The 72089-nt window shown below is 38.2% G+C and overlaps 2 protein-coding genes across 2 annotated transcripts; one reads left to right on the forward strand and one right to left on the reverse strand.

The window, feature by feature from the left end:
• Positions 1-23045: 23045 nt before the first annotated feature.
• CT83 (cancer/testis antigen 83) lies at positions 23046-24510 on the forward strand. The gene is made up of 2 exons (XM_044235800.1): positions 23046-23120; positions 24205-24510. The coding sequence occupies exons 1-2, from the start codon at positions 23046-23048 to the stop codon at positions 24508-24510; spliced, it is 381 nt and encodes a 126-aa protein (XP_044091735.1).
• A 2037-nt stretch (positions 24511-26547) lies between these two features.
• Positions 26548-51564, reverse strand: SLC6A14 (solute carrier family 6 member 14). The gene is made up of 14 exons (XM_044234403.1): positions 51439-51564; positions 50302-50467; positions 46937-47068; positions 45508-45669; positions 44274-44412; positions 42376-42508; positions 40298-40438; positions 34805-35033; positions 33275-33400; positions 31831-31949; positions 31186-31285; positions 30828-30937; positions 28099-28266; positions 26548-27126 (listed from the first exon to the last, which is right to left on the reverse strand). Exons 1-14 carry the CDS (start codon positions 51484-51486, stop codon positions 26980-26982), a joined length of 1920 nt encoding a protein of 639 aa, XP_044090338.1. The 5' UTR covers positions 51487-51564; the 3' UTR covers positions 26548-26979.
• Between the last annotated feature and the right edge of the window lie 20525 nt (positions 51565-72089).

Below are 72089 nucleotides of genomic sequence, written 5' to 3' on the forward strand. Positions count from 1 at the left end.
TGTATGTTCTTTTAAAAAAAATTTTTTTAGGGACGCCTGGGTGGCGCAGTTGGTTAAACGACTGCCTCCGGCTCAGGGCGTGATCCTGGAGTCCGGGGATCGAGTCCCACATCGGGCTCCCAGCTCCATGGGGAGTCTGCTTCTCCCTCTGACCTTCTCCTCGCTCATGCTCTCTCTCACTGTCTCTCTCTCTCAAATAAATAAAATAAAAAAAATTAAAAAAAAATCTTAAAAAAAATAATTTAAAAAAAAATTTTTTTAAAGATTTTATTTATTTATTTGACAGACAGAGATCACAAGTAGGCAGAGAGGCAGGCAGAGAGAGAGAAGGGGAAGCAGGCTCCCTGCTGAGCAGAGAGCCTGATGCAGGACTCGATCCCGGGACCCCGAGATCATGACCTGAGCCGAAGGCAGCGGCTTAACCCCTGAGCCACCCAGGCGCCCTAAAAAAATTTTTTTAAAGATTTTATTTATTTATTTGACAGATAGAGACCACAAGTAGGCAGAGAGGCAAGCAGAGAGAGAGAGGAGGAAGCAGGCTCCCCGCTGAGCAGAAATCCTGATGTGGGGCTCAACCCTAGGACTCTGGGATCATGACCCAAGCCGAAGGCAGAGTCTTTAACCCACTGAGCCACCCAGGCACCCCCAATTGTATGTTCTTATGTTTGAGATTGAGTCAGAAAGGGCTCTTTTTCTATGCGAGAATGGTAAAATGAATACATCTCCTCATAAATGATCATGAAGGCAGGTAGAAAAGCCTACCAAACATACTCTCATACTGTTGAATGGAATCAGTGTTATTTGAAATATATTAGAACAGCGGCCTATTAAACTCTAAAAAGGAATGTATATAGTAGCTTCATCCAATGTGGCAAACTGACCTAACACCAAACTGGGCTCGAAGGACATATAAATACTGAATAAAATATAGATATTCTTTAAAAGATTTTTATTTATCTATTTGAGAGACAGAGAGAGAGAACAAGCAGGGGGAGGGTCAAAGGGAGAGGGAGAAGCCAGCTCCCCACTGAGTAGGGAGCCCAACAGAGGGCTCAAAACCAGGACCATGAGATCATGACACAAGCCAAAGGCAGACACAACTAACTGAGCTACCCAGGCACCCCATAGCTATTTTAATAATCATGATGAAGCTTGAAAGAAAAATTCCCAGTAGACAGAAGTCTAAAAAGAACTCAAGTTCTCAGCTCCTCCCTGTTCAACAGACAGCCCCATTTTCTGATGCATTGTCAGCCATGGACCCAAGACACCATGGTGAAAGTCAGAGTAAACAGATTTGACTGTATTGGGCTTTTAACTCTGGCAAAATGTATATTGTCACCATCAATGACCACTTCGTTGACCTCAACTACGTGGTCTACATATTCCAGTATGATTCCACCCATAGAAAATTCAATGGCATACTCAAAGCTGAGAATGGGAAACTTGTCATCAATGGAAAGCCCATGTCCATCTTCCAGGAGTGAGATCTCACCAACGTCAAATGGAGTGATGTTGGTACTGAGTATGTTGTGGAGTCCAGTAGGGTCGTTACCACCATGGAGAAGACTGGGGCTCCTTTGAATTGTGGGGCCAAGATGGTCATCATCTCTGTCCCTTTTGCCTATGCCCCCATGTTTATGAGGGATGGGAACCATGAGAAGTATGACAACTCCCTGGAAGATTGTCAGCAATGCCTCCTGCACCAACTGCTTGGCCCCTCTGACCAAGGTCATCCATAACAACTTTAGCATCATGGTCCACGGTCCACGTCTTCACTGCCATACAGAAGACCATAAAAGGCCCTGCTCGGAAGCTGTAGCATGATATCTGAGTGGCTGCCCATGACATCATCCCTGCTTCCACAGGTGCCACCAAGGCTGCAGGAAAGGTCATCGCTGAGCTGAATGCAAAGCTCACTGGCGTGTCCTTGCATGTTCCCACCCCTAATGTGTCATTCATGGATCTGACCTGTTGCCTGGAGAAAGCTGCCAAATAGGATTACATCAAGAAGGTGGTGAAGAAGCAGGCATCAGAGGGCCCCCTCATGGGCATCCTGGGCCATACTGAAAACCAGGTTGTCTCCTGCAACTTTAACAGTGACACCCATTCCCATTCTTCCACCTTTGATGCTGGGGCTGGCATTGCCTTCCATGACCACATTCTCGAGCTCATTTCCTGGTATGACAATGAATTTGGCTATAGCAACCAGATGGTCGGCCTTATGGTCTACATGGCCTCCAAGGAGTAAGTGTCGCATGGACCAACCAGCTGTAGCAAGAGCAAGAGGAAGAGAGAGGCCCTTGGCTGCTGGGGAGTCCTTGCTTCAATTCATCACCCAACACACACTGAGACTCTCTCAACCTTTATACAGTTTGCATCCCTGACTCCCTGAAGAAGGGGAGGGACTTGGGGAGCCTCTACCTTGTCATGTACCATCAACAAACATACTGTGTCCAGCCAAAAAAAGAAAAAAAATACAAAGGACTCAAAACCAGGGGGATATAGATTAGCTAGTTATTATGGTGATGTAAGGGCTCTCTGAACGACATATCTAACAAGGATTCCACAAGTAGAAGATAAGAAGTGGGGAAAAAACAGTAGTGAAAAGAGGGGAGAATTTAAGAAAGATATAAATACTCAGGTCAAAATGGATCCAATGGAGATGAATCAAACTAAAGTGACCTGTAGAAAAAAGGTAAGGAAACTTTAGAATAGCAAATGCAAAGGAAAAGATTACAAATAATCCAAAGAAGGATATTTTCCCCCAATAAAATTGCAATCATGTGGACCATAGATTTCGTTATCAACAACACACGCCAGGAGGCAGTGGACATCTATGATCCGACAGCTGAGGGAAAATAACTGCCCACCTAAGGCTGCTAAATATTCAAGAGTGAATATGAAAAAAGACATTTTCAGACAGCCACTGAATGAATTTACCACTCACAAATGCTTACTGAAAGCGTGTCCAAAGATTATCCTAAAATGAAAAAAAAGCTGACTCTTGAAAGAAGTAATGGAAATGCAAAAGGACAGTGGTGAACAAGAAGTGGGCACATATGTGAGGAAAGCTTATGAGGCATCACTTGTAAAACGTATACTACAAGGACTACTTTGGGCAAGTTTAAAAACAAGCTGGGACCTCCACTTCTGGGAAGACAGAGGTGGATTTTCCCTATCCCTCCTGCTAAGTACAACTGAAAATGCTGGACATTATATATAAAACAAACAAATAAAGACTCTGAAAGGTGGAAAAAAAAGCAAGTCAGTTGTGGACTTTTGTAACCAAAGAGAGGCACACTGCTGAGTTCTCAGTAGAAGGATAAATACTTGATAAAAAGACATAGAAATGGATACATCTCTATCCCATGAATATCAACAGGAGCAGACAAAAAAAGCTTTAGCGAGACTTATTGTCTCTAGCCAAAGAACCAGGAAGGGGGGAGCTTAATAAGACAAAAACCTTTTAGACAACAACCAGTTTACTGCATTCAAACACCACAGAAGAAACTGTAACCTGACTCCCACCCATGAAAGCAAAGGTGGAAGGGGGAAACTAGACACCCACTCTCACGAAGCTCTAACAAGGTTCTCCAACACCACTGATTAGATGGTTCAGAGAAAGCCATATTAAAAGCAGGGACTTTTAACCCCACAGCCTGTTAATCAATCCCACCCCCCATGGTGTTAGAGGGTATGCTGTGGGGAGCCTGAGCTTACACTCCACTCACTGTCCATGAGGCATTGTGCTCCCTCCCTGCTGGAGTTGTCTAAGAGGAGGTCTAGTGGAGAGTCAGGACATTTACCATTTTGTAGAAGAAAGGAAGCGAACCCACCCCGTGGTGTCAGTGGAAACCACATGGCTGGAAGTCCAATCCTATCCAACAGAAATGAGTGCACCCCACTCCAATGCCAGTGTCGGTGGAAACCAGGCTGGGAACCTTTACTTATACTCCCTTACAGTAAGAGGCAGCACTTACTCCTTTGTCAAAGTAGTGTCAGAAAAAAGAGAAAGTCAGCAAAAGGCCCTTGGCTGCCGGGAGTCTTCAGGAAAAAAAACAATGAAGATTTCAATAAGAAAATTAAAAATGAAGATTTCAGTAAGATCCAGAGCCTCATAAGATAATATGAAAATGCCCAGCTTTCAATAGAAAATCAGTCATCACACTATGCACTAGAATGATCTCAAACAGAATGAGAAAAGACAATCAGTAAACACTAACATCGAGATGAAAGAGATGTTAGAATTATCTGGAGGAAAAAAATGGCACTCCCTTAAATATATACCCAGCAAAAGTACCCTTCAAGTATAAAGAAGAAATCAGACATTCTCAGATGAAAGAAAAACTAAGAGAATTCCTTGCCAAGAAACATGCTCTGAAAGAATGGCAAAAAGAAGCTCTTTAAACAAAAGGGAAATGATAAAAGAGAGAAGAACCCTGAAGCATCAAGAGAGAAGAAAGAACATGGCAAGCAAAAAGCTGGGTAAATACAATAGCCTTTTCTCTGTCTGAGTTTTCTAAATTATATTTGCTGGTTTAAAAAAAAAAATATAACACTAGTATCATTTTAAATGTAAACAGAAGAAATATTTAGGACAATTATGTTATAAAATGGGAAGGGAAATGAGACACGAAAAAAGAACTATTCTAAAATTAAAAGTTTCCCTTAAAAAGTCGCTACACCATAAAAATATTTATGCTCAAGGATTAATTTCATTCAGACTATGTTCTCTGAATACAATGTGGTCACAGAACAATAGGAAAGAGACAATAAATATCTAAAATGATTATAGAGATTAGGGGTTCCTGGATGGCTCAGTCAGGCAAACATCCAATTCCTTTTTTCTCTTTTTCTTTTTTTTTATTATTTTTTTAATTTCTTTTCAGCGTAACAGTATTCATTGTTTTTGCACCACACCCAGTGCTCCATGCAATCTGTGCCCTCTCTAATACCCACCACCTGGTTCCCCCAACCTCCCACCCCCCCGCCCCTTCAAACCCCTCAGATTGTTTTTCAGATTGCTTTCATGGTTCACCTCCCCTTCTAATTTCCCTCAACTCCCTTATCCTCTCCATCTCCCCTTGTCCTCCATGCTATTTGTTATGCTCCACAAATAAGTGAAACCATAAGATAATTGACTCTCTCTGCTTGACTTATTTCACTCAGCATAATCTCTTCCAGTCCCGTCCATGTTGCTACAAAAGCTGGGTATTCATCCTTTCTGATGGAGGCATAATACTCCATAGTGTATATGGACCACATCTTCCTTATCCATTCGTCCGTTGAAGGGCATCTTGGTTCTTTCCACAGTTTGGTGACCGTGGACATTGCTGCTATAAACATTGGGGTACAGATGGCCCTTCTTTTCACTACATCTGTATCTTTGGGGGAAATACCCAGTAGTGCAATGGCAGGGCCATAGGGAAGCTCTATTTTTTTTCCAATTTATTTATTTTCAGAAAAACAGTATTCATTATTTTTTCACCACACCCAGTGCTCCATGCAAGCCGTGCCCTCTATAATACCCACCACCTGGTACCCCAACCTCCCACCCCCCCCCACTTCAAACCCCTCAGATTGTTTTTCAGAGTCCATAGTCTCTCATGGTTCACCTCCCCTTCCAATTTACCCAAAAGCACATACCCTCCCCAATGTCCATAAGCCTACCCCCCTTCTCCCAACCCCCTTCCCCCCAGCAACCCACAGTTTGTTTCGTGAGATTAAGAGTCACTTATGGTTTGTCTCCCTCCCTATCCCATCTTGTTTCATGGATTCTTCTCCTACCCACTTCAGCCCCCATGTTGCATCACCACTTCCTCATATCAGCGGGGAAGCTCTATTTTTAATTTCTTGAGGAATCTTCACACTGTTTTCCAAAGTGGCTGCACCAACTTGCATTCCCACCAACAGTGTAAGAGGGTTCCCCTTTCTCCACATCCTCTCCAACACATGTTGTTTCCTGTCTTGCTAATTTTGGTCATTCTAACTGGTGTAAGGTGGTATCTTAATGTGGTTTTAATTTGAATCTCCCTGATGGCTAGTGATGAAGGCATCCAACTCTTGATTTCAGCTCAGATCACAGTCTTGGAGTCCTGGGATCAAATCCTGTGTCATGTTCTGCGCTCAGCAGGGAGTCTGCTTGAGGATTCTCTCCCTCGCACTCTGCCCCTCCCCTCACTCACACACTCTCTCTAAAATAAATACATCAATCTTTAAAAAATAAAACAATTATGGAGATTATAAAAATAAATATGAACCATGATGAAATCACAAAATAATATTTAAAAATCAGATTTGTAAAAATAAAAAAACAAATAAAATTTATTTTTTTCTAAATGAATGATTCAAACAAATCATAAAGGAAATGGTTATATAGTTGTAATTGAATAATCACAAAAATACTACATATAGGAATTTACTATACAGTTATAGTAATTAAAACAATGTGATATTGGCAAAATGAAGCAATTAGGCTAATGAAATGGAACGAAGCCAAATGTATATGCACATATTTATATGTATATGAAAATTTAGCATATAACAGAGATGATATTAAAATTAGTTAGGAGAGCAAAAGCTTTTCAGTACATGGCATTGGATCAATTGAGTATATACGTATATGAAGAAAAATAAAATGGGATCCCTACATCACATAATAATAAAAACCAATTCCAGATGGATTTAAAGACCTAATGTGAAAAAAAAAAAAACCTTCCAAACAAAATAGAGGAGACTATCTTCATGATTTGGAAATGTCAATGGCTTTCTAACACAGGAACCCAAAGCTAAAACTACAAAGTAGCAGATCAAAGTTTGAGTTTGTAATAATTTAAATTTTTCTGTATGACAAAAGACAAGGTTAAACTAGAAGATATGACTGGGAGAAGACATTTCCAATACATATACACCAAGAATGCCCTGGGCATCAAGAATCCATAAAGAACTCCTATAGATTTGGTTTTTTTTTAAGCAGTTAAAAGGTGGTCAAAGAATATGGGCAAGCAATTTGCAGGGGAGAAATATGAGTAGTTAATAAACATACAAAAGGATGCTCAATCTCAATAATGATCAAAGAAATACAAATTTAAATAAATATCTTTCATACCCAACAAACTGATGAAGCTTTAAATGTGATAGGAAAGCAGCCACAGTACAGTGGTCCCCCCTCCCCGGATTGCCAGGCAGGGAGAATGACGCAGACATGATGTCAGGGACATAAACAGGTCTGTTCAGCATGATGAGGCGTGAGGATTTGGTGTTCCTCAAAAGGAAGTAGGCTTTGGTGGTTTTCAGTGCCCCTTGTAAAATGGTTCGCTGTGGAGGGGAGAATGCTTTAGGCAAAAACATAAAGAGACTGAGCCCAACTACACTGCTTTGATTGAAAATGATAGTGTAAATTTAAGCAAGGATACAGAAAAACGATTCTTTCAGATGCTGTGCAGTTGGAATGTAGTTGTTACAACAATCTTGGAAAGAACTTTATTTACTTACTGGAATTCTCCTCAACAGTAAAATAAATGAACAAGGCCAATATGGATATATCTCAAAATAAAGTGAATGATAAAACAAGTTATGAAAGAGTTCATATATAATAGTAAAATGCTTATAAACTTGAAAATTAAATACCCAGGTATTGAGACAACAAAAATGAATTTATTTGGAAATAATGTAAGAATTGCTGTCCTGGACATGCAAATTAAGGCAAACCATAGTCAAGTTCACAGAACTAAGGAGCAGAGCATGCTTTTATAGAGAAAGGATGAAGTTGAGAAGGGTTATTTTGAACAAAATCTCACTAGAGAAAATGGAAAGTTCAGGGTAGTGGTGGTTTCTCATTTGCTAGGTTGTTAAGCAAGGAGAAAAATCATCCTTCCTGCTGGGTATAAAAAGAAAGCTGGGAGGAGTGGTACATGAGTGAGAAACCTTCCTTCATGGTTTCCCAACTCCATTTTGAATTAGGTTTCCTATATTAATTTTCACAACAGTAATATACTGTAAATGGTTTATGGAAACATTTTGCTGTATTAACATAAAATGAGACATGGAGGAAACTAACTTTAAAATGGTTATTTAAAAATTTTTTTAAAAATCGTGGTTATTCCAGGAAAGGAAGGCATATTGGGATAGGCTCAGGGTACAAAGTGGGCCACAGCTGTATCTATAAGTTTTATTCTTTAAAAAAATCTCAAGCAGATATGGCAAAAATCTTAATATCAGTGAACATGGATGGTGGATTCTTAGCATCCAGATTATTAGAAAGAACAGAAAACCTCTCCTAACACCACTACCCAGAGGTTACCATAGTTAAGCTTATAACACATTTCTTAAGAGTTTCTGTGCATCTGCCTTGTGTTCTTATTCTCGTGTGTGTCTGTGTGTGTGTGTGTGTGTGTGTGTGTGAGTGTGTGTGTGTGTGTGTGTGTGTGTGTAGTAAATTGGGATCATGGAGTTGTACCTCCTAATTTCTTCATTTAACATCATATAGTAAGCATTTGAGCATTTGATATATAGCTATTTCGCTACCTTCCAATTTTCCCCTACTTATATAAACAAGAAATGGCTGTTTCTGATGTGTGTCTCTGGCCCCATCACGGAATAGTTTCTTAGGATAGTTTTCTGATGTGGAATTCCTTGAATATTAATACTTTAAGGCTTTTGATACCTATTTTCTATATTGTCCTTGAGAATATTTGGCCTAATTTAGTTCCTATAAGTAAAATCAGTATCCATGCTCATCACAGAGAATTAGTATCTTAAAAATATTACTCAAATATATATATATATATATTTCATTTAATTTTCATTTCTTTGATTGCTAATCAGGTTGGGCTTTTTTGGTTAATTGTTTCTCTTCTTTTTATGTCTTTATCATTTTTTTATTAGAATGTTCATCTTTGTTTCAAGTTTTCTAATCTCTTTCCATTGTCTATATACTCCCGTTCTAACACCACGTTGGGGTTAAATTGTTTCTTTTCTACATTTTTATATAAGCAAGCATCCTCTCTTTACTTTTGTTGTTCAAAAATTTCTTGGATGTCTCATGTTTTAAAACTTCCAGATGAGTGTTAAAATCATTTTCTCAAGTTTCAAAAATCCCACTGGGATTTTGCTCTGAATTACAATAAACTTACATCTGAATTTTGGAAAACTTGGAGTGTTTATATTGTTTGGTCTCCCTATCCAGGAACATGTTATTCTTCTACGTTTATGTAAATCTTGTATCTCTCCCAGTAAAGTTTTGTCATTTTCTTCAGCCAATTTTTAATTGGTTGTTTCTGGGTATTTTGTACATTATGTTGCCATTTTAAGTGGTCTTGTTTCACTTTATATTTTCTAACTAGTTATTATCAATATGTAAGAAAACTATTTAGTCTGTTCATTTCCTTTGTATTCGGGCATTTGACTAAACTCTTGCATAAGTTCTAAGATTTTTAAATGCAGAACCTCTTAGATTTTCTATGCAGATATTTCTTGCTGCGTTGGCTGGAATTTCTCTGCCATAATTGCAAGGATGAAGAATGCTTGTCTTAATTTTGATTATAATGTCTCTAGCATCTCACTATTTCAGATGATGCTGGTTATTGTTTTCATCTCAATTGAACCTTATTCTTTCATGCATAGGCTTTTAAGAAATTAATGTTTAGCTTCATTAATCCAGACATGGGTGCTGAAATGTAGCAAATGCCTCTTTTGGCCATATATTGAGATAGTCCAGTAACTCAGTTTTCTTTGGACTTCTGGGTATGATATAGTAAGAGATTTCCTAATGTTGTCAGGCTGACATTCGGGAATAAACTATAATTGGTGATATTATTTTCTTTTCAATACTGGCCATATTTTATTGGTTTAATGTTTTATGTTAGTTTTTTTTTAATTTTAAGAGAATCAGTCATTAATTTCTATGTGGTATCTTTGGTAAGATTTTGTATCAGGGTCAGTTTAGCCTCAAAAAATATGTTCAGGAGCCTTCCTTCTTTCACCACGTGTGATTAAAAAAAAATTACTGGATAATTATATATTCCATGAAAATCTGAAAAAAGAAGACCATAAATAATCAGTCTGGGAATTTGAATAGAGCTTCTCAATAGAATAAAATCTGCAAGGACGATTTTCGTCTCTTGCTCTCTACTATATTTCTACTATCTAGAACAGTTTCTTACATGGAGTAGGTATTCAATAAATATTTGTTGAATAAAACTAATGGATAATATCACCAGACATCTGTTGTATAGTTCAGGTTTCTTTCTTTCTGAATTATTCAGTATTTTGCTCAATAAAGCTCTTTTAGTGTAGCACTTAACACACACATGCACACACAAACCACCCCCCCCAAAATACTGGTTTATTTTAGACAACCAAAGTATAGGTGCTACTAGAAAGATCATGTATTGTACTTTAATTCCCCACTGATATTAAAAACAATTATCAACATTTTCTAAAGTTTTCCAATATTACAAGTTTTAACAAGGTTGTAAATTATATTTCAAGAAAATTTTCAAGCTAACATTTTAAAGTTTCAATGACAGACATAATGAATTGTTAGCTCCAATTTGAGATGGATATGTAGCTCATTCTCTTAATAAAAAAGCTAAAAGCAATTTCTTTTCCAAGTCCCTTAATACTTTCTAGGACACACTACAGATATAAAGGTCACTTAAAATAAGTTCTAAACGTCACTTAAAGTAAAACCATGTCACTGAAAATAAAATATCAAATTTAAGCATGATTGCTCAGATTATATAATCATTTTCTTTTGCCTATATTACAACACCAGGGGTGATATGGGGGTAGAGGTAAAAAATGTCTCAGGTTGGAAAAAAAACAAACAAACAAACAAAAAAACAAAAAAACAACAAAAAAAAATGTCTCAGGTTGGGATTGATCATAATTGATCACAATTGATCATAATATATGGTTATTAATCCCTTTCTTTTCAAACAAAGAGAACAAATGTGGTTTGATTTGATAATGTTAACATTAACTTAAAATTAATATGATTCATTTTAAAGAACATAACCTCAGCAAAATACTATGGTAATTTTTATGTAGTGATTTCTGGATTATGGTGTCACATAGATCAATGATCTGTGGTATAGTTCACAAATACAACTTACCACTTATTTATTTGACCCTGGGTAATATGATACAATTCCAAATGAAAGGAAACTATGATTGAACAGTATAGAGCAACCAAAAAATAAAATAAACCTACAATGCCCTCTGTTGATGAAATGTGTGACTACAGAATGCATGATCAAAAAGGAAAAATTCAACATATGTTTCTTAATTCATTTTTGTATCAGTTTAAAGTAGTTTCTCTAAAATGTGTCTTAATTTCATAAAATGAATGTTCCGTTTTTATAGCAGTCAGCACAGAAGTATATAAATTAATAGGGGAAATATCAAAATAAAAATGTTTAATGCAGTAGTTCTAGTCACATAGCCTTGAACAGTTATTGTCTTGACCTCTTTCCAGGAGAACAATAATAAGGAGGGAAGAACCATTTTTAGAGATTTTCAGGTAGGGCAGAGTGGAAGAGGTAGATGGGCAGTGTTCTGAACAAGGCCGATGGCTATTCTCCCCCCCTCATTTTCCCTAGTCTTCAAATATCAGCTAAGTCCTTACAACTGCTGGAGTTCACCTGTGGCTTATGGGTGCAAGGATGGCTTGGTACCCGGGAACAAAATCTAAGTCCCCTCTTCCAGAAGGTGTTGAAGAGATAGGCATCCTCTGATAACTTTTCTCTCTCTGCTTTTTAGTAACATAATCATACATTTTGGTTGGGCATATTGGTACCCAGCATAAACACTCTATTTCTTAGCCTCCTTTGCACCTAGATTTGGCCATGTTTCTACATTCTGGCCAGTAAAATGAAAGGGGTAGTAACATATGTGACTTCCAGGAAATGTCTTTAAAAGAGAGGACACATGTCCTTCTTCACCTTTTCCACCAACCTGGTAAGCAAGGACAGTTGGCAACCATCTTGGACCATAAGGCAGAACATGTATGTTGCCATAAAGAAGAACATATATGTTGAAGATGACAAATCAACAGAATATATCACATTTGTGTTCCCAATACATTTATGAATCTCCCCTCCTCATGTTGGACTGCCTGTCTCTTAATCAACTATTTTTTTGTGTTAAGTTATTATTTTGCATCTTAGCTACCCCTGAATCTAAACCTAAATGACAAAAAAAAGGAGTATTGGGTAAAAACTTTCAGAGACTATGACACCATCAAGCATTATGACAAGTTGCTTTATAGTGATTATTCGCACAGCATTTACCACATTACTCAAATACATTTGCATTAAATTTGCATTGAGTGTGTTAAAAAAGATATGTTGTATAAACTTAAGGTAAATTTTATTGTTATAGAATGAAAAATATTATAATATTTTCTGGATACCAATTCCTTACTTCTGTGCTTATGTTGACTCATTTGTTATGAAGGATTTCCTTGATGATTCACGTTGAAGATAGGGTGTCCTTTTACGTGCAAAGGATTATTCTGAGGAAACTCGGATTTCATTCTACACTCATTCTAATCTTCCTTCAAAATCAAATAGAAATGGGCTCACATCTTCCAGACACCAGGAACTACTATACTTTGAGCTTTAGATGGATGACATTGTTACAGAGGTGGTTAAATATGGTAGCATAACCCAAGAGAAGCTCCTAAGCAATGGCAGGGCCTCGATAGCACAACCAAAAGGGGCAAACATTTCAATTACAACAATGTCGTAATATCATTTGATATCCTCTCTGTCAATTTCACAACTAGAGAGATGATGATAGGTTGCTTGTCAACGGACCTGAGGGTGAACACTAAAAGATTCAATGTGTATGGTAAACTGCCACCAAGATATCTCCATTTATTCATCTTTTAAAAAAAGATTTCATGCATTTATTTGACAGATAGAGATCACAAGTAGGCAGAGAGGCAGGCAGAGAGAGGAGGAAGCAGGCTCCGTGCTGAGCAGAGAGCCCGATGTGGGGCTCGATCCCAGGACCCTGGGACCATGACCTGACTCGAAGGCAGAGGCTTTAACCCACTGAGCCAACCAGGCACCCCTATTCATCTTTTCAACACAGGAACAGAAAATTAATACCATAGGCTATCTAACTTGTGATTCTTTTCTATTTGGGGATAAACATATCAAGGAAGTATGATGAGAGGACACAAAATCGAGAGGCCTGGCTCCGAGTTAACTAATTCTGAGAACTGGGTTTTTTTAAAGATTTTTTTTCATTTGAGAGCGAGAAAGAATGAGCTAGAGAGAGTATGAGTAGAGGAAGGGGCAGAAGGAGAGGAAAGCAGACTCCTGTGCTGAGCAGGGGGCCCAACACAGGGCTCTATGCTGGAGCTCGATCCCAGAACCCCAGCATCACAACCTGAGCCCAAGGCAGATGCTTAACCAACCGAGCCACCCAGGCGCCCCTAATTCCGAGACCTTAAGCAAAGCAATTAAATCACACCAGCTTCCTCTGCCCTAAAATGGTAATTACATTTGTCACACCTATCACACAGGATTATTGGGAGGGATTAAATGAAATCATGTAAATAAAGGTACTTTGGAAATCAAAGAAATGACCAACAATTATAAGAACGTTACCTTTCTATCCAGATTATTAGAGAGCAAACTCTTTCCATGAATAAACTGACCATGTAACAAAATATACTTACTAACTTCCATCACCATAGAAAGCACTGTCAGTGCTCCCACTGTAATGTAAAAATCACATTTATTCAAATACCAGCCTGGGAGACACTCCCCAAGTTGCCCACAAATATTTCATAATAATATCCAAATGGCTGAGGAACCTGGTATTTTCAAGTTTAATATTGTATGATGTATATATGTCAGAACTTGGGGAAATTGTAGTAAAATTTATACATGATGTCCTCAGTAACCTTTTTTTCCCCTTGATTCTATCCTACTCCCTACCCTCTCTCTATTACAACTCTATTAAACCTATTTTTTTCATTTTATCCCCTTCCACAAGCAGAACCCCAGCAAATAACTAAGGTAACCCCATTATTTAAAAAATTGATGTCATGTATATCTTGGCGTAAATTAAAATCTCACGGACTCCTCAGTGGCTCAGTCAGTTAAGCATCTGCCTTCTGCTCATGTCATGATCCCATGGTCCTGGAATTGAGTCCCACACCGTGCATCAAGCCTGCTTCTCCCTCTCCCCCTTGTTCATGTACTCTCTCTCAATCTCTGAAATAAATAAATAATATCTTTTAAAAAAATAAATAAAATAAAAAATAAAGTCTCGGGAGAGAGAAGAATTTTAAGTTTTATCTCTAAAACGTGGAGTAAACAAAAGCTTTCATGACCTCCTCCCCTAAGAATTTCAGCTCATTAGTAGGGGAATAATCTTCAGTGTAAAAACTGAAGTGGCAAAGGACCAGCCCATAGACTTTAAAAACACATTCTGTAAGCATATGAGATAAGCCTGATTCTGATGGGAAATCAAGGGCAAAACCTACTTTTTCCGTCATATCCCAACAATAGATGGGCCTCTGTAATTCCTGTCTGAACCATGTAATTTACAAAAGAACGCTTATAAGACTACCAGCTTAGCTTCTTAAGGACAATCCAATTAGAAGCAGGATATTGCTGCTGGTTTCCTAGCTTTCCTTTATTCTGGGTAATTTGAGATGCCCACTCCCACAACACACACACACACACACACACACACACACACCTGTAACCTCTCACCTCTCAACCATCCTCCTCAACCCCACTTACACAGGTTCCCTCCTAAAGAGCTTAATTTCTCCTGTTGCACCAAGAGGCAGTTATCCAGTTCTTGAAACTCTGTCTGAACCCTGGATTTCCATCAATGCCTGTGTCTAATGCCTACCATCACATTTCATAGCAAGCATAACTTTTCTGAGATATTTTAAAAATTAATAGTATAATGGGACACCTGGGTGGCTGATTTGGTGGGTGTCTGCCTTCAGCTCAGGCCGGGATCCAGCCCCACTTGGCTCCCCACTCAGTGGGGAGTCTGCTTCGTCCTCTGCCCCTCCCCTCTGCTCATGCTCTAGCTCTCTCTCTCACTCCATCTCTGTCAAGTAAATAGTCTTTTAAAAAAACAAAAATTAATAGTATGACTAAAACATCAGTAATCTTTCACATTTTGTAAAATTCAGCAAATCAATAATATTTCACATTCCCCAAAGTTTCTGAAAGTCACAATACTTAAGCAATAAGCAAAAGGATGAGACTTCATTGATTTATAAAGGAATAGGTACTTGGGAAAGCATGTGTTCTACACAGTGTCTTCAAGTTGAACTCTTGTTTTTAGAGGCCCAGAGAAGTAATAGTCATTAGTAGAGGGAAAGACCCGGAAGGCACCTTTCTCTCCTGCATATATAAATAGGAAAAAACACTTACAGGAAAATGAAATTTTTCCTTTTATCTACAGCCATTCGCAAAGACAACAGATTTGTCAGAAACATCACTTCATAGCACAAACCAAGATTTTGGGGGAGAATTAGAGTGGATTTTTATTTGTGCTAACATAAAAGTAAAATCCTTACAAAGGGAGAGAAGAAGTAAAGAAATATAAATATATGATCATTAAAGTAAATAAATTTTCAGCAGAGACCATTGAAACAGTATTTTATAATTGAATAAATGCATTCTTGACCATAACCAAGATTACAAATTTTGAAACATTTGTAGCTAATATTTTGAAAGCACAACAATAAGCAACAATAATTATTAAGAACTTTTTCCCTGAAATAAAGAACTTTTTTAAAAAATGGTTTAATTATGGCCAGAAACACAGTCAGTTTACAAAATATTTCAATAATAAAAAGTAACCTATTTTCTGTATACACATTAAGCTGGTCTTTGAAAAGAAAGAAACTCAAAATCTGATTTTATTTTCTGTGTATTTTAATGTAATTATTTTCCAGTAAAGGATTCATAAACCACCTTTATTTCTAATTCTAACATAGCTTTATATGAATGTGTTCATACGTATATAAATATATAGTTATTTAATAATGTGAATTTGTCCATCTTATTTTTAAAACATAATTAACTTTATAGGCATATTAAATAAGACAATGTGTAAGGTATGTTATGATCTTAATAAGGCTAATAATTTTTCTGACAAATTACAATATAAATCATACACATTATCTCATATGTATTCATTTCTAACTACTGTACCTAGTCTAAACTCAACCATTTATCTCTACCAGAACCAACCATTAAAACATCCTTCTTTACAGAGAAAACTAGAAGCCAGGAAGTCAAGAACTGCTTGGTCCTTTTTTTCACCATCATACATTTCATATTACTTACAAAATTATCAAGTTACAATAAACATATATATTAAAACTGTCCAAAGACTTTATTTATCCTATCAACTATTAGCTATTATAGAAATAAGGGACAAGAGTAAATGAAAAATTCTGTGTAGGAAACAATGTGTTATATACTTTTCTTACCTAGAAATTGTCCAAATACCCAAAGAATATTTATTAATTAGCTCAATTCAATATGAATTTAAGGACATAAAGTTAACTAAGGACATGAAATGTAGAATCGAAGCCAACACATTAAGACTTTATGATTTTAACATTATAAAAATTCACAAGACTGAGATTTTTAATATACTTATTATGGCAAATTCATTTAGTTCACAAAATTTTACATTTTAGTAATTTAAAACTGTGACAACAATAATGACTATTTGACTTATAAAAGTAAGAAATTTAAATATTTTAAACCTCCATAAATTAAAGTCTTAAACTATCAAGAATATCATATCTTTATTATTTTTTTTAGATTTTTACTTATTTATTTATTTATTTGACAGACAGAGATGACAAGTAGGCAGAGAGGCAGGGGAAGCCCGATCTGGGGCTCGATCCCAGGACCCTGAGATCATGACCTGAGCTGAAGGCAGAGGCTTTAACCCACTGAGCCACCCAGGCACCCCATATTTTTATTATTTTTACATGATAGTGAAATCAGGGAGACAACAAAAAATTGTCATTAAACTAAAATTAAGTCACTGTGATTTGTCTAAATTGTCTTCTTATTTGAAATATTACATGAATCATTTTCTGATACAATTCATAAAACTCTTTACTCTTGAAATCATCCCCAAAACAACTGAGTGTCTCATTTTTCTGCCTATTTCGTTACCTAGCAACCTATGCCAATAGAAAATGTGGCATCTAATGAAGAGGAGATAACAAAATTAAAGGTTAATAATATGTGTAACATTCATTCCATAATTTATTTTTGTTTTTCTGTTAATTTTTCACAAGTGGAGAGACTCCACACTTTTTTAAAAAAGATTTATTTATTTATTTACTGACAGAGAGAGACAGTGGGTAGGGGAAGAGGGAGCGAATCTTTCAAACAGACACCTTGCTGAGCACAGAGCCCGATGTGGGACTTGATCTCATGACCTAGGAGATCATGATCTGAGCTAAAACCAAGAGTTGGACTCCCAACCAATAGAGCCACTCAGGTACCCCAGGACTCTATAGTCCCAATTATTTATACCAGTTGTCATATTTTATTTATTTATTTATTTATTTATTTATTTTTCCAGTTGCTGTATTTTATTTTTAATTTTTCAAGATTTTATTTATGTATTTGAGAGAGAGTGAGAGAGAGAGCACAGAGGGAGAGGGAGAAGCAGATTCTCCACCAAGCTGGGAGCCTGACCCAGGGTTCAATCCAAGGACCCTGAGATCATAACCTGAGCTGAAGGCAGACGATTAACCCACTGAGCCACACACATACCCTTCCAGTTGTAGTGTTTTAAAAATCAGTTGGTAGTGGGTGATATCAACGAGATGATAGAACAAGAAAGCCCCAGGCCACAGACCCTTTTTTCCCCATGGAGATATCAAACAACTACATATTGACTTAAATAACTTTATAGAAACTCTGTATACCAATGAAAGATCTATAGCAACCATGTGATTGCCCAATCAAGAAATAAACACATGAAAACTAGTGGGAAATTTTGCAGCCTTCTGCTCACTCTTGTCTTCCTCCCATGGGGGCATGCTTGAAAAATAGCAGCCCAATTCCTGGTTCCATCCATCCGGCAGAAGCAGAGGGAAACTTGTTTACAAGGATTTGGTGTGTCCTTGGGCTGTTGGAGTGACTGGTTTATGTCTTCCGTGACTCGAAGCTCAGTTGAGGAACAGCAGAAACTTTTGGATCTCAGTCTGGTAGTCATGCGAGACAATAGAGAGTACCTTGGCATGCAAACATCACAGAGGGATGCAGACCTGTGGATGTCTGTGAGCCAGAGAGTCTAAGTAGAGGAATACAATAGAAATTCTAAAGTCCCAAGAAGCTCAAATGAGACTTTGGGGAAACTGAGACATTTAAAAGCAGCTGGGGAAAAAAATTAGAAATTAAAAAAGTACACACAGAGACTCACAAAAAAACACATCCCCATAGAAGCCCCAGGCTGATCCCAAGGCTCAGGGTCCCTCTAAATAGTGAAGGTCTTCCATGTCAGTCTTTAAAGACTAGAAGAGGTGGGCATTTTCCCAACTGCCCGATTTTCAGCAAGGTATCAAAAAGCATACAAAAAAAAAAAAAACACAAGAAAATGTGGCCCATTCAAGGAATACAATAAATCTCCAGTAGTCATTTCTAAAGAACATATGCATCAGACTTACTACACAAACATTTTAAAAGGTCTATCTTAAGTATGCTCAAAGTGCTAAAGGGAAGCATGGACAAAAACTACAGAAATTCAGGAAAAAGATATATAAACAAAATGAGAATATCAACAAAGATAGAAATAATAAAGTATCAGAGTCTGGAGCTGTAAAATGCAATCACTAAACTGAAAAATGTACTAGAAAGGTATTCAAAAGTAGACTCAAACAGGGAGAAAAAAAGATCAGTGAAGTTAAAGACATTAGAAATAATTGAGTCTGAGGAGTTAAAAGAAAAAAGGACTGATGAAAAGTGAACAGAGACTAAAGGACTCATGATACAGTGGAGTGAAACAATGCACACATTAGGGATATCCCAGAAGAGGAGGGATAGAGAAAGGCGAAAACACATTATTTGAAGAAATAATGACATAAAAGTTCTCAAATTTAAGGTAATATGTGAATATAAAAACCCAAGAATCTTAACAATTCCACTTAAGGTTAACCCAAATAGTCCAACACTGACACCATTATAATTAAACCGTTGAAAACCAAAGAAAAAAATAGTTAAAATAGCAAGAGAAAAGCGACTCATCATGTACAAGGAATCCCCAGTAAGAATATGGGTGGATTTCTCAGCAGAGACCTTGCAGGCCAGGATATATGTATGTATGTAAAGTGCAGAAAGAAATAAACTGCCGCGTAAGAATTCTACATCTAGTAAATATATCTGTCAATAATAAGGGAGAAACTAAAACATTTCCAGAAAAAATCAGAAAGAGTTCATTATGAATAGAAATGCTAAAGAGGGGCACCTGGGTGGCTCAGTCAGTTAAGTGTCCAACTCTTGACTCTTAATTTCCACTCAGGTCATGCTCTCAGGGTCAGGGGATGGAGCCCTATGTCAGGCTCCGCACTCAGTGTGGAGTCTGCTTGAGATTGTCTCTCTCCCCCTCTCTTTAAAAATAATATTAATAAGTAATGCTAAAAGAAATACTAAAAAGAATCCTTAAAATTGAAATAAAAGTCACTATATAGGGGCACTTGGGTGGCTCAGACGGTTAAGCATCTGCCTTCAGCTCAGGTCATGATCCCAGAGTCCCAGGATCAAGCTCCCTGCTCAGCAGAGAGTCTGCTTCTCCCTTTCTCTCTCCCTCTGCCTCTCCCTCCTGCTTGTGTTCACATTCTCTCTCCATCTCCCCCCCCAGACAGATACATAAAATCTTAAAGAAAAAGGATGCTAGATAGTAACTCGAAGTCATATGAAAATATAAAGCCTTCTAGTAAAAGCAAATGCCTGGGCAAATGTAAAAAACCAACAAAAAATACTGTATTATAGTGATTTTGGTTTGTAACTCCACTTAACTATTTTCTACAGGATGTAGAAAGACAAAATCATAAAAATAATCATAAATCTATGTAAGTGGGTATCCAATATATAAAAGATGTAATTTGTGACATCAATGACATAAAGTGGAAGCAGGAAGCAGAGTTGTAAAAGAGTAAAGTTTATGTATGCAATTGAAGTTAATTTGGTGTCAATTAAGACAGATAATCATAACGTTAGGAGGTTATATGGAACCTCCATGGTAACCATAATAAAATATCTATTGACTATACACGAAAGGAAATAGGAAGATAATCAAAATGCATTACTACAAAAAAAACTAACTAAAGATAAAGGAGGTAAGCAGTCATGGAGAAAAGGAGGGACAAAATTGATAAAATATGTAGAGAAAACAACAACAAAAAATAAAGTGATAAAAGTAAATGCTTCCCCACCAGTAATTACTTCACATCCAAACAGATGAAACACCCCATCAAAAAACATATATTGGCAGAAAGGATTAAAAGCAGAATCCAAGTGTATGTTGTCTAAAACGGAGTACTTTTAGGTATGACATGCAGAGATTGATAGTAAAAAGATGAAAAAAGATATTTCATGCAGTAATCAAAAGGGAATATAAAGTTAAGTTGTTGATTCTTTAAAAAGATTACTATTTATTCATTTGAATGAGCTAGCAGAGCAAACAAGAACACAAGTTGGCAGGGAGGGCCAGAGGGAGAAGCAGGCTCCCCACTGATCACAGAGCCCAATGCAGGGCTCAGTCCCTGGACCCTAGGACCATGATCTGAGCCAAAGGCAGACGCTTAGCCAACTGAGCCACCCAGGTGCCCCTAAGTTGTTGATTTAAGTCCTTTTTCTAAAAAAAAGAAAGCATTTAAACCTATCAATTTCTTGCCCCGCACTGATTTTGCTGCATTCCATAAGTATTAGTATATTGTATATTCATTTGCATTTGCATCAAGATAGTTTCTAATTTCCTTTCTAATTTCTTCTTTGACCCATTGGTTGTTTAATAGTGTGCTGTTTAATTGCCACAGATTTGTGAATTGACCAGTTTTCCTTCTGCTGTTGATTTCCAGTTTCATCCGTTGTGATTGGAAAAAAGTACTTTGTATGATTCAAAATTTTTACATTTATTAAGACGGGCGGCTCGGAGCTTCTGGCGGCTCGGGGCCCCCGGAGGCGGGACCACGGGCGGCTCGAAGCTGCGGGTGGCTTGGGGCCGCCGGAGGCGGGGCCACAGGCGCCTGGAGGCCTTGGGTGGCTCGGGGCCGCCTGAGGCGGGACCGCAGGCGGCTGGAAGCTGCAGGCGGCTCGGGGCCGCAGGCGGCTGAAGGCTGCAGGCAGCTCGGGGCCGCGGGCGGCTGGAGGTTTCGGGTGGCTCGGGGCTGCCGGAGGCGGGGCCGCAGCCGGCTGGAGGCCGCAGGCAGCTCGGGGCCACCAGAGGCGGGACTGCTGGCGGCGGTACTGCTGGCAGTGGTTAGAGCTCTTACAAGAGCTGTTACAGCTCTTCCCCTCCCTTGGACTCTTCCTTCTGCTCCCCCAGCGGACAGCTCTCCTCCTGTCCTGCTAGCCTCGCACAGCAACCTTTATGGAGTTGGTTGAGCCCCGCCCCTACACAGGTGGCCAATCGGATCTCAATTCACCCTAGTGGATATACGCGCGCCCCACCAATTGGACATCTCCACCAGGCCTGTCCCGCCCCTACATCCGGGTCCGCAAGCAAGTTCCTCTGGGAGGGGCAGGCCCTTACAATATCCCCAGAATTTATCACAGTGCCTCTCTTTACAGGAGTGTTTAATCCATACTTATTGAATAAATAAATCTTTAAGCTTTGAACTCATAATTGGGAAATAAGTTTGATGTGAAAAATTTGTAAATAATTCCTTTCTTTCCTATCCATATGAAGATGTGAGTCTTTCCCCCAAGCAGTTAGGGGTTGTAGTTTGACATTCATTTTGAGATTACCCTGGCTATTGCTTTTAGTTCTGAGTTTTTAGTTCAGTGTCATCTATGCAGTTTTCTTGAAACATTTCCTGTTGAGTATAACGATTCTTATATCTGTTACTTCTCATTAATATTAATCTAAATATACTGTTCAATTCCTTGAGTGGAAAATATTAAATACTCAATGCTTACAAGTCAGAAAGTACAGATAGAGGTCCTGAGGATGGGGAAGAGGGCAAGGGAATGAGGGACTTTACCTCAGGACCCAACTCTGTGATTTGGGGCCTGTTTTTGCTACTGGTTTCAAATGAGTTTACTTAGTACCTGATTCTGTTTCTGCATACCTTAAAGTAGACACAGTATTTAAAAATACCTGTAGTACAAAATTATTGTGAGAATTATATGAGAGAATGTCTCTAGAATTACTTTTTAAACTGTACAGTGACACTAATGTACATAATTAGCCCAATGGTGAACAGGGTCAGAGTGAATCCTAAAATAGCAATGGTACTGTGGGAAAGGTTTCCGGCAAAGACTTACGCGGCTTGTGGGTAACTACTTTTCACAGTACATTTCCATCTCATTTCTGACCTTGTTTTTGAAATGAATAATGGAGTGGTTGCAGCAAAGACAAAGATAATTTAAAAGAGAAAAAAAGGAGGGAGGAACAATTTCAAAATCTTGTATTTAACCAATGAATTTGGAGTCTGTATTTCTACCGTGTTTCAGCTTCCTGGACATCCTGACTGCCCCGGGTGTCTCTCAGTGCCCTCCCTGCCTACCGACCTGATAGCACAACCAAGTTGGCAGACATCATGCCACCTGCTTATGGGTTTTACGTCATCAAATTGTGACGCAGCACCCTCACGTAGGTGCTCCACTGTGACATCACCTGCCCTTTGCAGTATATAAAGCCGGAAGCGGAAGCGTCTTCCAGCTGCACCAGGCAGTGTGGGATGCTTAGCATCATTGCCCGCGGCTTCCCTAGTCCGGGCGACTAGTGTCCCCCTGCTTCCCAACTGCCAGCCGAGTGCCTCCGTACCCGAGAAGAGAAAAAGAGGTGGAAGAGGAAACATGAATATGCTGTTGCTTCTACTGAGCGGCATTCTGTTTGCTTTTCTGTTTGTCTTCTGGAAAAGCCGCTTTCAGGTAAAGCGTGTAGGAGAAATTGGAATTAGATGAAGTTAGATGGTTCATGGATGGGAGATGTGTGTCTGAGAGAGTAGAAAGGTACTAAAATAGTAAAATAAGGGTAAGGGAAGATTATTTCATTCCTCTTCTCTTGCAAGAGCCCCAGATGTTTACCCCCACTCTTTGTTCTTTTTGACCAATGACTAGGTAGCTGTGGTCTGCTTTAAAAAGCATTGAGTGATGTGGTGTGCTTTTCACCCACTTGAAAAATAGAGCTGAAAGTGCCCGTTTCCCACCACTTCCTATTTTAGGAATCTATACCTTCTCTCTCTTCTCTAGCTTCTACTACAGGCTTTATGTTTGTTTGCCTCTTTTCCCCATGGTTTCAACCATCATTATGACAGGTATTTGGGCTTTCACAAATAATTCAGGTCAGAATGTGGGTTTCCTGGTGATGTTGAAAGCTGCAAGTGACTTTTGATCTTTAGTGGTCCTTTTAGTTAAGGATTAGGGTCCAGGTATAGACCTACTTTCTGTCCAAGAAGTGCAAACCAAAGATAGGACAATTTTGATATTTAAAGGTTACTTTCATATACATTTTTCCAGTGTTTTGGAAGGGCATATTTCCAGATCAACATGTTATTCAACAGATTTTCAATCTCTAATTCTTAGGAGAGGACAATCAGTTTATTTTGGTAACCAAGACTAAGCATGTTATTTAGTAGGACTGTAGACCCTTGAGCAACATAGGTTTGAACTCCATGGGTCTTTACTTTCTCTCTCTCTTTTTTTGGATACAGTACTTCAAACGTATTTTCTCTTCCTTATGATTTTCTTAACATTTTCTTTCCTCTAGCTCACTTTATTGTACAAATACAGTATATAACACATATACAAAATATGTGTTAATCAGCTGTTATCTGTAAGGCTTCTGGTTAACACTAGGCTATTAGGGTTAACTTTTGGGAGAGGTAAAAGTTATTAATGGGTTTTTATACAGAGAATTGATGTCTTTAACGCCCCCTCCTTGTTCAAAGATCAATTGTATTTGGAAATTGCTAAATTCAATAAACTACATATGTATAATTTTCTTCCCTTACAGAGCAGCGTTGGTGAAATGTCATCAAATTCGACTTCTCTTGCACTAGTAAGACCAACCTCTTCTACTGGGTCAACTAAGAGCAATACTGATAAGAGTCTTTCAGTCATCAACCTCTCTCGGGATATCTTAATTAATTCCCCACACATGATAACCATGCAGAAGCGAATACTGGTAAACCTCAGGATCGTGGAATACAAGCTGGCTGAATTGGAACATTTCCTAGTTATCAAGGGCTTAAATGGTGCATTAGTTAACTGGAAATCTGACAGGCTTAGAGAATGTCATAACAGTGAAGGCAATCATTAAAGGCACTTTGAGTGAATTCATTTGATTATACGTGTTTATACCAAATGAATTGTTGTTGAAAAGGGGGGAGGGGATGCCAAGTCAGGTACAAAATCCAGACATTTATCAATTTGCTTTTACTGACATTTAAAGAATCGATTACATATTTTATATACTTATACATTTATATTATATATATATATACACACAAGTTTGAGAAGTTTATAAACATGTATAAACATATATATGTGCGTATATATATATATCTATATATATTTTACTGGGGAAGGAATGAAAGTACAGTAGAGAAAGAAACAGTTCCTAAGTTTTGCATTAAAAAATAAGCTACAGCAAAAAGAATATAGTTGAGATATGGTGATTTCCATTTCACTCACACGTGAAAAATAGTTTTGGTGTACAACACAATATTGCAGATGTCTTTTTGCAGTCAAGTAAATGGGATTTGATGGAACTCTATTATACAGAATACTCTCTTACCACTGTCAAATCTGTAATAAGAGCTATCATTGAGCACCCTAAAATATGCCAGGCACTGTTAAGATCTGGCCTTAGACACTTACGAAGAGAGTCACACAAACTCTTCACTCTTTGTAGTCAACTCTTGAAGGGGTTTTCTTCCCCATCACCCTCTCCTCTACCAATATGATAGAAATGTGCCTAAATCTTCCCTGAATTACAAGAATCACCTATAGAAAAGGGCATACCTTTTTCTGTTGGGTGGAAAATTGACACCCCATATAGCACCAAAATAGAATGATAGAATGCGTGTAATGTAATATGGGTTAAAATGAAGAAAAAGTGTTTCTTAACTCTAGTCAGTCATCTATTTCAAATATTTTATAAAATCCAGTGTAACCGAGGAATTAACAATCTGTTGAAGTTCACTAATGGCATTTGACTTACCCTCAGAATCCTCAGAATATCTAACACACAGGTTCATTTTATATATGTGTACATAACTCACTTAGGTTGTTCCATTATAGGCCCGTTTACCTACCTTCGTGCCCCTTCTCCCCAAAATAAAATACCAGTATAAATTAAATACATTAATCCCTTACTCCTTTAATCTTTGATCAAAGGGAAGAGAAAAAGGAATTTAAAAGGTATCGGAAATTAAGGTTTATTCCTCACTTGCTGAGGACAAAAAGCCAGAAGTAGTAGTATATGTGGTTCTTAAACATTTTTGAGTCACAGATCTCTTTCGTATTCTTATGAAAACTCAAGACTCTCTCCCTAGAAAAATTCATGTACACATTCACATGGAAAAATACTGTGTATAATGTTGGTTTCATATGTTCTCTGAAGCCCAGGATAAGAGCCTTAAGAACAGCTGAGAAGTTTCTTACATATTTAGGCACTGTTCACTATCCTAGGCTCTGATGTTTAAACCAGTGGTCAATAATATCAACATATAAGCCTATTAATGACACGTTTTCATTATCTTTTTTAAATGAAACTGGGACATAGGATTTTGTAATTTGCCTTCTCTCATACTTGACAAGTTTGACAAGTTTATCTCCTTTAAGTGTGTAAATAAATTATCACCTGTAAGTAGAAACTTACTCAAATAAGACAAAAATCATTTAACCTGATCTATTAATGATATATTACCATCGTAAGATCTTAGATTTGATTGAAACTCATCTCCTCATTAGTATTTTGTCCCATGTGCTATTTGAAAATCTAGATTTCAGAGAGCATAATTAACAACTCTTAATTTTGTGAAACAGTAGAAATTAGGTGGGAGACATATTCTTCCAAGTATAACCTAAGGTAGACATTATTTGGGGCAAGAAGTACTCAAAGCTCCAGGATACCATTTTCTAGATTTATCATTTACTGGCCATAGAATTCTTATTTTCCTGTCTTGTTTCACTATTTGTAAGTAAAGAACAATAACCACTAAGTTCACATAGAAAAAGCAAAATTTTAGATATATTTGGATTAAAAGTATTAAACTACAGTGCTCATATATACAGTACATCTATTCATCCATGTATAGCATTTCTAGTTAAATGAGGCCTTCAATTTTAACACTTTTTTTTAAAAATATACTGGTTTATTTTCCCCAGCTTTATGGAAAAGAAAGATTGTATACTAAGAAAATATAAGCAAATTGTATTTTAAAATTTGTATAATAGAAAATATAACAATTTTCTAAATAACTGGCTCAAAATAAAGTCTTCGGTGTGTTAGAAAAATAAGGTAATATTTACAAAAGTGTTACTGTGACACAGAGACAGCTATATGTGTGTTATACAGATAGATAATCTAAAAATATAATAATCACATTGTTAAATATTAGTAGATTCACATTATATTACATTCTTAATAAATGGGGGGGAAAGCTTACACTATCTTGAGCATAGTATATACATTTTTCTACTAAGTTAACATAAAAATAAATAAAATTTTCCTCTGTTCTAAAATAATCACATTGTATGACCACATAATTTTAAAAATTGGATTTCATTCTGGTTTTCTGCTGCCACTAACTGTAGGTATTTCATGGTCAGTCTCTTTTTTAGGATCTACCATATCTTTATATCTCTCCCCACGATGTCGTTCCAGGTATGGACCCCAGTTAGAAGCTGGTCTGCAGCAGTTTACAAAGCGCTAAAAAGAAAAAAAAAAACTTGTTTCAGACCATAAGTGTTACAATCTGTAAACAAGCAAATACCAAACCATATTATTAAGTTTCTTTGCTAACCAAAATGAAATAGGAACCATAGAAAGGTTAAAAAAAAAAGTGTTCATCAGAATTCTTAATAGAGTATACTAAAAAAAAAGATACCCAAATTTAACCGTAACTAGAATTACATGAACTACAAAACCAGAATAACTGATGAATATGTAAATTATTTTAAAAGAAAGTGTATGAGCCTTTAAACAATGGAATCAATCCACGTATTTTCACTGAATTGTCTGACATTTCTGTCCTGCCCCTAGAGGGAGGGTTAGGTGAGGATTTAAACAAGTGTATACTTGGGAGGTTTCAAGAACCAAACAAAGGGAGCTCCAGGGTCAAACCGTTGATCAGGGTGGGCTTGGGAAATTATCTAAAAATTTGACTCCTGAGAATTTATCCTCGTCATTGTCCTAGTGCGATGTCATAATCAACTCCATCTGCCTACACCTCCATGCAAGAAGGGTCACTCGGGGTCTAAACTGGGTTTGAAATAATTTACCAGGTTTTTTCCAGTCTAAACACACTATGAGGACATGTATTATAACCAGACAATGTATTTGAAGATTATAGATATAAAGCAAAATGTTCATTTGCTTTGCACCATCTTCAGGGACAACTCAGTACAAGTATAAATATAACTTCTACATGCTAAGCACTCTCATAGTGCCTGAGGATATAGCAGCAGGCAACGTAAGACTCTCCCTGAAGGAGTTTAGAGTCTAGTATGAGACGCGCAAATAGATACATGGCATAAAGCTATGCTATGCACATGGTAATCAGATGATTATACCAGGTGTAGAAGTTGCCTAAAGGTTCATAATCCCATATTACCACCATATGAGTAATCTTCGTTTTGATAAGGGCTTTCTATAAAGTATAAATAATATAAATGTGCTTACTTGAAAGATATTTCCTTCAGCTTGAATTATTTTTATGACAGCCATAATTGGAATCCAAATAATGCAGAAAATGATCATACACCAGCCTAGAGCAACTCCCCAGTCAGGGTATAGAATTTTGGCATACTCAGGCCTATGAAATTTCACCAGTGACCAGATCAAAATTGCCTGTGAAAGTAAAATATGAAGAGACAATGCTGAAGATTAGACTTTGTTGCCCTAATGATTTTAATTGCACTAATGATTAGGAATTTAATCCCATTCCTTAGAAATAGTCTATCAAAACAATTAAAATGGAGATATAGTCAAGCAACTAAGATAATCCAGTAACTAGCCAGAAGATAATACTAAATGAACTGATCTAAATAACTTGTATTTGGCTTTGAATAGATTCTTCCAAAATGAGCACCTCCATATATTCATAAAAGATAGAAATACTGGTCCAACATGTTTTTCAATATACTACTTTACTATGAAATATTTCAGATTGAAAATAAAATAATATCTGAACAATTTCCACAAATGAACTTTTTTTAAAAAGATTTTTATTTATTTATTTGATAGACAGAGAGAGATCACAAGTAGGCAGAGAGGCAGGCAGAGAGAGAGGGGGAAGCAGGCTCCCCGCTGAGCAGAGAGCCTGATGTGGGGCTTGATCCCAGGACCCTGAGATCATGATCTGAGCTGAAGGCAGAGGCTTAAACCACTGAGCCACCCAGGTGCCCCCACAAATGAACTTTTAACTTTCACTTATAACAGTATGGTTTTATTCTATGCTATAAGCTAGCCAGCATATAAATTCAAGGAAAACGTAAAGTACCCTTTAGTGAAAATGCTTTGCTCCTTGTTTAGCAGATGTTTCTATTATTTCCCACTGCACAGAGCACCCCTTACTCCACACCCAAAACACAGACACATTCACACGCTACTGGTGCATATTTGCTAAAGCACACTTCACTTCCAGCCTCTCTTTGAGAGAAAAACAAACTCAAGGTGTATTTGGGTAAAACAGTGAAATCTGAATCTTAACAAGGAAAAAACTTGTAAGCCAAGGCAAAAAACAAACAAACAAACAAAAACAAACAAACAAAAAATCTCTTTAAAAAAAACCTACTGGTTGGGCGCCTGGGTGGCTCAGTGGGTTAAAGCCTCTGCCTTAGGCTCAGGTCATGATCTCAGTCCTGGGGTGGAGCCCCACATCAGGTGCTCTGCTCAGCAGGGAGCCTGCTTCCCCCTTCCCCCGACTCTGCCTGCCTCTCTGCCTACTTGTGATCTCTGTCTGTCAAATAAATAATAAAATCTTTTAAAAAGAAACCTACTAGACATGTTGCAGCATTAAAACTAATTATTTAGAAATCTGTAAAGCAAACAAAAGAAAGTAAACAAGAACCAGAGTCACCTAGTAGTTTCTCTAAATCACTTAACTGTCTAGGTTTTACTAAAAGTGAGGAAATGGAATGTAAGAATTTTTATCAAATATGTATTCGAGTTTAATTTTAAAATAGATTAATCCTACTTAATTACAGTAATTTAAATGTATTTCCCAGTTACCATAATTTTTTACGTAGCTACAAGAGAATGGATGAGGGATACGGGAGTACCTATGACTTCACATCCTTTTATACAAAATAGATGATAATGTATATCATTTAATATTTAATGCTTTTACATTTGAAATTAAATCCTGTTGTCAAAGCTATATAGTCAATAAAAACTAGCTGGCTAAAACATCTAGTGAGAGCTTCTTAATTGATAAAGTGTTTATTTTATTGTGGAGAATTGTCAGAAGAGGAAAACAATCTTGAGTACCACTGTCTAAATCATTTAGTTAGAATATGGAGCATCCAAAATATTTTAATTCAGTACATCCGGTCCCAAACTGCTCCCTGCTTGAAGCTGACCTTAAAAAATATGAGAAAAAATAAAACTTAACACCCTCTAAAACAACAATAATACTTCAGGTGTGAAGCAAATTCCGGATCAAATTATTTAATGTCCTTTCCTGGGAAAAGCTCTGAAGCATGGAGACAATGAGAATCAAAACACATCCTCTATGAAGCTTTGTGACTCCCGCACCTCCACCACTGCAGCAATTCTCCATCCTATAAAGTGTTTATTTTATTATTAACTGCCCTGAACTGTTATTTAACGACATCATGTCTATATGCTGGGTCTCTCTTTCTCTCAGTTCCTAAATAGCACCAATTGTTGAATTTAACATAAACTATTGCCTCTGTTGACAGGGATGAGTTTCTTTTAGTCATTTCAGATAGCAAATCCCTCCCATAAGAAAAAAAATAATGCATTAAAATGTGAGTGTTTCTTAGCAATTAGTATATTTAGATCACAGGCCTTGAAGGCCGAGTCTGGGCCTTAGCAGAGAAGTTAGGAACATTGCAGATAACTCAGCATACTTTTTAAGGAACGGCAGACAAATGATTTATTTTTATTTATTCTACTGATAATTTTTAAGTACGTAAGACCTTTAAGTCTATAGGAGCCTGTTCATTTTCTCAAATTGTAAGTGTTTAAACCTATAGCCTCAAAGACAATACTACAAAGGCGTTTTAACTGAGGCAACTTGCAGTCATAAAGCAAAAGTTGGAAGTCATTAATTTATTATCCTAGTTTGCCTTATTGTCTTCAATCTGAATTATTCAAGTTTATCTTAGAAATGTTCAAATATATACATATCATTGGTACCAAATTCATGACATATTAATACTTACAATCAGAAGAAGAGGTGTAATGACAAACCAGCAGGCTCTCCACCATAGCCAGAATATCCACCTTTTTGCTCCAATCATCATTTCGATATCTTCAATAAATCTGTTCCCGCCTTAGACCAAAAAAAAAAAGTGTATTCAGTTCTTGCTCATGTTTTCCTCCATTAATCATTGTAGCCCCAAATTATCTTTCTGTCTAAACATTTTCTTATACTATAGCAATGAAGTGCACACCTTTAACTACATTTTATTCCTAATCAATTTTTCCAGTAATATTCTACTTTACGAGTTTAGTAAACATAATGAAAATAATCAACTAAATTATTTTAATAAGATGTGTAATTCTGTAGTAACTATGTACCATAAATCCAGATGATCCCTATTATTTCCAGTATAGCCGCAATCAAAATGCCCCATCCAGCACAGAAGTGGTCTATCAGATGCACCCAGTAAATTCCAGCCTACAAAAAAAAAAATTACATCTAAGTATATTTTTAATTATTTTTATGACTGATGAAGTCTTTATATCAAATCTATTCATTTGATCTTAACATGTGCTTCTTGGTTTCACCTGTGCTAAGATGTGAAAAAGGAGTATTTTCAAACGTAAACACAAATGTGGCTTTAAATATCTCGAAAACTATGCACCTTTCATCCTATACTGAGTCACTGGAAAAAAAAGCATCGAGAATAGTTGGTCAAAATGATATGCAGTGTCTGTGTGCTGTGTGGTAGTTGCCAAAAAATACAGTATGTGTTTAAAGTCTATAACTTTATTGTAATTGGGGAATTATCCATTATTGTGTCTCCTGCCCTCTTCACAGTATACTTAGCTATCAAAATGTACTGCAATGGGGAAAAACTCTGGGCTAAAACTCAGAAAATTCTGAGCGGAGTCAGACTTGGATTTATCTCTAACATCCTGTTGAACGTTTGTTTTCCTCATTTAGATTATAAAGTACGTTGCAACTAATGATTTGTCTATGAAAAAATACTGTAGTAATACCTGAGTTACACAGACGAGACCAAGGAGAAACAAAACCAAGCAGCAACCCAAAGTTATAGGAACTCTCATTTTCTTCATCACTTTGGGAAATAAATCTTGAATTGTTGTCGTAATTGTTTCTTCAGAAGGGGAAAAAAAATGACATGTCATAGGTCAACTCATTTGCCAGTAATTTTAATCAAAGAATTCAACTTCTATTAATCAAATTTAAAATATATGCTGAAAATATACTCTGGGTCCTATTCCTTTTGTTTGTTTGTTTGTTTGTTTTCCCCTAAATGAAGCGCTTTCTGTATTTATTTTTAAGTTTTATTTTATTTAAATTCAATTTACTAGTTTCAGAGGTAGAGTTCAGTGATTCATCAGTTGCCTATCACACCCAGTGCCTATCCCTTGCTTTTAAAAATCCATAGGGTTCTTTCTCTTGGCAGTCACCAGTTGTTGGTTCAGATAAAAACCAAATGCTGCTCTCTTTCTTTGTTGTTTTTAGTCTGTTTTACAAGATTTTGATAGTAACTACAAGGTAACAGATCCCTGAGGGCTGATGTAGTTTGAAAGAGGATTACGGGAAAGGAAGAATTCTAGGAGAACTTTTTAAAAAGGTGAATATTTGAATAAATGGCATGGAAACAGAAAGGCCTTCTAGGTTTAAGAAATAAATGTGTTCATGAAACAGAGTACTGACTGAAAACAGAAGGATGCGGGGGTGAGAGGATTAAGATCCAAGCTGAAATTTCCAAGGCTTTGAAAGTCAACTGGAGGAGCCCAGACTTTATACTGTATCTTAGTCAATTATTAAAGTGTGTTATGTAAGACTGATCTGATGAATAATGTTTTGGAACGTCGAGGTGTGTACCATAGGGAAAATCCCTATGTGTACATAGAGCCACGTGCAAAAACAATCATTGCAGTAGCATGTTTCATTTGTCAGAATTGGAAATGACCCAAATGCCCATCATTATGACAAAAGACTATGAATTAGCTCAATCTATAGGAGTATTATATCAACACAGATTCACAATACATGTAAAAAAGGGTCAGAATGATACATGTGTTATGAAACTTCACATTTATGTGACAACATTTATATGTTATTTATGGATACATATATAACAGATACGGACATGGACTGGATAACACACATAAGCCATGGTGACAGTTGCTTCTAGGAAGAAAGAAATGTGAATCGTATTAGGGAGAGACACAGAGGGGACTTTGATTTCATTTCTGAGGCAAATATAAAATATTAGTAAGTGTTTCTTTGGGGTATCTACTGTATGAGTACTTTGTACTTTTCGGTATTTAAAATCAAGTTAAAAAGAATTTTCAGATTCTAAGAGTAAAAGCTAATGGGGACAACAAGGGTAAGAAAAGGATGTTTTTAAGTAGAGGAAACACGAGTAAAATAGAAGAGGGATATGGTAACACCGGGAGCATTACTTACCAATGGATGCAAACTGAGAGTCAAGACCCAAAGTCAAAAGCATGAAGAAAAATAATATGGACCAAAATGGACCCCCTGGGAGTTGGGCTAGAGCTTCTGGATAAGCAATGAATGCCAAATCAAAACCTAAGAAAAATGTATGACACTTCATTTAAATTAGTTGCCAAAAAGCTCACACATTTGAACATTTTCAAAATAAGATACTAGAAAAATTACATTTTAATTTGGCGACACAATCCATGAGACACATTCTCGGGCAACTATTTCACTTGCACTTTTTAAAATATTTGACTTGATTGTTCAACGAAGTGATAATGTGAGCATGTGATGTGAATTAAACTAGTGAGATGAATTTTGTAAATGGCACATTGCTCACATAAGAAATCTTAACTATTTCAATGATTTTGTTTCACCTATTTCAATTTTTTTAGAGACTCATAAAGAGTAACAACTGTCTTAAACTCCAGAAACCTAAATTAAGCCTAGAAATTTTAAGAGAATCACATTATCAAGAAAGCTCTGCTTACGGAACTACCTTTTTAGTCTTCAGCTGTCTCTCCAAATGTTCACCCAGAATCACTAGCTGTAGTGCCATTTTAATTCGTATATGGACACTTGCAAAATTGTGTATAACAAAACTAGAAGTTGAATCTTATTTTCTATTTCATGCACATTATTGTTAGAGGTGTTTAAATTCTTTTTTCAATCATATTATGTGATACTTTGTTTTTTTAAGTATTTTAAGTTTCTCCAGACTCCCAGAGGACTGACCTAGGAGTCAGAAGAATGACCTTCAGTCTAGGCTCTGTCACTTCCAATGATTTAATCTGTAAGACATGCTGGACATGAACTTATCTAGTCCTAACATTCTGCCATCAAATGATCCTGCCCATGAAAAAAATTTAATGAGGGATTCCTACCACTAAGAGCACGAGAATTCTTTTCCTAAGAATCTTACCCAGATAATTAAGCATCCCTAGCTAATGTCTTTAAAGTTAGGAAGTTCATTATTCAGATTCCTTTAAAGCTGAACACAGCTGGGCATTCAAATTTACCTGGGTTTCTATCTATATGATATAAATGTGTTTTAAAAATTCAGACCCAAGGTTGCACTTGTACATGGGGGAATACACACACACACACTCACATATATGCTCTCATGCAGTCATAGATATATGAATACACACACATGTATATACATACATACATAAATTAAATGAAGGTAACACATGTAAAGGGATCCATGATGCCTGACACTTGTACAGTAAGCAATTCATATTAAGGACTACACAAAATTCAGAAAATTATCTTCTTAAACAGTTGTTCCCTAATAGAGCCCTGCTTGCTCCAACCATCTAAAAATTATTACATCATTAAAGTAATCAAATTATATAAGAGGACATGAGAAAGAAAATGCAACACCCTAAACCTTGCTTGAGTGCTTTAAGTAAATTGCCACAAGTTATATAAGTATTTCTTAAATGAGCTACACTAAATTAATCAAAGTTATTAATGTATAGCACCACATACCTGATTTTACGACTTGAGAGACTTCCTTTCCAGATATATGAGCCATGTGTCCCAATATAGAAAAAATAGCAAATCCAGCGAACACACTAGTGAGGCAGTTTGTCAAACAAACTACAATAGCATCTGAGAAGCAGTTGTTATTGAACTTATTATAAGATGATAGAGCAACTAAGCCACCCCAAGCCACTGAAAGGGAGTAAAATATTTGAGTGGCAGCATCCTTCCAAACCTATAAGAGAAGATAATTTATTCTTTAAAAACATACACTTTAAATTTTTTACTTCTACAAAAGACTTCATATATACAAATGAATAAATACAAATAACAATGAAATAAGCACCAAAAAACCAAACCCACTGCTCAGCTTAAAAAATGACATGTTCGGGGCACCTGGGTGGCTCAGTGGTTTAAAGCCTCTGCTTTCGGCTCAGGTCATGGTCCCGGGGTCCTGGGATCGAGTCCCGCATCGGGTTCTCTGCTCAGCAGGGAGCCTGCTTCCCTTCCTCTCTCTGCCTGCCTCTCTGCCTACTTGTGATCTATCTGTCAAATAAATAAATAAAATCTTAAAAAAAAAAAAATGACATGTTCCCAGTCTTTGGAAGCCTCCCAGCGCCCCCTTATGATCAGATAGATCACCCTTCCCCCTCCAGTGCTAACCGCTATCCTGACTCTTGGGTTTTTCATTTCCTCCTTTTCCTTTAGATTTTTACCCTAGAAACCTGTAAACCCAAAACAATATTGTATTTAGCTTTTCATGATCTGGAGTTGATAAAAAGTTTTCTTCATGCATGTAAACCTATACACCTTGCCTCTTTTCATTCAGTATTGTATGAGCGTTACTCATTTTCAGTTTGAACCATATGAAATTTCAATTTTGTGTCAAAACTGAAAAATATAGAGAAATTCACGTGGTTTAGCTAAATATATGTAGTTTTGGACATTTTTTTCACTGCCGTGTTGCCCCACTGTATATACCACAGATCATCCTCTATCCTGTTGAGGAACATTGAGGTGGCTCGATATTCTGCTATTAAAAATGATGTAGCTGTAAGTATTCCCGTATGTGTCTCCTCATACCGAGCTGAGGAACTGTGATGATGTCGAAGAGTATATGCATCTTCTCTTTCATGAAATATTGCCACATTATTCTATTGCTTTGGACCCTCACCAGCTAGGTGTGAGAGCTCCCGTTCCTTCACATTCTTGCCAATATTAGTCAGAATTAACATTCTCCAATCTGGTGGCTGTCAAATGAGAGTTTTAATTACCCTAATTACTTACAAGGTTTAGTATGTTTTAATGTCTTTATATTCCACAGGTTTTTTTTTTCTTTGTAAAATTCCTGCTCACGTCTTTTGCTAATTATTTGTTTGGGTTATTTGTCTTCTTCAATCTCTAGAAATTTTTTACTTATGCTGGGTTCTAATCCTTTGTCTGTTATATATGTTATTTTTCCTCCTAATTTGTGGCTTACTCTTTTTGCCTCTTAACATTGTGACCTTTGATGAGCCAAAGATTTTATCGTTGTTTTAATGTAACTAAAGGTGCCCATCTTTGCTTTAATGTATTGTCCTTGATTTCTCTGACTTAAAAAGACATCTTTAGCCGAAGATCGTAGAGACTGTCCTACATTTTCTTCTAAAAGATTTAAAGCTTTGTTCATATTATCTTCAATTAACCTGAAAAATTGACACAGTACATATTAAAGTGGAAAGCCCAATTCATTTTCTTTTCTAAATGGAGTATCAATTGTCTAAGGATAATTGATACTACCAATTACATCACTTGGATGTCAGTTATCTGAAGTAGATAGTCCATCTTTTTCCCATTGATCTGCATTGCCACCTCTGCCACATAGCAAGTTCCAAATGTTCATGAATCTAATTCTGAGACTACTGTTCCACTGGCCTGTAAGTCTATACGCTAACACCACATTATTTTAATTCCTATAGCATTATAATATTTCATATCTGGTAGGACAAGTCTTCGTTCTTCAGAAACATCTTTTTTTTTTCCTTTTTCTCTTTCACATAAATTTTACAATCCATTCTCGAGATCTAAGGAAAACTGTGCTGTCAATCTGATTAAAATTCTATTGACTCTTCATACCAATTTAGAGATGAGAGATACATATTCATTCTTAACAAGGACAATACTAGGTAATTTTTGAAGAATGATGATATATTTAGATCACTAGTTCCCTCATCATGTTTGTTGGATTAGAGCCTCACAGAGCCAGGCCTCAACTCTTTAAGTGGCCTCTCACTCACTCCATCTAATCCGAGCCTTTTACTCGTCAGCCTTTTACAGTTTACCCCTCCTGTATCTTTGCTAAAGGACAATAATCTTAGAAATGAATCTAAGCAAATCCATATTAATCGTGAAATTCTGCTGATATAACAATACAAAAGAGAAAACCTAATTGTGTAGATTTCAAATATATTGCCAAAGATTTGGGCAAAAGTGTTATTTTTTTGTTTGTTTTTTAGTCCATTGAAAAACAGGACTGCTCAGTGACAAGCAGGCAATATAACATGGCGACAAAGAGCTCTAACTCTGGAGTCAAAAAGAATGATTTACTCTCCTTGACTTTAATTTATCTAACATTTTTAAGCCTGTTTGTTCTTCTGTGAAATGGAGATGATGAAGATGATGATGGTGATGATAAAAGTGTACTAAGAATGATGTGATAATTGAATAAGATAGCATACGTCAAGCAATTAGCATGCTCAATGGTAGCTATTATTATGGAAAATGATCATAAAATGATACTCAATTTCTTTTACGGAAATTAAAAACTATAATTTCCCCCTGGAAAGGTATGTAATCTATTTCCAATTTCAATAGAAATATAAGTTGTGAGAGAGTAAAATTTACTAGGTCTTCAGAATACAGCTTGATATTAGATTATTATTACATTATAATTGCTTTATACTGGCAGGCAACCAGTAGAAAGCAAAGTGGATGGATGGATGCATGGATGGATGGGAAGAAGAGATAGATAGATGTAATTTCACTTATAACAAAATCATCACAAAGAAAATGCTCTTGTTTCTTAGGCACATATTAAGAGATGAACAACATGCTTATGTTGATCTCTCAGCTGCTTTTACTTGATACATTTTGTATTCATATGTGAGTTAGGGGGAGCTGGAAATTGATGTAGCAGGTCTGGGTTCTATCAAAATCCTGCTGCAGACCAAGATGTGTACCTAGGTAGCAAATAAAGTGAAGCAAAATTCCAAACATAGTTCTAATCTCCATATCTATCAATCTCATAGCTATATACAAAATTACTAATTTAGAGATTAGAAAATCTTAATTCAAGATGCACAAACTGGATGCGTAAACTTAACTACACGTGAATCTTTCTGGGTGTCAATGTCATCACTGTAAAATGAAGGCATTAGTAAAATAATCACTGAAGACCAGAAGACACTTCTTGCTATAAATTGTATGATTCTCTGCTCTCCTAAAGATTGTAACAAAGTTCAGATAGCCAAAGAAAAGGAAAAAGTATATATTTATGATCCCATGCTCAGAATATGGATTGTGAGAAATTAAAAAAATATAGGAAAAAGTTCTCATTATCAGCAAACCCAAAGAAAGAATGGGGAAGTACTGTTTGTATCAGGGCGAAGAGGAGGGAGGATTAAATTGTATGTTTCCAAGGGAACTTTAGGTTTAGGTCTGATATTTTAAAGGTAACAGAGACATTAAAACAGACCAATTTAAAATAATCGTATAAAATTTTCAGGAACTACAAAGCTCAGGTGCTCTGAGGCTTGGCATAGTCACTTAAAGACTATCAAAGGGGCATTTCACCTGTGCCCAAAGTTAAGAAGTTTAAATAAAATGGAGGTCCACTTCTGGGGAAAATGTTGCATTAATAATAGTAGGGCATAATATAATAGCAATAATTGAAATCACTGTGTGCTCATATTTATATAACAGTATATCATTTTGTAAGTGCATTAATTAATATTTTATCTTGTTTAACAACCTAACAGAGAGAAGATGATGAATCCCAGCTTCCATTTTATTTGTTTCTTATTCATCATGGAAAATGGTCTTCGAGTTGGGAAGATATTAACAAACAAGGTTAAAAGATGTGAGGTCCAAGATAAATGAAGAAATAAACAAATGGCCTGTGGACACATCAAACTACACTAATCTCCAAGACTAAAATAATAAAAGTTCATAGTCTAAAATAATTTAAGTCTGTTGTGGTTAATTACTGAGTGAAAATTATTTGGGTATAGGAAACCAATTTTTTGAAAAGACATTTTCAAAAAAAAAAAAAGTAAAGGCTGGATTGCCATGACTAAAAACTGATTACCAGAAAAATTCTACAACAAATAATTAAATATCCAGATTCTGGGGTGCCTGGGTAGCTTAGTGGGTTAAGCCTTGGACTCTTGATTTTGGCTCAGGTCATGATCTCAGGGTCATGAGATTGAGCCCAGGGTCAGGCTTCATGCTGAATGTGGAATCAGCTTGAGATTCTCTTACTCCGCTCCTCCCCCTGAATGATCTCGCTCTAAATAAATAAAATCTTAAACAAAAGTAAATATCCAGATTGTAAGTATTTAGAAAAAGGCAAATTGCTGGAAATTAGTACCAGTTCCTCAAAGAATCAATATCCATTTTGGATAGCACTGCTAGTTAGGAAAATAATAGTAACATAGTGTTCCTTGACTTCAGCATAAGACCTGGTGTTTTAGTTGGCCAGAAGCATAATGTGTGCCAAGAATGTGATGTGATTACTGACAAAGTGAAACCATTCTTGGGCTGTGCGAATAGAACCATCCTATATAGAGTACACTTAATCTATATGGTCTCTGCAGTAAAAGTGTAAAAGATTTTATGTATCTCTGATACACACAGCCATTATCTGGTGATAGACTAAAGTTAAAAGAGGGTTACCCAATTCATATTCACGGCAAGTAACAGTTTCATTTATGGAATGCTTCATTCATTTCAAAGTTGTGGTTTAACTTCCTAACCCATTAAGGACACTTTGATCTCAACTTGGGGATATTAACTTTGGAAGACAATGAAAATAATGTCTTAGACCATTAGGCTTTCACCTATAATCTTGAGATCTCTGAGTTTATCCAAGAAGTCTCACCATACTAGTCATCAACTTGTAGGTCGGTGTCCCAGCGTGAAAGGTGCTTTGTCAGATTAACATGCCTCAAATGCTTTTGGTCAAATAGAATCAGTTATATGAATAATATGACTTTTAAAACCTTACTGCTAAAAATTATTATCTCACTTCTAAAAAAAAATAAATAAAAAATAAAAGGAAAGCACTAGTGTCATGTTAAATAGCTCAACCGGATTTCCTGTGGACAGAAACACCAATACATTTAACTGCATTATTCCTTTGCCAACGACAACATGATGACACTCATATGCAACCAAAGATTTTCAGTGTTGGAGTTTAAGGTTTACCTCCTCAGATCATTTGAAATCCAAATGAAGTCTTACCTCGGCTTCCCTAAGTTTTGTAAAATTTGACTGTGCTCCAATATAGTAAGAAATGCCTTTCGATGCACCCTCCAGAGTCGCCCCCCGGATTAGAAGGATGAGCAGGACAACATAGGGGAAAATGGCTGTGAAATATACCACCTACAAAGAAAAACAACCAGAGGTGAGTAAGTTAAACTTGTAAGGCCCATTATATAATTGTATATGAACAAAGTCATTAATCAGTTAACATTAGTAGAATAAAGTATTAAAGATTTCATAGGTTCTCGATAAACCTGGGGATACCAGTACCCAAACTGGCATCATTTTCTCTTTCTCTTCTCCCCACTCTCTGATGATCCCTTTTCAAAACACTCTGATGTATGAAGCAGTATTTCCTGAGTTCACGTTGTAAATACACAGTACATCAGCCGTGGTAACTGGGAATTGAGGTAGAGTGCTTTCCTAAATGTGTCTTTATAAATGTCTGAAGGGACTGAATATCACTTCTTGGTAAATTACTGCATTGAGGTGGGAAGGGAAATGATTTTATACCTGCGATAGTTAGTATATATTCAGTCCCCAAGGAGGAGGAACATAATCTCCTAGCAGATGTCCAAATCCCATGAAAGTTGATTAAAGTGAATACCGAACACTTGATACTATTATCCTTAGAGCAACCATTAAGAGAGTTTGATAACACACATTGCAGTGTACTTGGATCCTGGATAACCCATGGTTCCAGATGAGCAGATTGCCCTTGAGGCCGGCTTTTCATTAATGTGGACAATTTCTTTGATCCATAGATGTCCTATGTTTGATAATATGCCCAAGGAGACAATTTAAAGTCATCCAGAGACCAATAAAAATTAATCACCTAGGCAAATGGCCTTTAATGTATTATTTCAATATTAACGTCAAAAAGGAACCACAGGTTTCAAAAATGTGCAACTGAAACATTATTTTGGAAAGTTTCCACTGACTTTGTGAGGCCCACTATATTTCTTTGATCTAAACAGAGTGTCTCCATAATTCAGCATTAACTGAACACGCTAGATATTATATCCAGAATACAAAGATAGTAGCCACAGTTATTCCTGCCTTTCATCTTTAAGGAGATTTCAGTCTAGTAGTTACCCATAAATACTCACTTTTCTGGGTACCGTACAACTGTTCTCGGAGAAAATTTCATGTTGTTCCCTGAAATTGCCATGATGCTCTCAGGAAAGTTTAAAAAATAAAGCAATAAAGGGGGAAAACAGGTTTTTCAGAAGAGGACTTTTCACTGAAAAGAGGGTTCTGAGTCGAATCTGGCCAGCTTAAAGAGAATGACTGCATATTTGAATTTTTTTCCTCTCTCTCATTGAAGGAATCCTGACACTAAACCTATATAACGAGAATCTAGACTTGCCAAACCAAACACTGCAATATATAATTCCATCCAAGATGCTTATTTATATAATAGGTGACACAATTTTAAACTAGGCACTCGAGCCTCTGAATGCTATATTAGCTAGCGGGGACCAACTTCTGTAAGTACAGCTGACTCCTGAACAACACAGGCTTGAACTGTGTGGGTCCACGTAGACGAGGATTTTTTTTTCTTCAGTAAATACAGTACTAAATGTGTGTTCTATGATTTTCATCATAACATTGCCTTTTCTCTAGCTTACTTTCTTATAAAAATAAGGCAAATTATTATATATATATACATATATACATATATATATATAAACATACTAAAATAGGTGTTAATTGACTTTAGGTTTTCAGAAAGGCTTCTGGTCATTGTTGGGGAGTCAAAAGGTATAGCTGGATTTTCAACTGCGGGGGGGGTTGGCACCCCTCACCCCCACGTTGTTCAAGGGTCAGCTATAATTGCATCATCCTGGTACTAGTTTTTGCTTGTTTTGTTGTGTTTCTACCAGGAGCAGAGATCTTATGTATTTTCTTACAGCTAGGCTGCCTACTTAGAAAGCTTTTCACACATTCAAATGTTCCCATTATAGAAAAAAACATGCATTTGATTATGCTTGACATTGAACTGCAATGAAATTGGAAAAGAGCTACATCACTACCTAATGTGTTTTCCAAATTACCTTGCCAGAAGACTTGATTCCTTTAAATAGCGCTGCTCCAACTATGAGCCAAGCCAGAAGAAGACAAAGGGCTAAATACCACACAATTCCTCCAGTCTCATCCATTCCACTTGACCGCTGGAGCGCCACCTTACTGAAAACACACAAGCCCTTTTTATGAACACAGAATCGCTTGTCTTCATACATTGAAGTTTGTAATATCTATCAGGAGATGTTTCAGGAGTATTCTCTCTTATTAATACATCAATTTCATGTGAACCTTTTATTTTTTTAAAGATTTTATTTATTTATTTTAGAGACAAGTGGGGAGAGAGAGAGCACAAGAACAGGGAGGGGTCAGAGGGAGAAGCAGACTCCCCACTGAGCAGGGAGTCCAACGCAGGGCTCAATCCTGGGACTCCAGCATCATGACCTGAGCCCAAAACAGTCACTTAACTGACTGAGCCACCCAGGTGCCCCCCCATGTGAGCCTTTTATTGATGCTATTGTAAGCGGGGCAAAAGCAGTTCAATGAAAAGCTAGGCTCTGAACTTTAGGGTTAACTGTAGCCAATCCAAAATTCCAAACCTTAGAATAGAAGATCTACTAATTCCTTTAGCTATGATTCGTCCCCTAGTATATCAAAGCTCTTTTATGTAAAAATAAAATAATAACCTTACATCAGATTATTTCTTTTATTTGTTACAGTATTTTTCTCAAGGTAAAAAGATGAAGAAAATATCTAAAATTAAATCATTCATCATTCTTGTAGTTAGCATCAAACCTAAATGATCCCAATTTTATGCCTTTTTCAAAGGCTTTCTGTAAAAATCAATGATTTCTATTAGGAACGTGCATGAATCTAGGATTTCAGTTCTTAGCTTAATGTTTGGGAACATTTTAAAATCCAAATTTTAGGGGCACCTGGGTGGCCCAGTGGGTTAAGCAGCTGCCTCGGCTCAGGTCATGATCGCAGGGTCCTGGGACCGAGCCCCGCATCAGGCTCTCTGCTCAGCGGGGAGCCTGCTTCCCGCTCTCTCTCTCTCTGCCTGCCTCTCTGTCTACTTGTGATCTCTGTCAAATAAATAAAATATTTTAAAATCCAAATTTTAAAACGGTCCCACATAGCATGAACGTTTAGATGAGGAAGGGCTCATTACAGCAATAATCAAGGTGGTTTGCTAAGAGTAAGAGGTAGGTGTAAGTCAGGAGAGTAGAGAGTGATCAACTGAAGTTAAAGCAAATAAATATAAGCCTGAATGTCCACTTTTTCATGGAATGACAATCATTAACAAAATGGATAATGAAGAATTGAAGCTTTATTTTTTTCTTTTTTTAAAAGATTTTATTTGACAGAGAAAGAGATCCCAAGTAGGCAGAGAGGCAGGCAGAGAAAGAGGGGGAAAGCAGGCTCCCCGCTGAGCAGAGAGCCCAGTGCAGGACTTGATCCCAGGACCCTGAGATCATGACCTGAGCCAAAGGCAGAGGCTTAACCATTGAGCCACCCAGGCGCCCCAGATTGTAGCTTTAAATAACAATTTTTCCCCCAATATTACTCATTACCCAATAGTTTATTATTCAAATTTGCTCATTATATTCTAAAATTTGAGTATTCTTTTCTTCAGAGCAATGCCCTAACTTATGCATGATAAGCACCAAACAAATCATTTCTGACAGTATTGCGCTCATTTGATAAACAATTTAAAAATGACAATTGGTTGACTAGAAGCTGATCTTGCAAGTTACCACTACCCACACAGGCTAGGTAAGCATTTGAGTCCTATCAAGTGTAATTTGCTCTGATTCTCCTTTTTTTCTACTTATATGAGGTAAGGAACGAGCTGATCCATATTTCATTGTTATTTCCAAAAACTTTTAAACAACACCTGTTTAAGAAGTAGATCATCTAGCATACTTACTTCCAATATTGTTCACTGGGAAGCTGTCCTGGCTGATAAATTTCACTTCCATTGATGCAGTTTAAATTGTGGATGTCTGCCCAGCTTTTATTCACTTGGATGATCTCCCCCAGAATTGTAATGACATTACAATGAGTAACTAAATATTATAAAAAAAATACACACACAGACACATACTTAGTTTTAGACAAGTACTTTTCAGGGGAAAAAAGTGTTCATTTAAAGATTAATTTATCATTTTAGAGAAAGAGAGAACATGTGATTGGAGGGGCAGCGTCGAAGAAAGAGAAAGAAGCAGATGCCTCACTGAGTGTGTGGAGTCTGATGCAGGGCTGGATCCCAGGACCCTGAGATCACTATCCGAGCCCAAATCAGGAGTCAGTTGCTCAACAGACTGAGCCACCCAGGCACCCCTCCTGAATGAAAGTTCTAATGATAAAATTATTAAGCCATTTAGATTGTTACTTGGTGAGGGCAGAAGAGAAATCTTACAAGTGGAATAAGCCATGCACATTCAGCATCTTAAATCTCTGCTACTAAGCTGGAATGAATAAATATCTGCCCTTTTAAACTGTGGTTATATGTATAGTAATAACCGCTATAAAGTAACAATCATTTCAGACGGGACTTAGTGTTCTAAGGAATTTTTAGTATGTGGACTTATTTAACCTCTGTAGATAACTGACACCTTTAAATTCCTAAGAAGTCTTAAAACTTTATTACTTTATTCTCTGGTATACATAGGCAATCCCAGTGGTAAGAGTCTACAATATCAATACTATGTAATTCCAAAGATCAGCCATTTAAGATGTGGATGACACATCCTGAAACACAATAGCACTATCATGGATAGCGCTTATCTCTACACATTCCCACTTTCTTCCTCCTCTCCTGACTACTCTTGAGAATGGCTTGGCTTTACCAGTGGCCCTCAGAAATAACATACTGCATTAATCGATTTTCAAAGTTATCCATGCTTTATCCTGCTTTCATCAATAACCCATGGCTCACTTTAAACTTTGATCTTTAAGTAATCCGTACACCCAACATGTGGCTCGAACTCACAACCCCGAAATCAAGAGTTGCATGCTTTCCCGACCGACTGAGCCAGCCAGGCGCCCCACCTGTGGCTCACTTAAAATTGCCCCTAAATTGGTTGGAAAATCATGTAACCCTTGAAAAGATAGAATGATTCTCCGTTCACAACATTTTTAAATAAATAAATGACATTTACCTATCGGCGACCTGCTACAGTTCTCGTCTGCCCAATATGAGCAATTTTTCCATGGTAGTTCACTTTGGAAAGAAGCAAACATGTAGTAAAGACTATAGGCGATTATGACATTGTAATAGATTGTCACAAAAATGGATATCAGGACCATCGTAATTCCCACACCTGGAAAAGAGAACAATTGAAATCAAAAACAAACAAGTGCAATTTATTTTGCTAATTCATAAAAAAGATGCATCTCAATTTCCACAAAATCTATTTGAAAATGAGAAAGCAAGTTCAAGCAGGGTCTTTTCTTTTTTTTTTTTTTTTGGCGGGGGGTAGGGGATTGGGGAGGAAGGAAGTTTTTTTCCCAAATTTAAAATTATTTTGATGACTGGCTTTCTGAAACCATTTTTTTAATTAACTAGAAAATGGTACTAAGATCAAGGGCAGAAGACCTGTAGGGATCCGTCAAGTTCAAGTAATCACCCATGGACATTACTCTCTTATTATGTCTGAAAGTTCTCGTCAGACTGGGTCCTGTTGTTAAAAAAAAAAAAGCAAACACTATTCAAAGCTTGTATCCTATTGACCCACTGACCACTAATTACATCCTCCTCTATAAACCAATATTGTGGCAAGTAGAAGACAAAGTCTCAGAGTTAATGTACAAGATTTCTACAAGCATGTGTAAAGAAAAGTCAATAATTCAGTAACAATCTGAATTTAAGTTTGCCAAGTTTCTTGAATGTTATGGTTTCAAGATGCAGTTTAGCATACTGAGTACAACCCGTGTGCTCAAGGCTCACTTTTGAGGTGGCTTCCTTAACATTCCCACACAATGTTCTATTCGCCTCACTCTCAATTTATTTTTGATGCTGTGTTGAAGACTTTACAAATAGTTGGCAGCCACTAGCTCACACCAAAATGATATCAAATCTTCAGACAGGAAGGCTGTTTGATGTTTAATAACAATCGAGGCACTTTGAAAAACTTCGCCAGTATCCTCTTCTATTAGGGAATAGCCCAGAAAACATGGTGACCTGCCCTTTAACTTTTCTGAATGAGGCATTTTAAAAGATACACAAAAGCAAGAAGACAAAAGACTGCACATGGAGGAGGAAAAAAAGCCAGAGCCACAAAGTGAACACACAACTGGACTATAACTGTGTGCCCCGAGACCGTAAAAGGTGAATGTAGGACAGTAACGACACCCTTACAACCCCCCGTGGTATCCTTCCTAACACCTTCTGGATCTTCAGCCCGAGAGAAACAGAAATACAGATTAGCATTTGGTCTTTCATTTCTCCAACAAACATTTAGAGAAACGACATCTGCTACTTTGCCTTTACCAGGTCCAAATACGAAACATTTTCCCACCCCCCAGTGAGGACAGTTATAGACACCGAGAGATCGATGGGCACAATAAGAAAAACATTTGAATACCAACCTTGAAATAATGGGAGAATCCTCCAAACTGAAACTGGACCTAAGCTAGCAAATTGCCCCAGTGAACACTCCAGGAAGAACAGAGGTAAACCAGCCAGGGCCAGCATGATTGCATAAGGTATCAAGAAGGCACCTAGAAAATGCAAAACAGAACCAAAGGGCTATTAGGTCCCCAAACATCAACGGCACATTGATAACCAGCTTAACATTTTGAAAGCATTCTGATATAGTGGAGTAAGAGGACTAGGTTTAGGCCCCAGATTTACTAGTTTCTGTGAGAAAGTAGTTGCTTCTTGAAATCTGATTTTCTCATCTGTGAAATGGGATTCTAGCATTACCTAGAGAGGTTGCTGTGGTTATTAAAAACAATAGCCTGTAAAAAAGGAATCCATAGGTGGTGAATGATCACAGACTTTTGAGTCAGATACACCTAGGTTTCTATCCTGACTCCACCATTTACTAGTTATGTGACCTGGGGCAATTTACTTAACCTCTCTGGACCTTGGGTTCCTCCTAAATGGGGAGAGCAAGGCCAACTCTTCAGTCTGTGGTAAGGTTTCAGCTCTAGAGCCTCTGTGAAAACACTTGGCAAAATGGCAGGCACAGAGTATGTGTTCAAAGTTTATTTCCCTCCTTTCTCCTCTCCAAATAATAGTGTGTTTTTGTAAGACTTTGGGTGCAAATGCTAAATGTCATGATTCAGAGCGAAAGTTATTGCTGTGGCTTAGTGGAGTCTTCTCCAAATAGTCATCGTAAGGGTCTTTCCTCAATGTTAGTAAGAAATCTCCTGGCTTCGTTAAAAGATTCTGAAGTTTGGAGATGCATCCAAAGTTAACTTTCTGGGGCGCCTGGATGGCTCAGTTGGTTAGGTGTCTGACTCTTGATTTCAGCTCAGGTCATGATCTTGGGGTTGTGGGATCAGCGTCAGGATGTACCTTCAGCGTGGAGTCTGCTCGTGATTCTGTCACTCTCTCTCCCTCTGCCCCTCCCCTGCATCAGCACATGCACACTTGCTCTCTCTCTCTCTCTCTCTTTCTCTCTCTTAAGAAGTTAACTTTTGTTTTAAAAGCAAGAACCAATGTTCCTGCATTTAGATTATCCAGATCCCTTTTTGATGTTTTTAAAATTTTATTACTTTACTTTTTTTTCCACCCACTTTTGAGATATAATAAATTGCTCATTCGAACTTTGGCCAGATTGTAGGTAGAAGCAGAGACAGAATATTAAACTTATTGATCAAGTACTCGACAAGTCTTAACAAAGTTTAATAAGAAAAGGGGATCAATGGATTAAAAATGGGCTTTTGGATTACATATATGTCATTGACCTATATGGCACTGTTGTCCTCATGTATTTTTCATATTATGATATCGTAACATCATACTTGGGAATTACATTTTTCCCAACCCTCAAAATATATTCCATTAAAAATAATGAGACAATAAAATACTTGTTATGTACAAGTCCCTAGTCACTAGAATGTAAAGACAAATATGTCTTCATAGATGTTGCAATGTACATACCATCATTGCTATGACTAATAGAAGTTTTAGTCTTAGCAATGATAAATATGAAGAAAAGTAATACAGACTATCCCTGTCTACAACAGTAAGGGAAATGTTTCTAGCCCATTATAAATAGTTGTGTGTGTGTGTGTGTGTTTAAAAAAGGATTATTTTCCTGAGTGGTACTTTTTACCCATTATATTATTGTTTTTATTATCAGCCATAATTGGTAAACTGTGACGTAATACCCTGGTCCCAAATTGTTGATACTGCTGCCTCAGACCCTGTGGTTGTATGATGCTTCTCTTTCATAAACTAATAAAAGATTCTATAGATAAAAATGATTCCAGATTTTAGCCAAGTTATCCAAACCTAAGCATATTTAAAAATCTGATCTATTGACATGTGGCAAATCTGAATTTCGTGTTCCTCTCCTCTATTTGGACAGCAGAGAAAGAAGCGATCCAAAGAGCCTAGATTATGCATTGCCCAAATGATACGATCTTTAAAAAAACTGAGAATTGATGTGAGATATTAATTTTTAGAGGAAAAAGTGAGAGAGATAATAGCATACAATAAATAATAGCATTTGGGGAAAGAGGGCTACATTTCAATTTCTCTATTAAACCTAGTTTAATATAGTTACCAGAAGTTTATGGCCACCACTGGGCTGATGTATGATAACAAGTCACAGGAAATTTCTGAACCTGAATACTAGAGTTCTACTCCTTTTCAGAGTCCATAGTGAGAGACTATGGACTCTGAAAAGGGGTCTGAATGCTCTTCACTACAGGAGATCTTAGGACTTAGACACCTACAGGCCTGGGATTCCTAACTCATTTTTCCAGTTCAAACTTAGACCCAACCCATGACTAAATGATGTAGGCTCCGGAGAGGGGAATTTATTGCCACCAACACTTAAAGTGTTTGATAAACAGAGCTTCTTTCTTAAGTCTCCACAGGCCAATATGAATGTTCTAAGGCAACCAATTAACGAGGACTACAAGATTGAAACATCACCACAGAAAATCCTATTATACCAAGGAAAATAATTATAGTGGCACAGTTTCACTGGTTCCCAATTATGAAATCTAAGGGCATGTCACCTCTACACTTCTAATAGAACCTGTAATTACAAGTAAATAAAATATGGTGTAAGTGAAAAGTTGTTTCGACACTACTAGAGAATTGGGCAATTCATTTTGTTTCCCTTTGTGTGTCACCTCAGAGTTATTTTTTTTCTCCTTGTTCTAATTGAGTCTTCCTTAATGATCTCTGAGGTATAAACAGTATCATTTTGCAGAAATTAACCACCTAGTCTTGAACTAAAGTCTGTTGCACATTCTAGAAGGATCCTTTATGTATATGGTCAATCCAATTTTGAATACATGCACCTGAATATTGCAGCTTAAAATACTAAACTTTTACTTTTTTATCAGCTTCTTCCACATTTGTATTTCCAAAATGCAATGCCTTACTCTACTTAAACCACCAGTGTACTTGAGCTTCAAATTAGAATGAAAATAAAGAATGAATCTTGCTTAGATTCAGTCTTAAATTAAGCCAAACACAACTTGAGTCTGAAAAGATTATCACAGGAACATGTATAAATGAAGAAAAGCAAGTCATAATGGAAGACTACATTGGATCCTAAACCAGAGATGCAGAAGTGTTAAAAATACAACTTTTACCAAGTTTATGCCTGAAGATTTTTGCAAAGCCAGCTTCCTAACTTGACCTAGCAACTCATAGTCTAATGACCCAAACTCTCATGCACCTTCCCTCAGTTCTTAAACAGCCTCAGAAGCCACACAGCACATCATTTTAACTGGAAGGGAAAGAAGTTGGCGGTGGGGAATACCTCCGCCATTGTTGTAGGTCAGATAGGGGAATCTCCACACATTCCCCAATCCCACTGCATATCCAACCATAGATAGAAGATAATCCGATTTTTTGGACCAGTTACCACGGTCCTGATTCTCATCATTTTCACCAACATGGAAATTCTCAGATGAAGCCGTCACTTTCTAGGAAAGAGAAAATATCAAGAGTTTGTCTGTCAGCTATTAAAAATCCACAGAAGTGTAATTTTACACATACATGTGGGTGTGCACACAAATATAGATGGGGGGAGAATGAACCCAAAAGCCTTAGCTGAGAGAGGAGATTTCTGCTAATGGCTATTTTTACTTTACAACATTTACCCCTTGAAATGAAAAACAAAACAAAACAAAACCAAAACTGAAAACCTCTTTAGGTGGCTATAATTACTACTTCTTTGGGTGAGATCATCCAAATTTTGGATGGTTACATGTGGTACCCAGCACGAAGGACAAACGAAGGTGGACAAATAAGCCTTCAGATAAAGAAGACTTAAAAATGAATTAGGTAAAATCAACACTCTTGAGCTTGCAGGAGATCTTTGAGAAAAAGGCACCTTTGAAAAAAAAGGCTTCTACTAAAACAAACAAAGATTTTATAGACTCCTTTTCCTATAGGCTGATAGTTTGGGATGTACCGAGTTAAGGTAAATTTAACTTCTCTCCCTATCCCTGGCTGGAAGCCACAGAATAATATTCAGAGACAAATTCCCCTGTCCCACCAGGTGGAGTAGCTCTCTCTCCACCTCAGAGGGAAGGGGTTCCCTCCCAACCTGTTAGCTGCTCTGGGGTATGGATGTTTCCTCAGGTCAAATAAGGACAATGCATTTTCTCATTTCCCTCCAGCATATGGACACAGTCTGGTGAGGGACAAAAACCAGGATTGGGCATACCCAAGGCAGAGGTTGAGATGACTGATACTAAGTCTTCTGGTTACCTCAGTAAGAGTTGTTCTCTTTTCCCTCTACCCTATAGGGACGTCTCAGGCACACTTGAAGGCAATTGAAGAGAAAGGTGGAGAACCAGGAACAGCCACAGAAGGCAAAACCTGAGACGGCCTCCCCTGAAGTGTTCCCTTCCCAGGCCCCCCACCCTTCCCACAGTTTCCAGACCCCTACCTCCTTCACTCTGCACTTGAAGAAGCTCGGGCACTTCAACTTGTCCATGGTTGACTCACTCCCTCAGCTTGCTCCGCCTCAGCTGGCAGTCTGGCTTAGCTCCACTGGTGGCAGGTGCACACTCCCCAGTCGCTACCTGCCTGAGTGAGCCACCTTGCCCAGGGGTGGGACCATTTATGGAGGGAGCTCTCCCCTCCCCCTTCAGGGCGCCCTGTCGTGTCAATTACCGGAAGGGACCAAAGTGAGGCTCTGGTTTTTCCCCAGGTAAGCTGGCATGTAGCAATCCCCTGTCCCGGCCCCGGGAAAGGGCTGGGCTGTTCAGGAGCCGAGCAGCCTGAGCCCAAGTGACTGACAGCCCTTGACTCAGAGCCCAGCAGGTGCCTTCGCAATCTCGCCTGCCTCCTTTCCCGGGTTCCCTGCTTCCTCCTAACCTTCTCTCTTAATCTGGTCTCTGTCCTGACGCTAAGTGCTGATCTCCACTGGTGCTGGGGTGGGGGTGGGGGCTGGGGCTGGGGGGGGGTGTTGTGAAGGGCATGGTCTGTGGGGTGCGTTCTGTTCCCCCAGATACTCCTGAACAGACCCTATCGTCCTGGGCCCTGGGATTTTCCCAATTTTGCCCCTCACTCCAAAGCACGTGATCCCCTAGGGCAAACGCAGCTCCCAGAGGGAAAGCTCCCGAATTGGGCACCTTGAAAAGCAGCCACCTGAGATAAGGTTACTCAGCTGGCTCTGCCTGAAAAGAGCAACTTTGAGACGCTGTCCCAGGGACCTTTCTCAGCCTTCAGGGACAGCGTTGCCCTTTACAGAGATTGCTTTGTGTAGTATTTCAAAGAGGGCAAACAAAAACAAATTATCCAGCGGGTTTATGGGAAATTCTAACCCTAACAAAGGACTCCACTTTGCAAGAGTAAGGCCTAGAAAGTAAACTATGAGGAAACCTCTTGGCTTGGCCAGGGAGGAGTGAATTACTCTGATGCTGTTTACCAGGGCAGCACCTTTTTCTCAGAAAGCTCAAAGGATTTCATCTGATTCAGGTCAGAGAGGGTGGAATCGGGGCACACAGACAAACCAGCGGAGAGTCAAAACCTGTAGCCTGTGTGCAGCTCCTTTGTTCTCCATCTGCCGACGTGAATTTCCCACTTGCAACGGAAATACACCCCGAGAAGTCTGGGCAGGTAAAGCAGAGGAAAGCTCATGAGGGAAGTGGAAAGGTGGTCATGAGAAAGCATTAATGAATTTCACCTGGCTTTATGTTGAACATAGCACAGGCTGGAATGTGTGTGTGCGTGTGTGCGCTTGCGCACGCGCGCCCATTAGTATTAGATACACACAATTAGGTGTGACCTAAAGGTTAAAATGAAGGAATTATTGGCCTGTCTCATACCTAGAAGAGAGGAGAGGCAAAGGGACATTTATAACCCTCTTTGTAAAAGGATGAGCTGAAAAGCAAATCTAATGGATTGTGCCCAATTATCAAATAGAAATTAAAGGGACGCGGCAAGGGGTGCCGCAAACAAATGGTGACCGTGGGACTAGAAAGAGAATAGCAGTCTTAGGGATAAATAGATTATGGGGATATCAAGACAGAGGTAGGGGGGTGTAGAGGAAACAACTAACAATTCTACCTGCCTGTTATGCAGTCGAGAAATGTCTGGCAACTTGGAGAGCTTAGAGCATCAGGGGCATAACATTTAAAATAGAAGGTATTTGAGAGAAAATATTGTTTTTTATTTGTTTGAGGGATATTTTCCCATTGTCGTGCATCTCTTGCCATTCTTTGCCTCAAACTCTTAAGCTTGCGTGCCGTTTTTCACCTCTGGGCCTTTGCTCATGCTATTTCTTCTGGAAATTCCCACTCTACTCATTTGGGTAACTACTTAGTCTTAGGTGTCACCTCCTCCAGGTCTTTCCACATGGTTGCACCCCAATTAGGAAACACTGGGTTTGGATGACTGTCCTCTATAGTCCTATGAGCCCCACACTCACATTACATCGTGTGAAATTATTTGCTTATGATCCTCTAGACTGCCGGTTCTCCGAGGGAGGGCAGGGAAATGGTCCTAATCATTTCTGTATTCCCAACACCCCGAACAAAACCTGACCCACACAGGCACTCAGTAAATGCTTATTAGGAAATTTGACCCAGAGAGGCCATCTAACAACTCTGTGGTCCAGAAAGGGAAAGGACAACTGGTTTACCATCCACCCCCAAGAGATCATAAAATACCAGGACTGCATTTCCTTCTCTTTGGGTTCTGACTTATTAACTAACAAATTATATAATGGATTTTTTAAAATTTATATAAGACTCAAAGGAAGTATAGAAGTTGATTGGTTAGGGGCGCCTGGGTAGCTCTGCTGGTTAAGTGTCTACCTTCCGCTCATGTCATGATCTCAGAGTCCTGGGATCGACCCCTTCATGGGACTCCCTGCTCAGTGGAGATCCTGCTTCTTCTCCCCCGCTCCCTCTGCTTGTGCTCACTCTCTGTCTGTCAAATAAATCAATAAAATCTTGAAAAAAAAACAACAAAAAAAAAAGTTGAGTGGGCATAAAAGAGAGGGAACGACATAAATCCAGTCACAAGGGTATGAATGAGCAGGATGTGGGAGAATATGAGAAGAGTCTGCTAATTGAAAGGCTAATAAGAAATAAGGTTGGAGAGACAAAGTGTGGCCATTTATGTGCCTCAAAATCTAGGCCTAAGCCTTGGTCTAGCAGGCAATAGTGAAATGATTGTTAACTTGGGAATGACACATAGTACACTCTACTTCAGTTGTGCAAAACACCTCAAAATTATAATTAACGATCTCCATGCACTGAGTTGTGCAATGCTGGACTTTTAACTGTGGGTCAGCTCTTCCAGGACACCCACACCACAGCCATGAATCTGCTTAGCTGTAAAAAAGAAAAAGAAACACTGACGGTAATTTAAAAATTTATTTAGTATGTGGCCAGCAACTAAAGATCATCTTATAACTGTGATTTGGCCAGGAAAAAAGTTAAGAACCGATCCAATAGTTATCTCCCACATTCTTTGCCTTTAGTACTAAGAATCCATTTATGTCATTATTTGTGGAAGTCCCTCCTATATTTTTAGTCACAAAAATAAAGGAGACTCATTACCTAAAGCTTTCTTCCAGCTATTTGGATATGAAAAGTTTGCACTAATCAGAAGTCCTTTGAACAATCTCACAAACCCAGTGTCTTACTGAGCAACGGCACTGTTCTGTAGCCTTCTCCCAGAAGAACCCCATTAAATTTCACCAGCTGAACGACTTAAGAAATGCAACCCTACTATTCTATTAACAGGAAAAAGAAATAAATGTGTATTTTTAAAATCCTATGATAGTAAATGTGTGTATGTGAATTATCCTTTCCAGGCCTATCATTTCAGGGGCTCCTGGGTGGAACAGCGGGTTAGCGTATGACTCTTGGTTTCAGCTCATGTGGTCATCTCAGGGTTGTGACATCGAGCTCCACATTGGGCTCTGTGCAGAGTCTACTTAACACTCTCTCTCCCTCCGACCGTCCCAATCATGCTTTCACTCTTTTTCTAAAATAAATAAATAAATATTTAAAAAAACATTTAAAGTCTATCATTTCAGACATTAAACACTTGATTAAAAAAAAAGAACCTAGATGTCCATCAACAGATGAATGGATCAAGAAGATGTGGTATATATACACAATGGAATACTATGCAGCCATCAAAAGAAACGAAATCTTGCCATTTGCGACAACATGGATGGAACTAGAGCGTATCATGCTTAGCGAAATAAGTCAAGCGGAGAAAGACAACTATCATATGATCTCCCTGATATGAGGAAATGGTGATGCAACATGGGAGCTTAAGTGGGTAGGAGAAGAATCCATGAAACAAGATGGGATAGGGAGGGAGACAAACCATAAGTGACTCTTAATCTCACGAAACAAACTGTGGGTTGCTGGGGGGAGGGGGGTTGGGAGAAGGGGGGAAGGTTATGGACATTGGGGAGGGTATGTGCTTTTGGGTAAATTGGAAGGGGAGATGAACCATGAGAGACTATGGACTCTGAAAAACAGTCTGAGGGGTTTGAAGTGGCGGGGGGGTGGGAGGTTGGGGTACCAGGTGGTGGGTATTATAGAGGGCACGGCTTGCATGGAGCACTGGGTGTGGTGAAAAAATAATGAATACTGTTTTTCTGAAAATAAATAAATTGGAAAAAAAATTAGACTCTCGGGGCACCTGGGTGGCTCAGTCAGTTGAGTGTCTGCCTTTGGTTCAAGTCATGATCCCAGGGTCCTGGGATCGAGTCCTGCATCGGTCTCCTTGCTCAGTCTGCTTCTCCCTCTCCCTCTGCCCTGCTCATGCTTTCACTCTTTCTCTCTCATACTCTCTCAAATAAATAAATCTTTAAAAATTTTTAAAAATTAGACTCTACCCATAGTCAAAACAAATTAATAAGTAATTAACAAATTATTTCTTTAAAAAATGTTTCTTTCAATTCTAGGAAACAAGACTTAGGAAAGATGGATTTCATAGATGACCTTGCTGACAGCTGTGGAGGTAATGATTCTCTAGTTGGAACAACTAGTGAAGGGGCAGAAAATACACACTCCTTCTTACAGAATACTAGAGGGTACCATGCCAGAGAAACTTGAAAGAAAAAGATAGCTCTTGGTGAATAATTTCATGTGGGTGCTTTCTAAACAGGAAAGTTCATCTGTCAAATTTCGTAATTTTTTAAGTAGACTCCACATTCAACATGGAGCCCGACTCGGGGCTCAAACTCAAAAACCCTGAGATTAAGACCTGAACTGAGGTCAAGAGTTAGTCACCCTACTGACTGAGCCACCAGGCACCCCAAATTTCATAATCTCTATATTCACTATGGCATACCATACACCTTTTCTTAAGTATTAAGTGTACAAATCATAGGTGTACAGCTTGATGAATTTTCACAAACATAGCACTCCCAGGCATCTAGTTCAAGTTCAAGAAACAATAGTACCAGAACCTCAGAAGACCCCTCCTTAACCTCCTCCTCAAGGTTACCCACGATCTTGAATATTTAACCCCATCAGTTTGTTCGGACAGATTTTGAACTTCATATAAATGGATATTATTGCACATACCCTTTTATGTCCCATTTCTTTGGGCTCAACAATATGTTCTGGAGCTCTAACCGTACTGTAGCCTAGACCCATAGTTCATCAATAGATGAACTATGGTCATTCTGCATGGTATTCCAATGTATGACTGTACCACAATTTATTGATCTATTTTGCTGATGGACATTTGGGCTGCTTTCAGATGGGGGCCATTTTGAAGAGCGTGGCTCTGAACTTTCCTGTAACAGGGTCTTCTGTGTGTATTTCTGTTAGGTGTAGACCTAGTGTGGATATTCTGGGTCACAGGATATGGCTTATTTGTCCTTAGCAGATGTTGCCAAACACTATTCCAAAGTGATTTTCCAATCTGCATTCCCTCTAGCACTACCATATCGACTTTAAAGGCCACGTAGAATAGAATGGTTTTGTGGAAGAAGGAGAAGGAAGATGGAAGGAAGTGGGCATGTGATGGGAAAAGAGGAGAAATGTGTCCTGGGCCAGGTACTGTGTTAAGTGAGCAACATTTCAGATCTCATCTGATTCTCAGAGAACCACTTTGAGGTAGAAACACCCATTTTACAACTACAGAAACAGAGGCCCCGAGAAGCTAAATGACTTAAACGACTATTAACTGACGGGTCTGATATTTGAACCCAGACTATCTGACTCTCCAGTTGATTATCCCAAACCACCTTATTGTAAGGACATGAGCACAAAATGTCAGAAAATGCTTTATCTGTGGAATTCCTGCCACAGAGGACTTGGCACTCCATCAGCAGAAAGGATGAATTGGAACAATTAGGCATCATTTGATCCTCTATCCGTTAGAACAGTCCACCGAAACAAAACCTTTAAATCTCATCTTTGGGAAGATTGAAGAAGCTTTTCCATATCGCCTCCCTGAAGGAGAAGTCATGATGTAGATATTATGATTCCCAGCTGAGTCTCACACTATCAGTTTGCAAGGGTCACCATCGAGAGATTCGGATTCAGCTGATTCATAGTAAGGCTGCTGTGTAGTGTTCAGTGTTCAGGGTGAGGGCTGGATTTCAGTAGCTAGAGCTTAGAAGCAAAGAAAGATGTGCAATGTTCTTTCTGTAACAACACAGAAGACTTGGAGCCTGTGGGACCAAACCCCATGCAATGCAGCTTTTTTCTTTTAAAAACATCTTTAACCAAACAAGTACTTTTTAAAAAGATATTTATTTGAGAGAGAGTGAGTGAGCACGTGAGAGAGAGAGAGAGGCCATGAGTAGGGGGAGGGCAGAGGGAGAGGGAGTAGCAGTCCCCCCCATGAGCAGGAAGCCTGATGCAGGGCTGGATCTCAGGACAGTGGGATCATGACCAAGCCTGAAGGCAGATGATTAACCTACTGAGCCACCCAGAAGCCCCTAATCAAACCAATCCTTAAAACAAGAGATACCTGAATCAAACCAGGCAATAGAGCTAGTGTGACTTTTTTAGGTATTTATTTATTTATTTATTTGCATGTGAATAAACAAATCAAGAATTTTCTCTCCTAGTATATACAAGACCTTTCTTCACTACATCAGCATCATTCTTTCCAGCACCCTGAATCCATTGGCCATGTAGCCACTAGAGGTTCTCTTTAAATTGTTAGCAACAATGAATAAACATTTTAATTTGACCTACTTATCTGATACTATGGTAATGATGCATTAAAGGAAAAAAAAATTTAGGCTTCACTCTTGATACATTGGTATTTCTCCTTTGGAAAGCATTGCTGTAAGGCATGCTAACTCTCAGTTTGCATTTATAATAATAAACTGTATCTAAACTACATCAGAACTAGCTCTTAGGCATTCAGGCCCTTTAGAGATCCAGGTGCCCAGTCTTTTGCTTTCCCACCTAAGGAAATCAATCATTCACTTCGTATGAGCCACAGAATCATCGCTTTTGTTAACTTGATAAATAAAAGTAAGCATTAAAAAAACATGTCCTTGTGGGACCTATCTGAACTCTACGTACTAAAATCCTTTAAGAAGATATAGAATCAATTAAAAAATAGTTATGTTAATACTATCTCTCTTCATGTGCAGGATTTTTCAATATTTTATTCTAATTAAGAAAGATCAAATTGGGACTTGTTACATCTTCTAAGGAACGGGAAGAGGAAGTACGATGAGCAGCACAGGTCATGTGTATAAAATACAGCATTCATTTTTTTCTTGCTTGGCTGAGGTCCTTTAATGTGAAAGTGATGTGTGGTAGGATGTCTAATATATGAGCCATAGAATGCAATTCTTTTCCTCCTTCACCAATACAGTGATGTTCTAGCTTCTTTTGCTAAAAACTGACATCTGGAGGGCTTGCTGAGACCGTCTTCATCTATGGACTTTCTTTTATTGATGAATGTCATAGCAATTAATTTGTCTTTTATGACCATCAAACAACACCATCACTAACAACAATAACGTTACCACCTCCAAGAATAATAATAACCACCACAACAGTAATAATATCAGCTACCCTTTGTTTGAGTAGCTGCCATATGCCATGTACTTCATGTACATTCTCTTCAATCCTTCCAACAACCCTACCAAATAGCTACTATTACTATCCCCATTTTTAGAGATTAATAAACAGGCATAGAGGGGCAAAATAACTTGTCCAGGGGTCATAAGGTTGGAAAATCTAGGGGCAGACATCCAAACCCAGTTCTATTAACAAAATCTCCGTCTTACCTCAGCCTTTCTGGATTATTCTATAACTTCTTTCCCTCTTCCCAACATTCCACCCTTCTGTTGTTTACTTCTATTATTCCTTCCTTTACCCCTTATCATGGCTAACCCAATTCTTCATACAAATTATATTCCCATTCTTGGCTGTTTCCCTCTTTTGGTTCCTCCCCTCTCAATCAGTCTCTCTCTAAAACACAAACATGGGTTAATAAGTATTCATCATCAGTCTGAACAAATAACACCTTAACACCTGCCAGATATCTCACTTCTCCAAGCTGGGGATCTCTTTTGGGAGACTACCGAAGAGAGAAGGGGTGACTCAGTGTATAAGTCAATTGGATCAGTTCCATAGGTTTCCTACAATCAGAGATCAGTTCATGAGACCAAGACCAAGACCTCTGCCATTACCCGTGGGAGGAAAGGCTTATAAATTATAAAATGGAGTCCAGCACTATAATCTTTTTTCTTATAGTTAGGGTGGTACAGCCACCAGTCACTGGTGGTCAGGATTTCAGGCTCCCCAAGACCCAGTGTTATTGGGATACTGTTGTTTTCAGGGTAAAGAGTGGCGACACACCTGTTTTGTAATTACACAACATCAGCTAATTCCTTAGTGGGTTACAACTGACTCATTTGTTTAGATCTTTTGTGTCTAGAAAAGAAGAGAGCTATATGATTAAAACTTAGTGGGAGGGGAGCCTGGGTGGCTCAGTGGGTTAAGCCGCTGCCTTCGGCTCAGGTCATGATCTCAGGGTCCTGGGATCGAGTCCCACATCAGGCTCTCTGCTCAGCAGGGAGCCTGCTTCCCTCTCTCTCTCTCTGCCTGCCTCTCTACCTACTTGTGATCTCTCTCTGTCAAATAAATAAATAAAATCTTTAAAAAAAATAAATAAATAAAAATAAAAAAAAATTAAAAAAAAAAACTTAGTGGGAAATATTATTGAAAAGTGCAGGAAAAATGAAAACACTACTTCTTACATACTACCTTTCTGTTAAGTCATTCTACCAATGGGAGTGGCTCATTGCAATGCGGCATACCAAGTGAACTAGGTGCAATGAGTATTAGTCTTATTTTCCTAAATAGTTAACAGAAAGAAACACTTAGGTTGCTGTTGCATAACTTCATGATGCAAAAAAAAAAAAAAAAATCTGTGGGACTAGAAAAATGGCGACATTTCCTGATGATATAGGTACTAAATTCTATTACCTATTCTTTTTTTTTTCTTTTCCTATTACCTATTCTGACTCACATGTCCTTTAGGAAATAGAAAAAATAATCATACAGATATCCAGTTTATTGAATAGTGTTGTGTACACATGTAATTTTTTTTATGATTACTGCTTTTAATGACGGTGTGTTGAGTCTCCATTTCCTGAACCTTAAAAATGCCTCAGGAGTAAAACTGTCACTATAGACGACATGTTATTATGTATTAAAAAACAAAAAACAACCCTAGATACTCTCCTGCCCCGAGAATTGTTGAAACTAAAATAATAATAATAATAATTCAGTAAAGGTACAGGATAAAAAAAATCAAGATACAAAAACCTGTTACTTTTCTATATAATCATGACAAACTATCAGAAAGAGAAATTAAGAAAAAATTCCTAGCTACAATTGCATCAAAAAGAATAAAATAGGGGCGCCTGGGTGGCTCAGTGGGTTAAAGCCTCTGCCTTCGGCTCAGTTCATGATCTCAGGGTCCTGAGATCGAGCCCCACATCAGGCTCTCCGCTCAGCAGGGAGACTGCTTCCCTTCCTCTCTCTCTGCCTGCCTCTCTGCCTACTTGTGATCTCTGTCTGTCAAATAAATAAAATTTTAAAAAATCTTTAAAAAAATTTTTTTAAAAAGAATAAAATACCAAGGGATAAATTTAATCAGGGATATAAAAATTCTGTATATTGAACACTATAAGATGTTGATAAAATAAATTGGAGAAGACACACATAAATGAAAAGATATTTCATGTTTATGGATTGGAAGAATGGACATTGTCAAAATGTCCATGCTACCCAAAGCAATCTACAGATTCAATGCAAATCCTATCAAATTTCCCATGGCATATTTTCACAGAAATAGAACAAACAGTCCTAAAATTTGAAGGGAAGCACAAAAGACCCTGAACTGCCAAAGTAACCCTAAGAATGAAAAACAAAGCCAGAGGCACCATAATCCCTGATTTTAAACCATATTACAAAGCTATAGTAATCAAAATAGTGTGGTATTGGTATTAAAAAATGCAAAGATCAAAGGAACAGAATAGAAAGTCCAGGAATAAACCCATGCATAAATGGTCAATTGATTTATGACAAAGGAGGCAAGAATATACAATGGGGAAAGGACAGTCATTTCCATAAATGGTGTTGAGAAAACTGGACAACCACATGCAAAAGAATGAAACTCTTACATCATACACAAAAATTTACTCAAAATAGATTGAAGGCTTGAATGTAAGATCTGCAACCAGAAAACTCTGAGAAGAAAATATAAGTAGTAAGCTCCTTGATGTCAGTCTTGGTGATGATATTTTAAATATCAAATAACATCAAGAAGCAGAAGAAACAAAAATAAAAATAAATAAGTGGGATTACATCAGACTATAAAGCTCATGCCCAAGGGTGCCTGGGTGGCTCAGTCCATTAAGGGTCTGTCTTCAGTGCAGGTCGTGATCCCAGGGTCTTGGGATCGAGTCCCACCTCTCTGATCAGAGAGCCTGCTTCTTCCTCTCCCTCCCCCTCCTACTCCCCCTGCTTATGCTCTCTCTCCTTCTCTCTGTGTCAAACAAATAAATAAAATCTTTTAAAAATGAAATAAAATAAAATAATAAAAAGCTCATGCCCAGCAAAGGAAACCATCAACAAAACCAAAAGGGAATGTACCAACTGGAAGAAGATATTTGCAAACTGTACATGCGTTAAGGAGTTAAAATCCAAAATATACAAAGAACTGATACAACTCAATAAGCAACCAACCAACTGACAAACAATCCAATTTAAAAATGGGCAGAATATCTAAATAGACATTTTTCCGTAGAAGACCTACAGATGGCCAACAGACACATGATTAGATGCTAAGCATGACTAATCAGGAAAATGCAAATCAAAACCACAAGATACCGCCTCACACCTGTTAGAATGGCTATCCTCAAAAAGACAAGAAGTAAGTGTTGGAGAGGATGTGGAGAAAAGTGAACTCTATGTACTATTGGTGGAAATGTAAATTTGTGCCTCTTTGGAAAACAGTATGGAGTTTACTCAAAAAATAAAAATAAAAACAGAACTACCATATGATCCAGCAATTTCACTCCTGGATATTTATCCAAAGAGATGGAAAACACTAACTCAAAAAGATCTGTATCCCCATGTTCATTGTAGCATTACTTATAATAGCCAAGCTTTGGAATCACTGTGAGTGTTCATTGACAGATAAATGGATAAAGAAAATGTAGTATTGGAGGGCCTGGGTGGGCCAGTCATTAAAGTTTCTGACTCTTGTTCTCAGCTCAGGCCATCATTTCAGGGTTGTGAGATCGAGCCCCGTGTCAGGTTCCGTACTCAGCACAGAGTCTGCTTGAGATTCTTTCTCCCTGTATAAGACCTCATGAACTCACTTATACGTGGGATCTGAAAAGCTCACAGATACAGAGAATAGATTGGTGGCTGCTAGAAGTGGGGGATAGAGAGGCTAGGCAAAAAGGGCGAAGGGGATCAAGAGGTACAAATGTCCAGTTACACAATTAATAATTCATGAGGACATAATACATAGCACAGTGAATATAGTTAATCATACTGCATTGCATATTTGAACATTGCTAAAGGAATAAATCTTAAAAGTTCTTATTACAGGAAAAAAAATCTATTTAAACTATGTATGTTGACATACTAACTAGCCTTAGTGTTGTCATCACTTGGGAATATATACAAATATCTAGTTGTTCAACTGTACGCCTGAAACTCATATCTTATATGCTAATTATACCTCAAAATAAAAAAAAAAAAAAAACAGGGGCACCTGGGTAGCTCAATTGGTTAAGCTGCTGATTTCAGCTCAGGTCATGATCTCAGGGTCCTGGGACCGAGCCCTGCATCGGGCTCCCTGCTCTGTGAGGAGCCTGCTTCTCCCACTCCCTCTGCCTGCCACTCCCCTTGCTTGTGCTTTCCCCTCTGTGTCAAATAAATTTCTAAAAAATCTTAAAAAAAAAAAAAAACAAGTGAAGGACATATGAGGAAAAGCTCTCCAACACCTCAGGTATATAGCATTGCTTTCTGATCACCTTCAGGTATGGAAAAAGTCCAAAGTGATCTAACCCATTTTCAAACCCCAATTCACTGCCTGTTTCCTCTTCACCTTCTTTCTCTCCTTAGTAACAGCCAGACTTCTGCTTAAGGGACTTGGAGCGGTAAGAAAATACGAGTGGCTCTTATTCCTCCCCTCTCTTTGCAGAGTCCCTTTCTCCTCTGCAGCACTGGAGGTGGGAAGAGCTTCTGGGATAATCTGCATTCAGCTGTCATCGCTTCCTTGACGATGAATGTCTGGCCATCCCTGCCCTCTTCCAGGGGGTATCCAAACCCCAGGTGCGTATGACATCTTCTGGAACCGTATGGATGTGGGGTTGCTCCTTGCACTCTCCTCTGACCTCCAGTTGCCACCTCTTCTAAGGCAACATCTGCAGTACGCTTTGGAGCCTCTGACTATGGGGAAACCTTCACCCAGTGGCAGCCCTCTTGGGTAGCATCCTGGTGAGATGACTCCAGCCCACCTGCTTTTGGAGGCATCGGCGTGACCAGTAGGAAACCCATACACACTTTCTATGCCAAACTGAGAGTTCAGGCTACTCCTGACAGCTCCTTCTCTTTGCCCTGCCATCTCTCTTTGATTATTTTCTCCGGCTACTCAAAGAAGCGGAAGGGACAGATCAAATGGTCCACTAGATAAGTAGAGGTTAAAAGAAAAAAAATGACAGGCAGGTGTCCTCTTTTTGCCATACTTGCAATTTCTGGGCAGTAGTTCTCTTGGAGTCCTCTCCACCCTACCCTGTCATTGGAACACGTCTTTAAGAAGAAAGAGGACCTGTGGTGGTAATCATTTCACAATATCTACAAGTATTAAATCATATTGCACACATGAAATAAACATAGTGTTATATTTCAATTATATCTCGATGAAAAAGAAATCTATCTTTTTAAAGATCTTATTTATTTGACAGAGAGAGAGAGAGTGAGAATGGGGGGTGGTGAGGGGCAGAGGGAGAAGCAGGTTTCTCGCTGAGCAGGGAGCCCGATGAGGGACTCAATCCCAGGGCCCTGGGATCATGACCTGAGGCAAAGGCAGATGCTTCACACCCAGGCACCCCAGTGAAAAAGAAATCTATAGAAAATGAGGAAAACGATAATAGTTTACACATAGAGCTTTTTTTTTTTAAGATTTTATTTATTTATTTGACAGAGAGAGATCACAAGTAGGCAGAGAGGCAGACAGAGAGAGAGAGGAGGAAGCAGGCTTCCCGCTGAGTGGAGAGCCCGATGCGGGACTCGATCCCAGGACCCTGAGATCATGTCCTGAGCCGAAGGCAGCGGCTTAACCCACTGAGCCACCCAGGCGCCCCTACACATAGAGCTTTTTACATCTAACTCCTCATATGATTCTCCCAACAATACTATAAAATAGGCAGCAAATATATCATTCATTGTCTCCGTTTGACGAAAGAATCTAAAACACAAGAAGCATATGGTTCCCTCAAGATGTATTTTCGAAGGTCCCTGCGTGAGTGATAGATCCAGGAACAAACCCTGGTTCCCTGATTCCCAGGCCCATAGCACAGGCGGGAGCCAGACTCTAACACCGACCTCAGGGGCTCGGCCTTATAGTTGCAGCTGGACTGACAAGGAGACCCTGAGGACCTCTTTTACGAATTCTCCCCGGGCAGGGTTGGTCCAACACAGAGCAGCCTTATTTAGAACCTCATCCCACCGATGAAAACCAAGTTCCGGTAAAGACGGGGTTATTTGGTGCATACCCTCCGCTAGGGGCTCGTTATGCATGGCTTACCCACAGCCCCTCTCTCTGGAGGGCATTAAGGAGTGGAAGAAAATGAAGAATCAATTGCAAATACAGATTTGAGCACTTGGATGAGAGGAGTCGCTGGAGACAGTTTCACAGGGGACTTAGGATAAGCCTTGACTGCAAGGATTAGAGTTTATGTGACAAGATAACTATAATTCGACAAAAATGAACACAAAGAAGCTCAAATACAAGTCTGACTCCGGCAAAAGATTTTGCACTGGGGAGGGAGATTCCACGGCTCCATTCCATGGAATTACCAGACTGCAAAATTCACAGAGGGACCTTGTCTTGTTCACCAGGGTATCTTCCCAGTGTTTTGAAGGAAGCCTGGAACACAATGGGCTCAACTCAGTAGTTATTGATCGCTGAGCCCAAGCATGGAGATCCTTGAACCTGGATTCTGTGCTGTAGGGAACAAGGAGCCTTCAGAGTTAGCATCAAGAACAAAATCACCTGAGCATTTTCCAAAGTACCTTTAGAATTATTTTGAGGCTTCTTTTGTATCCAGACTTCATCATCCCACACCCTTTTCCTACCCAAGGATATCTCAAAGTAAATACGAGCAAACCAGCAGTCTCCTCCCATGAAATAAGGCCAAAGAATGACCCAAATCGTGTTCAATCTTATTTCTTTGGCTGTCATCAGCATAGAATTTATGATAATATTTGTGTTATTTCTTGTGGGTTGAAGATCCAGGCTCACATTTATCTGCATAGTGGATAGCAAGCTACATCTGTATAAACTTCTGAAAAGCGATGTGGAAACATGTGTCAAAAATTTGAAGAATGTCCATAACCTTTGACCTGGTATTTCTTCATTCTAGCAATGGAGCTTAAGGAAATGAAGATACAAACAAAAATTTAGCATAATCAAACACAACTAATAACACACAGAGTAACTAAGCATTCATGAATGTTTAAGTAAATTTTACGTTATTCAACCAAGAAAATTTCTGTTGTAGAATAATGACATAAAAATGTGAATATATACCCAGAGAGATTGGAAAAAGTCTGGAAAAAAATTAGCTAAAATAGTAGAAGGAGATTTCTCGAGGCAGTGAGAGGATTAATAATTATTAATTATTATTAATTAATTCTCATGCATATTTTTATAATCAAAGAAAAACTACTACACTTTCTGAATTTATTTCATAATCTACCTTTGCTTTTTATCTTCTCATACCTACTGCAGAGGCAAAAAAAAAAAAAAAAGAAAATGGACAGAGAGATGGAAGTAACAATAAATTCAATGCAACTTTGGAACATACCAATAGGTACTTAAGGACTATACCTGGGTACCCGAATCCCGTTCCCAGAGTTATCCTGCAGATTCCTCCCTTCCCCTCATGTTTCTGCCCCAGGATGTCCATCCATGCAAGCAACAACAGGAATTTTTTTTTACAAAAGAAGAACAAAAACGTAAACAAAAACTACAGGTCAATTCAGATGGTCCTCTGTTTTCTGATGTCCCAGGATGCGGAAAGAGTGGTATGTGCCACTCCGAGCCCAAGAAGCTTTTTGAATTCTAGCCTAAACCTCCATCCTTCTGCTTCCTGTCCTTAAAGTTGGTCTAAACATTTTTAAAAAGGAAGTAAATAGAAGTTTTGGCAATGTTTTCTCTAATTCCTCCCAACTTCGTGGTAATTAGGAGTATTAGGAAATAGGGCTACCATAGCCCAAATAGGCAGTTCCCTGCTGGCTAACTTTCTGCTGACATCATCAGGGTAATACCTGGGCAGCAGCGGGGAGGGTGGCTCTTCTCTGAACTTCATGTCCCATGGCCCCCAGTCTTTCCTCTTTCCTTCTTCATTGCTTTCATCCTCGGCCCCAGGTCTACTGCTCACACATGCTCAGTCAGCCAATGGCCAGAGCGTGGCAATTTCAGGGGATAAACCATACATAGATTAGGTAAATTGCAGGTACACGGGCTTATTATTTAAATTAGCACAGCACAGCTTACTTGTTAATTAGGCCTTAAAGAGGCTGTTCTAGATTTTTCTCCAAGGCTTGGACAGCTCACACATTTGGCCATCTTCTTCCCTGACAGACCAGCAGGCCGACCCCTCAGGGATGGGTAAAACCACGCCTTCTTCAGGAGCTCCAAAGTGGGACAGCATATAGTATTTATTTTACCTGCTGATTATAAAAGTAGTATTTTTTTCAAAAAATCATGAAGTAAGACAAGTATAAAGGAAAACAAAAGTTATCCGTAGTACCTCCATCCAGGAATAACCACTATTACTCCATCATATGCCTTATACATAGATATATTTGTATATATGTACATATAAACAAAATCAGATCAGTTTGATATTATAAAAAAAGTTTTAGGTCCCATGTGTTGCACCTAGTATTATATTTTGAGCATGTTTTATGTGAACATCTCTTAAATGACTCCATAGTGTCCTATCACCTGGACATGGCAATTTACTCGACCTGTTCTGTTTTTGTTTTTGTTTTTGTTTTTTCACTTGACCTGTTCTTGATGATTTATAATTTTTCAAGTTTTTGTTGTTATAAATGATGTTTGGATAGGCATCCACATCTGTAAATTGTTAAGGATTATTTCCTCAAGATAGATTTTTTTTTAGACTTCTAGATTCCTAGAGGTGTGATTAGAAATCAGAAGGAATGATTGTTTCAGGCTTCAAGACGTATTTCTAAATTATCATCCAAAACTGTGCTGATTCACATTATCCCCAGAAGTATATCAGAGAACCTTGATACTTCTTGGTACATGAAAACATTGGGTCAGTATTTCCAGTATAGTTTGGGAACTCTGACCCAGTCCCAGATACACAAGTGTCTTAACTTATTTATTTACATCCTACATTTACTGCAATTTACTACCTAAAAGCAGAAAGATTTTCTATGGATCTCCATACCTTTTAATAGATAATGACTTTTTGATATGGCCATGAAGTCCAGTTAGTGGTTTTGTTATCTGCTATCTCTTAGTCACATTTTTCTGAAAATTCCATTTACCTCTGAACTCTCACCAGAATGTAGTAAAAACTACAGGAACAACGTCCATGCGAAAATCTTTACCAGCTGCCAGTGTGTTCTCAGAAAGCCAGAAGAGTTCACCAAATAAACTTAAAATGCAATTCCCTAATATTCTGTGTATTAAGGTCCATTCACTTCAGTCAGTTCCTGTAAAAGTTATGTGGAAGAAAACGAACTTTTCTTTGAGTGGTAACATTTGCCAGGGAGTGTGTTTCTCATCTCCCATGCATTATCTCATTTAGTCATCACAAGGCTCTTAGGGTACGTTCACAGTAGGCTGTTTTACTGATAAGAAAACTGAGGCTTTGAGACGCTCATTGACTCTCCTCCAACCACTAGGAAATGGCAGAATCACAGATAACTCCCTGGTCCATTTTACACCATGGCTGGGGCTCTCTGCACTTCACCACACGAAGTTCTGAGAGGTTAAGTTGAAACCGAGGTATCACCTCTTATGCTCAGTAACCTTCATCCTCCCCCTAATATCTCATACTACGTTTGGTTCTACTTCCAGGCAGAACCTTCTACCATGAACTATTGCGACCAGAGGAATATTCTGAAGATGAATCAATAAGCGATTGCAGGGCAGATTAGCAGTCTGAACACGGCCATTCGACAGCACAACATAGCTATGTCAAGTACATGTCGTTAGAGCCACTGTACAAGGAAATGACTTACACCCAGTGGCTCCAATTTTAATGTTAACTAATTAGTCTATCTGTAGATGTTCACGTTCTTATTTTACACTGCTGGGAAAGGATATGTATCGTCAGACACCCTTACTGTAACTCTTGCTGACGTCTGAGAGTTCCACACAAATATCTGGGGATAGAATTTGAGTCTCTGTATGCCAAGGATTGAGTTACTAAATACGAGATCGTAACTAATCCAATGTACGAATCAACTTCTTTCAGAGCATCTCCCTCCCTCCTCTTCCCTTAAAAGGAATGGCTTGCTTTGCAAAGGTCTGTTTCTTGTTTCTTTGAGTAAATGATTAACCACTCGCATGAGAATCCTATAAACCTTTGGGAAACAGTCTTCGAGACAATTCTTTTTGTCCACTGGAGCCATGTTGAATACATTCAAGCTGTTGGAATTTACAAGATAGCAGCCTAGTCACAGAACCGGTATTGTCCCAGATAAGCTCATGCAACAAGCCTTGTAAGGTGATTTGCGATTATCGCTCTCCAAGTCAGAGTTTCTCAACCTCAACACTGTTGACATTTGGGGCCAGATGATTCTCGTCTGTTGGGAGGCATTCCTGCTCATTAAAGCATGTGCAGCAGCATCCCTGGCCTCTACCTGGTAGATGCCAGAAGCAAGCCCCCAACCCATGTTGTGACCATCAAAGATTTCTTTAGACGCTGTCAAGGGGGAGGAGAGCCGTGGACAGAATCTCCCGTAGCTGAGAACTACTGCTCTCAGGAAAGTGTTTGTAACTTCTTTGCAGTGAGGTTGACTCTGGGCTTCTAGTTTCCACTCGAAGCTTGTGGTTAGGGTAAGGAAGAGAGAAATATCTTTTGAGAGGAAGATCTCTGAGCTCTGCAGAGGCAGCTAAGAGGGTAGGGGATGTATAAATAGATACAATATTAACCTCTCCCCTACTGGATCGTTTGAAAAGAAGAATCAAGAAAGCTATTGTTTGCAGGATGAGATAGCACATATTTACACGAAATAGACTGGAATAGTTAAGAATTTTGTGTGTAGAATGAAACAGATCTTTCTGTGAATTCTAGCCCTGACACTTCATGGCTAAGTGACTTCAGACAGTTTCTCTTGGTTTCCTCATTTGTAAAATGGGGACAATACTAGAGCACTTGTTTCACTGGGTTGTTGTGATGATTCAATAATAGAATGTACATAAAGGGCTCATCAGGGCAAAGGAAGAAAAGCACCTCAAAAAGGTAACTCCCTTTATGTAAACAGCAAAGAAAAACTCTTGGAAAGTTGTTTAGCTAGTTTTTTCCCACCTTGATGTTTTTGATTTTAGAAACACAGAAGATAATGTGGAACTATATCTATTTGTATGAGCTAATCCATAAAAACTTTCCTGAACAACCTTGCTAATAATAGTACCGTCTAAATGGAATTTAACTTTCCTATTTGTAACAGGAAAGTGATTCCCTGAATTTTAAATTCATGCATGGTTATCAAAAATTAGGCTAGGACAATGGTGGGAACCACTGTAGCTGCCCACAGAATCTGACTCTCATATGCACCCATGCACCCAGAACTAGAGAGCTCCAGCCACTCTGGAACCATTACAAGGATTATTCAAATCTTGTAAGAGACAGACTAGCTGGATTTTGGCCAATAAAATCATGTTAGACCTGTTTGGTTCATGGGTGACTGAATTGGCCTATGACAAAACATACAATTAGGAGGCCAAAACTTTGACCTTTTCTGTATCCCTAGGAAAAATCCACCACCTGAACCAAAAACATGGAGGCCAGAGCTCAGGTATCTCCCCCCTTAAACCACAGTAGATTTAATATTGAAGGTTCAATAACAGAGTAGGCCGTTATGCACTCGAAAGGTAGATAAGGAAGGATGTTGATTTCCCTGTGCATCGAGATTGAGCAGTCAAAGTTTTCTTTCTTCAAGACACCAAGTCTAAGATCCCTGGAGGGCCATAAGAAAAATGGGGAAAATGTTCCAGTTTTGTCCCAGCCTCTCTAAATTGCCCTTATGTTTCAGCGTTGATATTAACTCAGCCAAGTACGTCGGTGCTTCGAGAAGAAGTAGTATCGTACTGACAGAGTTTATCTACAGTGAGCCTTCGACCACGGGCTCCTGCACAGACCTTGAAACCAAGCAGCTCTTGCTGATCGATGTAATGACTACAACTAAGGAGAATCTGAGATATTTCTCTAGCATTTGCCTCTCTTGCCAGCTTGGCTTAAATCCACTTCAAGGCATAGTATAGATTTCTTTGGTTTGCTCCAGATTTGGACTAAGCCCTCACGATGCCCATATGTTTCTTTTTACATTACTCCCACCTCCAAGAAATAAAAGTCCAAAGCATAAGACTGAAATCGTCAATGATCCCACCCACCAGTAATGTAGTGTTTTGGTACATAAATAATTTCAAACACTTTCCTACGGAGATGTGAACTTTAGAATGATTTGATAATTATCTAGCTAAATTCCAGAGACCAGATGAAACAAGGTCCTCTACTCTTCTGCCATCTTGCATGAAACCAGAGGTGTGTATTTTAAACAAAGGATCACTTGATACATTTTTTAACAAGTGTTTTTCCTAACAAGTGTTTTTCCTTACCTAACGTCTTACATGTGAATAGGTATATACATATATATGTACACATAATAGAAGAAGTACTATATATATGTACAACATACTTATAAAGAAATGAACAAATATTAAGTATAGAGTTGGACAATTTTTCACCAAGTGAACATGCCCTATGTAATCGTCATTCAGGTCAAGAAATAAAATATTACTGGGTTCTCTGGGCTTTGTGTTTCCTTCCAGACATACTGGCTATGCCAAAAGCAAAACCCTATCCTGACTTTGTTCACCTTCCAACGACATTTTATGTTTCTGAACTTCAAATGGAATGGTAGTTATGCAGTTGTTTTTGTGTCTAGCTTCCTTTGTATCTTGTTATATTTATAAGATTCATCCAAGTAGCTGCATATGACAGTAATCACGCTCCCTTATTATGGTACAGAAGTCCATTGTGTGAATATACAAGGCGTTTATTCATTCTATACTTGATGACCACAGGGATGTTTCCAGTGCTTGGCTATTATGAACACTACTGCT

The sequence above is a fragment of the Neovison vison genome, chromosome X, assembly GCF_020171115.1.
Source record: "Neovison vison isolate M4711 chromosome X, ASM_NN_V1, whole genome shotgun sequence".
NCBI lineage: Eukaryota > Metazoa > Chordata > Mammalia > Carnivora > Mustelidae > Neogale > Neogale vison.

Excerpts from the sequence above, each read along its gene's own strand:
- CT83 (XM_044235800.1), top strand. The coding sequence starts at position 23,046 with ATGAATATGCTGTTGCTTCTACTGAGCGGCATTCTGTTTGCTTTTCTG. Across the intron at positions 23,121-24,204 it reads TCTGGAAAAGCCGCTTTCAG|AGCAGCGTTGGTGAAATGTC; the intron begins GTAAAGCGTGTA and ends CTTCCCTTACAG.
- SLC6A14 (XM_044234403.1), bottom strand. The coding sequence starts at position 51,486 with ATGGACAAGTTGAAGTGCCCGAGCTTCTTCAAGTGCAGAGTGAAGGAG. Across the intron at positions 50,468-51,438 it reads TCAAGTGCAGAGTGAAGGAG|AAAGTGACGGCTTCATCTGA; the intron begins GTAGGGGTCTGG and ends TCTCTTTCCTAG. Across the intron at positions 31,950-33,274 it reads CTCTCAGTTTGCATCCATTG|AAACAATTACGACAACAATT; the intron begins GTAAGTAATGCT and ends CCCCTTCTGAAG.